The 72,089-nt window shown below is 38.7% G+C and overlaps 2 protein-coding genes across 2 annotated transcripts in view; one reads left to right on the top strand and one right to left on the bottom strand.

Annotated features, from left to right (window-relative positions):
• LOC127452677 (uncharacterized) overlaps positions 1 to 1,890 on the top strand; it is a 20,525-nt gene extending 18,635 nt beyond the window's left edge. Inside the window, exons 3-4 of the mRNA XM_051718300.1 lie at positions 234 to 1,082; positions 1,760 to 1,890. Coding sequence (XP_051574260.1) covers positions 431 to 1,082; positions 1,760 to 1,890 — 783 coding nt within the window. The 5' untranslated portion in view covers positions 234 to 430. The remainder of the gene's footprint in view (positions 1 to 233; positions 1,083 to 1,759) is intronic.
• Positions 1,891 to 26,112: 24,222 nt separating this feature from the next.
• Positions 26,113 to 58,670, bottom strand: LOC127453055 (histone deacetylase 9-B-like). Its single transcript, XM_051719064.1, has 11 exons — positions 58,405 to 58,670; positions 46,907 to 47,148; positions 45,606 to 45,756; positions 41,710 to 41,833; positions 41,146 to 41,267; positions 35,473 to 35,604; positions 34,990 to 35,105; positions 32,576 to 32,680; positions 31,273 to 31,468; positions 30,686 to 30,897; positions 26,113 to 27,997 (listed from the first exon to the last, which is right to left on the bottom strand). The coding sequence occupies exons 1-11, from the start codon at positions 58,508 to 58,510 to the stop codon at positions 27,665 to 27,667; spliced, it is 1,839 nt and encodes a 612-aa protein (XP_051575024.1). The 5' UTR covers positions 58,511 to 58,670; the 3' UTR covers positions 26,113 to 27,664.
• Positions 58,671 to 72,089: the final 13,419 nt, after the last annotated feature.

Here is a 72,089-nt window from a genome sequence, read left to right on the forward strand (position 1 = left end):
CAAAGCGAGTCAGGTAGAAATGTCCAATTACTGTGAATTGAATTTTCATATCACTGTGATTTTGATATTGGATAGAGATATTCGGTCGGTCTTGTTCGTGTCCGGAGCATGGTGTCTGCATCCTGACTTCCTGTCTGGTTCAGTTTCGGCCTGTGTCAGGATCCGGACACTCATGCTCCATGTTCTGTTTGTTTTGGTCTAATTGTGTTGACGTTTCCCCTCATGTGTTTCAGGTGCCACTTGCATGCGAAATCAGTGTTTCCATGGGAACCCTGATTGTTCCCATGAGAACGCTGATCATGACAACTTTCAGCTGGTGAGGGGCACCTGTCCCTTGTTTTTTCCTGCTTATTTGAGCCTGTGCTCACGACCAAGGAGGTTGTTCCCCTGCCAGTGCCCATGACTACGGAGGTTGTTCCCCTGTCACTGCATGTGCTCACCACCACAGAGGCTGTTCCACAGTCCATGTCAGTTCTCACAGCCATGGAGGCTGTTCCCCAGTCCATGTCGGTCTTCACAACTATGGAGGCTGTTTCCCTGTTCCTACCAGTCCTCACAGCCATGGAGGCTGTTCCCCAGTCCATGTTGGTCCTCAAAGCCACAGATGCTGTTCCCCAGTCCATGTCAGTCCTTGGTCCTCACAGCCACAGAGGCCGCTTCCCAGTCTCTGTCAGTGCTCACAACCACAGAGGCCATTCCCCAGTCTCTGCCAGTGCTCATGGCCATGAAGGCCGTTCCCCAGTCTCTGTCGGTGCCCACGGCCACAGAGACCACTCTCCAGTTGCAGCTGCTAGTGCTCACGGCTGCAGAGGCCATTCCCTTGTTGCGGCCAGCGTCCACGGAGGCTGTTCCCCTGCCACCACCAGCAGCCACACCTGAGCTTACCACATCTTCGCCCCCTGAGCTGCTCTTTCCTGAACCTTGTCCAGTGGCCGCCGCCCAGTTCACTGCCCCCTGTCCAGCAGCCACCGCCCAGTCCTCTGACCCCTGTCCAGCGAGAACCGCCCAGTACTCTGTCCCCTCTGCCCTGAGGCCACCTCCCAGGCCTCCAGACCACGCTTCTTTCCTTAAAATCCCACCCTGTATTCCCTCCCTTCCCTCCCTTTCTGTTGTATTTTCTGTTCTATGTTATGGCTCGTTTTGTTTGACTTGTTTATTGTTTGATGTTCCCATTTGGGATGCCAGGAGGTGTCACTTTTATCATGTTGGGTTTTTGTCTAGTCTTCAACCAATATTGAAAACTGTATTCAAAGGTATGACTGGCTTCTCCAAACAGTCTGATTTTCAGATATACCACTTTTTATTCATGAAAATAAACAGCCCAGAGGCAAAATTCAACCTTAGACTGATGTCGAGATTGTTTGGAAGCAAAAGTAAACAATGTAGTGGGTCTGCCTATTGACTCGGATGTCGTGTTTAGACTGTGATTAGTCTTCACGAAATAAGAATTCCTGACAGACTGAGGTTCTGAGACTGCATGGCATGATAAAATAAACGCACAATTGCACCGTTTCAAGACAAGTTCCACAGAACATAAACTTAAAAATTCATAACCCAGCCCCGTGCTCATTGTATAAATGGGTGGTCGTCCTCCTCCCCCTTTCCGTTTCACTCATTTTTTGTCTTTTTAGCATGTATACATACTCTTCATCTTTCCACCTCCTTTACTTATTTCCTTCTCTTTCTTCACTCTCTTTCTCCCTTCACCCCTTCTCTCTCTCATCTTTCATCATCTATCTGGCCTGTATTTGTGTTGTAGCTTCCTGCTTCTCTCCCACCCACAGAGTAAAGGGGCTGGGAGCTTACCTTCCCTGCGTGACACAACTTTTGGCCGTGAACTGGGAGATGGTGGAGCATGCTTCACTTCTAACTGTGTCACTGTCCACCTGAGCAAACACATTACAAGGGAGAGAGCAAGAGGAATGAAAGAGAGACAGAGCGGTGGCTCAAGGGACTCTTGGTGGAGTGCTGGCAATAGTGCAGCCAATATATCAAAACATTAGTCTTGTGCCTGGCCCAGCTGAGATCTCCTTTGGGACTAGGTTCTGCCTAGACTTTTCTTTTCTTTCCTTTGTATTTTCTTGCAATGAGCTCTCTCCAATAGAAACACATATTTGACATGCCTCACTACTGTCTCTTGTTTGTATTTCTCACTACAAACAGAATTACGTTTGCATGGCTCAAGGCTGGCCAGTGCACACCAGCCAGATTTGCAGCCACAATGGTATTTCAGTTGGGTCCAGGGAATCCTGGTTTCCACTTGGCTCAGGAAAGAGAGATGAAAGACACAAAAGCATACAGTTTCTCACACTTACCATAGGAGACAATGAAGGTTTTATTTGATAAAGCAATATGTAAAACATAGGCTCTGTGTTACAGTGGTTTTACCATAGGTAAGGCAACAGCAACTTTTTGACAAAGCCTTGTTTGAAAGTTTTAAATCTTTTAAGTTTGGTGGTGTAACACAGATCAAAGTTTGGGCATGGAAAGGAGGAGACGGGGAGCAGTGACACAGTGCAGGTAAGGCTTTTAATTTATCTGCCGTCAGCACACTGTACGCACATTTCTCTTTGCTTTTCTTAGTTCACTCAATTCAGTCAACAAAACTCTCAATAAACGTGAACATCTTGATAACATAAACTTCTCAACACTCCAAAACATGACACTCAGAAAACATGCCAATGCTGCACTCTCGTGTCATTCACACCACCCCATCCCCACATACCCCCACCACCCGACTCAGGCCGGGACAACATCCGGCCTGCCAACTTCCCCCTATTTCTGGAAAGCAAGTCAGCCACAGCCATCTGTGCCCCCCAGTCTGTGGATCACCTCAAATTTGAATGGCTGAAGTGCCAGGTACCAACGTGTGATCCGCGCATTGGTATCTTTTATGCGGTGGAGCCGCTGTAGTGGGGCATGATCTGAACAGAGGGTGAAGGCCCGCCCCAGCAGGTAGTAGCGGAGAGTGAGGATGGCCTACTTGATCGCCAGACACTCCTTCTCAGTGGTGCTATACTTAGTTCCCCTCAGAGAGAGTTTATGGCTAATGTACAGCACCGGTCGCCCCCCCCCCCCCCCCCCCCGTGATAGCACTGCCCCCAGCCCTCTGTCAGATGCATCCGTCTGCAAAAAAAAAGCGAGAGAGAAGTTCGGTGCATGTAAGAGCGGTCCCCCAAAAAGTGCAGATTTTACTTTTAGAAAAGCCTGTTGGCACGACTCCGTCCACTAGACCAGATCGGGAGCCCCCTTTCTAGTGAGGTCAGTCAGTGGGCTGGTGACGTCAGAGTAACTAGGCACAAACCTTCGGTAGTAGCCAGCCAGCACCAGGAACTGTCTCACCTCCTTTTTGGTCTTGGAACTTGGGCAGGCCGCGGTCGCTGCGGATTTGTTAATTTGGGGTCGCACCTGCCCATAACCCAAATGGAACCCCAGATACCAAACTTCCACCCGCCCAAATGCGCACTTCTTCAGGTTGGCCATGAGCCCCGCCCATCGCAATGACCTCAGGACAGCTCTCAGATGTTGCATGCCAATCATTACTATAAATGGTAATATCGTCCAAATAAGCAACGGCATATACTGTATGTGGCCTGATAATTTTGTCCATGAGATGCTGGAACGTGGTGGGGCCCCGAACAAACCGAACGGAAGTCAAAAACTGATGTAATCCGAACGGTGTGGAAAAAGCAATTTTTTCTCAGGAGATTGGAGTTAAGGGTATCTGCCAATAATCCTTAGTTAAATCCAGTGTCGAATAAAATTGAGTCGTGCCCAACCGATCAAGCAATTCATCAATCATTGAGTACACATGAAATTTGGACATCGCGTTCACTTTTCGATAGTTCATACTGAAACGGACCGTCCCGTCGCTCTTAGGTACCAGAAACACTGGGCTGGCCCAATTGCTGTGCGACTCTTCTATGCCTATCTCGAGCATTGCCTCTAATGCTTCCTGAACAACCTTTTTTTTGTGCTCAGGAAGGTGATAGAGGTGATATGGTGCTCTATGAGGTAATACCAGGGAAAGGCAAGAACATGTCTGCGAAATCTGCTTGCAAATTGGCCACGTCCGTGAGCTGCGACGGTGAGAGGTGGTCTCCACATGGGACCAGGGTGAACTGATTAGGTTTGAGAGTCACCTCCGGCCTGAGCTCCACCCTCTCTGGGACTACCGTTGCCAAGGCCACAGGGATTGCCTCCATCCAAAACTTTAGGAGGTTGAGGTGGTAAATTTGTCGCCGTGTCTGTTCGCTTAACCTCATAATCGAGATCTCCGACCCGCCGTGTGACCTCAAAGGGCCCTTACCACTTGGTGAGTCATTTAGAGCTTGTGGTGGGCAGTAATCTCCACACCTTGGCCGTCTTCTCGAAGAGGTCGAGGTAGGCTTCGGGACTGTCAGCAGGCCCCATTTTTACTAGGGTTACCAGTGGGATGGTCGAGGTGGGCTCCGGCGTCGCAGCAGCAACCCCCTCATGGGTGATCAGGCTCTGGAATTCCTGTCGGTCCTACGCTTGGGCTTGGAGCAGGAGTTGGAAACGTTATTCCTGCTCCAGCCGCAGCTTGATGAGGGCTTGGTGCTGGTTCTGCTGGATGCCAGCGAGGGTCTTGATCACTTCGGCCAGTGGTGAAGATTCCATAATGACGTATCTTCTCGATTGGATCTTGGGTTTCGGCACCAGCGTAACACAGATCAAGGTTCGGGTATGGAAAAGAGGAGACGGGGAGCGGTGACACTTCAGGTAAGGCTTTTAATTTTTCTGCCTTCAGCACACTGTATGCACTCTTCTTGCTGCTTTTCTTAGTTCACTCAGTTCAGTCAACAAAACTCTCAATAAATGTAAACTTCTTGGTAACATAAACTTCTCAACACTCAGAAACACGACACACTCGGAGAACACGCCAACGTTACGCTCTAGTGTCGTTCTCTCTCTGCCTTCTCTGGTGTGTTTGGCTGCTTTTTAAGGTCTCTCTACACCATCACTGTAACAAGAAACAGCTGTTAGAAATTATGCCAACATGCTTGACGAGCCACACCACTCCCTCTCTCCCGCAAACAGACACACGACCACGCCCCCATCCCCACAGGTGGTTATACAAAAATTACAGTAAGACAAACAACCAGCTAGATAATACTGAGATTTGTTGCTATAGTTGCTAGGGTGTTTCATCTGGTTGCTAGGGTGTTAGGGATTGAGAGTATAGGAGCGTCCTAATTTGCACACTTCTGCACAATTCTATGCCATTTTAAAGTTTAAGTAGTGTGAGCAGTATGTTTACAATGAACATGGAACAAAAAGAAGTTTCCTAAGAGTACACAGATAATATACTTCTTCAACCTTCTTCAAATTGCATGTGGGTGTGGCATTTTGGACACTTCATGCACTCAATGGCCTTGGCTTCCCCTGCTTAGCTTAATGGGTGGAGTTACCTGACTGCAATGCTGGCCTGACAAAAACATTTTAATTAGTGATGAATGTGACAACAAGCTAAACTTCTGTGAAGACAGCACCTTACAAATGTGAGTTGAATGCTTTCACGCACTGTTAATAAGTACATTATATGAGAAATAAGCGTTAAACTGAGTTTGGCTAATATGCTAAATGTGATATATACACTCAATGTTTCTGTGCACTAGAGGGCACTCTAGTTCATTCCCTTGTATGTTGTGTTGATGTAACAAAGAAGACTGAGTTCCCAGTAAACAGAATTGAGTTAACACGGCAATCGTCTCAGCATATCATTTATGTTATATAAAAGATAAAGATATAACACTAAAGCTAACACATTACGTGCGTTTGAAAGGTCACTTCCAACAGCTGAAAAACGGCAAGAACTTCTGTGTAGGAAAAAAACGTAAGTGTTCCATTTCGGGCAGTACAACATTGTGAAAATTCAATACACATGCACAAGTGCATAGTGTATATTGCACAGTAAGTGCATAGTGTGTCATGTGGGACACAGCTTATGACTGATATGGACGGACGGACGGACGGACAGACAGATAGATAGATAGATAGATAGCAGACAGGCAGGCAGGCAGGCAGGCAGGCAGACAGACAGACCAATTGATAGATTCTACTGATACAAAACCAAGTTCTTGACAAACCAGTGCTGTTGATGTTAGATATGCCTCTTAAAGGCCAACTTCAGACACAAAACTCAAGACCTTTGCAGTGAGGCAATAAAAAGATCTTTTGCTGACAGCCATCAAACAAGCGATATATGATTGTACCTCAGCCTGTGGTAGTGGATGCCAGTATTTTATTAAAACCAATACATTGCTCTGTCACTTTTGCCATACCTCAGTAGCCTGTCTGTCAAAACAGACCTGAACAACCTCATCACTAGGAACCATGGAACATTATGCAGTAAGCAAAAGGAACCCACTATAACTCAAAACAATGACAGTCAAAAATGTCTGTCAAAAAACCACAGAGATATTTAAGTCAAGTCAAGTCATGTTTATTTGTATAGTGCTTTTCACAACACACATAGTTTCAAAGCAGCTTTACAGAAAATCATGCTTTAACAGAAATTGAAACTGTAATATATATAAAGTCTTAGAGTCACCATTGTGTAGTTTGATTAAATATGATTGTAAATTATGTATAAAAATAAATAATTAAATAGTTAAATAATAATTGTATTTAAATAAAATTTGTATTTAAATGTAAGGATTTATCATTTGAATTTAAAGGTGCATTCATTAAATGTTCTTTCTACATTGCACTGGCTGATATTGCCTCATATTGACACCCAGTGGCATGGATGCAGCATCACACAAAGTAGGCTGAGTTCGGAAAGGCATGGTATCCCTACTAATGATGGGTCGTCCATGAACGATTCGTTCATTTTGAACAAATCTTTTATGTGACTCAGAAGAACGAGTAGTCTCAGAGAATGATTCATTCATTTTGTGTTGTTACGTGAAAACCGCATAGGTGCTGTACAGGAAACAGAAATTATTAGTTCACCTCTCGAGTCTTCTGGTCCGAGTCATTAGTTTTTTTTTGTCACGTGACAGCCGTATACGCTATGCATTGCTCACATAGGAGAAAGAAATTATTAGTTCACCTCTCGAGTCTTCTGGTCCGAGTCATTCGTACTTTTGTCACGTGACAGCCGTATACGCTATGTAGTGACAAAAGAACAAAAGACTCCGACAAGAAGACTCCAGAGGTGAACTAATCTTTCTGTTTCTCATAATTTGTCATCATAATTTGTCCGCTGCATTATCAATTTTTCCTTATTGGGACTATAATCAAAGTTTGCATAAGTAGACATGTTGGGGGGGATTTGGTTATTGAAAATGTAACATTTCAATTTAATTCTGCTCAAATGAATGAAAGGAACTAAATGACTTGAATAAAGATTTGTTCATTTTGCTGAACAAGACAAAGATTCAAGTCAGTAAAATGATCCAATCTTCCCATCACTAACTCCTACTTCTCTTATTACTTCTACCATGGATGTCTATGGCAGAAATAGTAAGCAAAATAGTAAGATATGGGCTGAATTCAGAATTGCATACTACCATACTACTCATACTATTTCTGCCACTGACACACACAGTATGGCAGAAGTAATAAGAGTAATATGAGTAATATGGGTAGTTTGCCATTCCGAACTCAGCCATAGACTACTTACACTGAGCCTCATGACATACTTCTGCTTTGAAATAAAGTGGCACACTAGTTTCTGGTTATATATATTTACAATGTGCCGTAGTTGCCTAGTTCTCGAAATTCCATTTTAAATGAGTGTTTGGAAGAAGATTTAAAAGTAAAGATATTTTCAGAGACAGGTGAAGACATATTCTAAATTCAGTGGATTAAAAGTTTTCAAAGCTTTGATTCAGCCCAAGCCGATCTGAAAAAGAAATGGCTGGTAAAAAAACCAAGCATATTTCCCAGTTTCCTCACACAGAGGTCTGTTGCAGACATTTAACCACAGATAAGCTTAAACTGCAAAGGACAGAAGATTGAAAGAGACTAGTAAAGGATGTCAGCACCAGCGCTCTTTGAATTAAATAAACTACACGCTTCAAACACTGCAATCTCCATGTATGAAGGAAGAGAGACCTGACGAATGCATACATCACCCCCTTTTTATTAAATGTATGTTTTAATCTCTATTTTGTGTCATTGTTTCATTGATAAGTATATCACTATTTGTTGAAATATAAATGCATAAGTAGAAGAGTGCCAAGTGTAATGCCAAGTGTAATGAGATATAATGTTTGAAATTGATAAAATGTGTGTAGTGCCGTTAAATATATTTTAGCACAGTTAATGTATTACAACTTGACATTAAAACTGAGTGATTTTAAAGCCTAGTCAGAGTAAGAGCACAGCTAATGTATTTAGAAATCAATCCATCTGGGACATTTATCCAAAGAAAAGTAATTTGCAATCATTGTATGGTGAAACTGATCATTGAAGCTCAACAGGTGTGAAATATCTTCAATAAATGAAACATGTTAATAAGGCCGCCAGATTGCTGCAGGTTATATGTGTTTGATTTATTATTTTGGACCTGAGTGTAGCTACAATTGGAAAGGAAAAATATTTTTTAGAGGCAAATTTCAGCAAATTATACATTTCAGATCAGTCACGTTAATGGCAAAAACATGATTTATTGTTTTAATCAATTTACAGCCCTAAAAATTAGACATAATCTTCCTTCCCATGAATAAACCTCTGCATATAGGTGTGCTGAACGCTTAACCAGAAATGCCTGAGCCACACCATGTAGAATGCGGAAGCAGTAGTGCAAGTGGTCCATTGTAGAAATGTGCTATTAGCAGTTAGCCATGATTATACTATTCTGCAAGCAATAGCTTCTAAAAATAGAAGGATAGTGAGATACAGCAACATGTAAAATAAAACAACTTTTCCAGTCAGCAAATTTCCTTTGGCACAGCTTTGGCCCAAATAAACAGCTGGAATGTGGCCCAGCTCAGAAAGTGAATGAAGGCCCAAATCTGGTGCATACTGTATCTGTTTTGCCAGAACTGAACCAAAACAGTGCCATAAATCCACCAGTAGAAAGCCAATTAGAAAAGCTTGTGTGGCCATACATGGGCCTTATATATAATTGTTGTTTGGCTGAGTTCTGTTAAGGCCTGACGGCCCTTATGTGGCCCACATGTGGCTGACAGATTAAATGCCAGTATTCTCCCACAATTTAACCAGAAGAACAATATTTTAATTTACTACACAGTAAATCAAACAATAACAACAAAATTAAATCAGTCTTTTCTTATTTGAAGTACAAATAACATTAAACATTACAGAAACGTGTTGATGTTGGTAGCAGAGGTGCCATCACGTGTCAAAGTAGTATTGGGAAATTTCACAGCAGGGCGTTTAATGCTAAAATAAGTGGGCTACCTGCTATAAAAGCATGTTTTGTTTTGTTTTTCAGTTTTGTTTTTGTTTACTGTACATAAGCATATTATCACTGCATGCTTATATATAAGTATATTTTTATGAATTTACTGTCTGTTACTGAAATCTCTTACTTAGTTTGCATATACATGTTATCAGGGGTGCCTGCAGGATTTCATCTCAGGTTACACACGGGAACCTGACCAAGTAAACAAATGTACCCTTACTTTCTAGGGGGATAGCCCTCAATTCTAGTTACTTTGAGAGAAGCATAAATCTCACTGGTGGCTACTTTTCTCAATTCTTACCTCTAGTTTTATTCAGATGGAATATTTTTTTAAGTATACAATCTACATTATGGCCCTTCTTAATTCACTTGTTTCCCAGCAATGTGCTGACTTACACTGGCGGCCAAAAGTTTGGAATAATGTACAGATTTTGCTGTTTTGGAAGGAAATTGGTACTTTAATTCACCAAAGTGGCATTCAGCTGATCACAAAGTATAGTCAGGACATTACTGATGTAAAAAACAACTCCATCACTATTTGAAATAAGTAATTTTTGATCAAATCTAGACAGGCCCCAATTCCAGCAGCCATCATTCCAACACCTTATCCTTGAGTAATAATGCTAAATTGCTTATTTGGTACTAGAAAATCACTTACCATTATATCAAACACAGTTGAAAGCTATTTGGTTCGTTAAATGAAGCTTAACATTGTCTTTGTGTTTGTTTTTGAGTTGCCACAGTATGCAATAGACTGGCATGTCTTAAGGTCAATATTAGGTCAAAAATGACAAAAAAGAAACAGCTTTCTCTAGAAACTCTTCAGTCATTCACTGTTTTGAGGAATGAAGGCTATACAATGCTTGAAATTGCCAAAAAACGGAAGATTTCATACAAAGATGTACCCTACAGTCTTCAAAGACAAAGGACAACTGGCTCTAACAAGGACAGAAAGAGATGTGGAAGGCCAGATGTACAACTAAACAAGAGGATAAGTACATCAGAGCCTCTAGTTTGAGAAATAGATGCCTCACATGTCCTCAGCTGACAGCTTCATTGAATTCTACCCACTCAACACCAGTTTCATGTACAACAGTTAAGAGAAGACTCAGGGGTGCAGGCCTTATGGGAAGAATTGCAAAGAAAAAGCCACTTTTGATACAGAAAAACAAAAAGAAAAGGTTAGAGTGGGCAAAGAAACACATACATTGGTCAACAGATAATTGGAAAAGAGTTTTATGGATCTTAACCCCATTGAGATTTGTGGGATCAGCTAGACTGTAAGGTGCGTGAGAAGTTCCCAACAAGACAGCCACATCTATGGCAAGTGCTACAGGAAGCGTGGGGTGAAATGTCACCTGAGTATCTGGACAAACTGACAGCTAGAATGCCAAGGATCTGCAAAGCTGTCATTGCTGCACGTGGAGGATTTTTTTGATGAGAACTCTTTGAAGTACTTTAAGAAGTTCTGAAAAAAACAATTCAAATTGTATTAGTAATTTTTCACATTATTAATGTCCTGAATATACATTGTGATCAGCTGAATGCCACTTTGGTGAATAAAAGTACCAATTTCTTTCCATAAGAGCAAAATCTTTACATTATTCCAAACTTTTGGCCGCCAGTGTACATTTTTATTGTTGTTCTTGGCAGACTTAAACAGGTAATTAAAAAGATAGCTCACCCAAACATTTAATTTCTGTCATCATGACTCAACCTCATGTTGTTCCCCACATGAATTTCTCTCTTCTTTGCAACACAAAGGAGATGTTAAGCAGAGTCACCATTCACTTTCAATGCATCCATTTTTTCTTCCATACTATGAAAGTGAATACTGAGACTAACATTTTGCCTAACATCTCCTTTTGAGTTCCACGGAAGAAAAAGTCATACAGGTTTGCAAAAAGGTGAAAAGTGTAATTTTTTTGGTAAACTATCCCTTCAACAGTCAATGCTCACAAGTTCAAAGTAGACAAATTGCACTGAACATGTTAACAGATGAAATCCTAAAAGAGGGGCTAAGTTGTTGCTAAATCAGTTATGATGTTTACTGAAAGACAATAACATGTATCTTAAAGATGGATAATAAAATTATATTTAGAATATTATGCATATTACAAGTATTAATATTATAGTATTTATATTATTATTATGTATACTATTACCAGTACAGAGAGAGAGAGAGAGAGCTAAAACTGCAAGTTAATGAAGATGTATGAACAGAGAAAAGTGGTATTGCCAGGCAATACTTAAAATAAAACTAATATTGCCATGGCAATACTAGCAACTGCGGCCATATGGTAGTAAACTGGAATTGGTTGGAATTATCGGTAACACTTTAGAATAATGGGCGGTCATTAATAGGTAATTATGCAGGAATTAATACAGGATTAATGAGTAGTACTACATTAACAATTTAGTTACTACTATTTACTAATATGGACACATGATTAACCAGTCAGTAAGTAATAGTGAACTGATGACTGAGGTAGTTCACTGTTAGGTAATCACTAATTACTGAATTTGATTTTCCTTATTGAGAGCTACTAACTATGGCTAATTTAAAATAACTACTTATTAATTACTAATCAAAACATAAACAGTGTCTAAAATGTGAATGATTATGTTTTTATTGTGAACATGGCCATGAAATATATGCGCCTTCAGAGAAACATGCACCTCACGTGTGTTCAGCATGCAACAGCTCACTAAATCATGGCTACAGTGTCTGGTAGAGTACCACAGTCAGCTTACAGATGTATGTGCCCAACATGTGTATTCCTTGGGATATCTCTGTTCATTACAAATTATTAACTTCAGCAGGTTTGATATTGCTGGAGGTCTTTTTTAAATAATTCTGGTAACCCATAAGTAATGAGTAAAGTGTTACCACATAAACACAAAGGAATTACTTAGTATTTTAAAGCGAAGGTCATGGTAACGCATTATTAATTAACAAATACACACTTGAATATAAAAATTGTTTTTTTTAGAATTAATACAATTATTCAAGTGCATATTTCAAATCTTTTTTATAACCTAAAAAACACTACACACATCATCTACGGCTAACAATTTTGATAATTGGTACTAAGCTAAAAAAAACATTATATCATTTTATTTGTTTTTATTTTCTGAATATATCAGTAATAGGATTTTAAAATGCCAAACTTCACTTACCTGAAGCTACTAAAGGGTGTGTAAGGATACGGCAGTTGTGAGGAGAGAAAAGAGCGGGACAAATGGCCATAGTCCAGTATTTAAGTTGTTGCTGCAGTGACAGGCTGAGGTGTGGACTCCCACACCTGCCTACATGTGTTTTTCAAAGTATAAACCAAATGACAACCAAAAGTTAACATTTTCCATAGCTTGCCATAGCAAGCCACACATGGCTCTCATCTATGTGTTGTCATCTGGGCCATAAACCTCAATGCCAGTTGTGACCTAAAAGAAAATTCCCTCCAATTCTGAAGCTTTGGCAAATGTGGTGAAAGTTTGGCCCAAATGTGTTTAGCCATGCCAGATCTAGGCCAGATGTGATGGCTAACTTCCACATTTGGCCCAAAGGTTATTGATATCTGGGTTCATTAGACTACTGATTTGACAGGATACTTCATCTCTAATTTGAATGTACATGATTTTAAACATATTTCTTCAAAGTCCTATTCATCTCTTTAGGGGTAAACTTTTTTAATGGGGGAAAAATACTGAGTGCATCTTTAAGTATCAACTGTTCAATAACACAAAGTTTAATCCCATTTCATTCTCATGCCTTTGAATCTTATCCCAGCGCAGAGGTTCATTCCATATTTAACCTTTTCTTGGTCTTAGCAATCAGTTGCCACTGTTGTACTTACAGGTCAAACTGACCCTCCTTGATTAATTACAGCTACGACCAATTTCCCCCCCAACAACTGATCATAAATCATCAACCTACTAATGACTAATTTCCTAGTTCACATTTCACTCATTTTATGTATAAGTCAAACATTTATTAATTTAGATATTAATTATAAATACTTTTCTATTGTTTTGAGTGTATGTCATTTTATGAAAATCAAAAACAATAAGTATATTTTTTTGCTCAAAATAAATTTTATTTGCATTTATTTAAAAAATTCAAACAGGTGTGTTTATATGCTTATTAAATCAAACATGAAAAGCATTTTAATATTAACATGAACTCTTGAAAAAAAAAACAAGCATTTGTGTCTGTTGTCAGTAAGTGTTTATGGATGTATGTTTGTGAGTGTGAGTTTGTTTGTGAAAGAGAATGAGTGAGAGATGTTGACAATTGAGAAATGTTTTTAATGTTTTTAATGTTTGTGTGTGTGTGTGTGTTTTGTGTGTTTTGTGTGTGTGTGTGTGTGTGTGTGTGTTTGTGTTTGTGTTTTTCATGTTTATACTACATTGTGGGGACCAAATGTCCCCACAAGGATAGTAAAACCTGAGATCACCTACCTTGTGGGGCCCAGCCAGCGGTCCCCATGAGGGAAATGGCTTATGAAACATACTAAACTATGTTTATTTGAAATGTAAAAATTTAGAAAGGTTTCTGTGAGGGTTAGGTTTAGGGGATAGAAATTATCGTTAGATCTGTATAAAATCCATAAAATGCATGGAAGTCTATGGAGAGTCCCCACAATGTTATAAAAACAAGTTTGTGATTGTGTGTCTGTGTGAGCAGGGGTGTGTGTATGTGTGCGTATGTACAGTATGTATGTATGTATAGTGTGTTTGTGTATGTGTATGTGTATGTGTGTGTGTGTGGCTCTGTGTGTCTGTTATCGAATATGTATGTGGGGTGTGTGTGTGTGTGTGTGTGTGTGTGTGTGTGTGTGTGTGTGTGTGTGTGTGTGTGTGTGCAATTATGAGTTTGAGTGTACAATACTTCTGAATAATATTATGAACTGTTTTACCATTTTACTGTTTTCTCATAAGTATTTATTTTAACAGGGTAAAATTGACACTGTAAGTACAACGTAGGTACTTTTTTTATATAGCTCTTTTTGTAAACGCATGACATTTAAAAACAATTACATCGTCAGGAGCAGATCACCTCTGTGGAGGATGTTAAGACGTTTCAGGCCAAAAAGTTGAAGTAAAGTTTATGTGCATCAGTTTTAAAATCCAAAAAGGGTCAAACTGACCCTGAGTTCCACAGAAGGGTTAAACAAAAATTACGATGTCTTAAGCATTTACTACCCTGGTTAAAAAACATTCAAAGTGCCTTTCCTCTCTCAGCACATGACAGGATCTCAAGCAATCTGTTATCAATTTGAGGCTGTGTATCCAGGAAAAAGCATATGATTCCATGCAAGATATAAACGATAACAAACGTGCCTGAGGTCTTTTGAAGTTATGATGACAACATTCTCTGAAAAAAGCTTTTTGATTCTATCCAGGTTTCTAGCGCTAGCAACAGACATAAATGGATGGAAAAAGAGTTCATGATTTCCAGCCCTATATCTATTTTTTTCTCAGGTGTAAGTTTAAGCGTGTGTGGGTGGAGGTGGAAATTGGGAAACTATTTTTAGTTTGCGGCCTCCATTTCTGTGCATATTCCACAGAGATTATATACAATAAACAGAGAAAACATCTGCCTCTCAGTTGGCATAAAATAAGTAAATCCTGCTTAAGGACTCTAACTTAACACCTTCTTTATTTTACTTGGCGAGAGTCTTTACTTTTTTCTTTTCTTTTCTTTTCTTTTCTTTTTTTTTTAAGATGTGGACATTTCTAAAAATGTTAAAATTTAAATCAATAATATTTTGAGGCATGCACATAAAACATAATGCCGAAGTACCAGAACATGACTCTGTGGTATGTGTTGGCAATGTAATGTGTGAAATGTCAGGCATTCATTCAGCATGCCTAAATGATAAAATTCCAATCGGAAGAATGTCAGTCTCTCCGTTCATATGAATGGGAGACACATTAGAGCTCTAACCATACAGAGGGCAGCTGTGGAAGAAAGCACCTGTTCTCTCGCCAATTCCCAGAGTTCTTGGCATTAAGTAAAATTTGTCATAGCAGTGTACCCTCAGGCCATATGAGTTGGCAGTGCCAGCTGAGTTTCAAAACATAAATAATGCTAGTTTTAACTGCAGTACATTGAGAGCTGTGGCATCCAACAACTCAAATCAGTTGATCCCCATTACTAAAGAGTGATTTCCCCCCATGTTGCGGTACGACTGGTATGCCATCACCAGCCTCACCAGAACGAGTGTGTTCCTGTAAGGATGGCTGCTTTAACTTCAAGTTGAAACTGGATGTCTCACAATTGCCAATGTATAACTTTATATTCACTCACACACACACACACACACACACACACACACACACACACACACACACACACACAAGAGAGAGAGAAATGTCTGTTTGTTTAGGCAGTCTGGGTACTGAGATTACTCATTAACGATGAAATTGCTTCTCTTTCACCATTTCCAGTTGTTTTAATTGGAGTTAAAGGAATAGTCCACCCAAAAATTATAGATCTGTCATCATTTACTCACCCTCATGGCATTCCAAATCTGTATGACTTTCTTCTGTTGAACACAAAAGAAGATAATTTAATCAATGTTTGTGGGCCAAGTTCAATATAATAGGAAGTAGACAGTGACTTACTTTCACGCTTAATATAGCACCCAAAAGTGCCATAAAAGTAGTCCATGCATCATATTCTAAAGACATATGCTCACTTTCTATTTCAACAGACCATAATTTAAGTCGTTATTCACTCTCAAATAAAATAAAAACAGCAAGCAACACAGTAAACAGTGATGAAATCCAATATGGCGGCTATGTCAAAACCATTAAACCTCCTTGGTTCTCACCAATGTCTTATGACCAAACAGTTATGAATAGTATACCCAATAGTTAAAAGGCAGAAGCTATTTGCACTAAGTGGAATATTACTGTAGTAAAACCATGATTAATTTTACCCGGATCAAACCTTTCTCTCAACTCCCCGACCTTCATTGTGACTAAATCACTGCGAGGAAATCAACATTTACATTCATTTTTACTTCTTATTATAAGTTATATTAAAGCAAATATTAAGAGTGGAGACAGGAAAACGGATGGGAAAAAGTGGACAAAAGGCGGAATCGAACCTAGGTCGTCCGCAAAACAAAATCACTTTACATCATCTTTACAACTCACACCACTGCAGCAACACAAGGGGACTATTGGAGTGCAAGTAGCCACGCTGTGTGGCAGGTACTACTTACACCCACTGATGTGCACAGAACGGGGGCTACAGGGGCTCGCTTAACAACTTTTGGGTCGGTTTCTGTTTCAAGTCCCGGACCCATTTCTCTTCCCACTCTCTCCATTTCCTTCAGCCTCTGCCTCTGCTAAGGTCTGTTCATGTCACTGTTTACAACTAGTGCAAATAGTCACAAATAGCAAATAATTCCATACAACGACAGTTCATAGTGACCACATTTGTCAAGCTCCAAATCTGAAAAAAGAAGAAACACCATACAGCACCATCAAAGTAGTTCAGGGAGATGGTTAGTTGGGAGCACTTATTTTTTACTGATCGTTAGAGTAAATTGTTTAAAGTATAAATCATCTAATATTGTCTATTTTATACACATTGTAATTACTCATGTCTTGGAACTCATCTATGCTCTTTGGTTTTTTGAATCTTCATCAAAATAAAAGACAAGACACAAGTTTTTTGGACTTTGTGTGATGAACAGACCAAAAGTTAAGATGTTCTTCATTGATAATCTACCCTACTGGGTAAGCTGTTAACTCCAGAACTGCTGCAAATGAATCAATAGCCACTTTTCCACAATAGGGCCAAGCGGTTCTCATTGCGAAACAGTGTCGTTCTGTGACATTATATGAGTTTTAATGCGCTAGCAAGCGTAATCTATCTCCCTGATGGCGTCTTGAAAATTAATGTACTATACTAGTTAAACCATTATCATAAAATCATGAAGATACAACAAAAACACTATTTTTTAATTCAATTTTATTAACTTCACCATAGTCAACTTTGCCTGCTACATAGAAACTAATGCATTGTTATCTACAGTACTAAAGCCTTTCCACCAGCATGGTTGAGCATGGTTAAACACAGCTAACTAACCATGCTGAGAAATCTGGGCCGAGAAAGGTTTGTAATCATGCCGTTCACATGCTTAGAACCATTCGGTCCAGTGGTTGAGAAGAGGCTATTGAATCAGAGCACACATCCAGTTCATAAATCAGAATGGTTTGTTCACTCAATGACTCAATGATCCGACCACAGAAGTTCTCAACATAATTTTCAGTTATGGGTGAACTATTCCTTTAAAAGTGGTTGACAGAAGACTTAAAAACTATTGTTTGGTGAGATATACAGTACCTGTATTATGTGCTTGTGGCAGAAAACACCAGGAGACATCCTTTTAAAACATTTTCAGGTCATTTAACCAGGGGCATTGGACAGGTGGTGGGGGCAGCAGAGCTTAGTCAGCTCTGTTAATTCATGTAACAGATGTGAACCCTCTTTGCTCACACTGTTTATTTCTAAATGGGCTTTACTTCCACAACAGTAGATTGATCATGATTTCCTTGCTTGCTTTTTGAATTGGGCTTCATCTTTGGAAACCCAACCTCTGGCACTGTGGGTAAAAGCTTCAGCATCTTTGGCAGGCCTCTTAATGTTGAAATAGAGGCCTGCAAATTCTAATGTCACTCCATATCCATCTAACCAGGTTAGTCTCTGAAAAGCTCTTATCTAAGATCTGCTTCCTTTGGCTATATAATGATATTAACTTGGATGGCTTTAAGTCCAACTGCAGTTTAATCTTTCAATTTTTTTTTTTTTTTTTTTTCTGTAGTAGTGACTTTGTATGTTGGTAAACTATATAATAAAGGTAGATTTTAACTTAACTTTAAGGTATGTGTGCACAGAAATTAAAAACAAAACAAAAAAAAACACCCTGAAAAACAAAAAGTGGAAAAAAAAGTGTGACAGCTAGCTCTGACCTCTCCTAAATCTCCACTTTTGATGTATATCATTTGGCTAATACGGATATTATAATTACTGGAATAAATAAATGTTTTCCTTAAAGTTAAATAAAAAAAGTTTCCATAAAGTTACATCCCTATATCAGACATTTTGATAATTTTTTATGCTTAAATGCTGCTATTCTTAGCTCATGAAGACAAAATACCTCATAATATATGAATGGACACAATCTCACTATAAACTGTGAGGAAGGTATACACAGCATTACCCTTATTATTATTTTTTTAATGAAAAAGTATGATGTTTGTTACTGAGTTAAATAGTATATGCATTCTTGATGTTACATTCTAAAGCAGACAGCTAATTTTCTAGAAAAAAAATAAAAATACAAAATAAAATAAAATAAAAATACAAAAGTGCTTGATTAAATGATGCATACAATAAGATTTTTCTAATCAAGAAACTGCCTTTTTCACCATTATTAACATCCAGGTCATCCACACTGGAAACAGTATTAAATGCTTGGTTGTATTGTAATGTATCATATGTCTGCACCATAGGTGTGAAGAAAAGGTTAATTTCTTTGTCCTGGAAATACTTGCATGGTGTTTGCCTCTAGATCTATATTGCACCCTTGATTTGATGTCCAGCCATTTCAGCTATGCCCTAAAAATTTCCTCTCCCCCAGACTCACATAGTGACTTGAAATTGTAAGAGTGGTGTATGCACTGAATGGCCCCACTGGTTATTCCTACCAACTGTGTGGTGACATTATTTACACAGCTCGGTAAAGAACTGTGGTGGTAGTGACAGTAATAGTGTTTTGGACCTCTGTGTTTCATGTTTAAAACTGATGTGTGTAATTTCTTCATTGTTAAAATTCTTCTCAATATATAGAGACAACTACAGAGTAAGTGAACCATTCGTAGGTTGATTTCCCGAAAAGTTTAAACACTGTGGCTCTGTGGCGCTATCAGAACATTGCTCTGTTTGATTGAGCAGCCCAACCAAGCAGACACAGCATCACTGGCTCAACCAATGCTGTGATTTGGGGTGAGACTATCTGTTTGCTCTACTAATGGAGGGGTTATTTCGAAAAGCTGATTTAAAATAATCTTTATTTTTGCAATTCCGTTTGGTGACGCTACTGGCGCAGAAATCACACACTTCAGCTTTAAAGTCTGCTTTGCTAGGTTGATGCACCACATGCCTGTGTTATCTGCCTTATCTCCCAAAAGTTCTCCTCTGAGAGCAGTCACTGACATATGGTGGATAATGAACACTCTCCTTTCTGCAGCAAACCAAGGGAGTCATATAGGAACTTGTCATTCTGTTCCTGCAATGCATAATTGCAGGAAAAAGGTCTTTGCTATTGCCAGACATCATTGTGCAAATGCAACTGCCACATTCCAACCAATACAGTTCTATAGGGCCAAAACATTTTTGATGTTCTTGTGTGTGTGAATCTGGCAACACTGCTACATTATTTACTGTACATGCACAAATTGGTCTTTTTGTCCTTGCTAAAAAAGACCAGCTTAACAGCATGTAATTCCCATGATGGTACAAGTTAGTTTATGGTGGTTAGTGCTGGTCTGGTGCTGGTCTAGCTGGTGGACCAACATAGCAATGTTGTTTCTCCAGCAAAACTTAGTTGGTGAAGCTGGTTTACCAACTATGACGTAACTCACTGCTTAACCACCATAGAATGATGCATCGTTTGATAACTTAACAAGGTAGTCACAACTTAACACACTAGTCATGTTTTCTGAAACTATAGTATCTATGCTGCACATCCGTCGTTCAACCACGTTGTTTCAGCAATTTAGAGCTGTCGTTAATGACGCTGCACAGGGTGTGGAGTAATGGCTCACTTCTGCAGAGATTGAATGGATGTCAAATTATAATAGCTTATTTACAGTACATGGACAGCAGAAAGCTGTTGATTGCGACAAAGCTTCTTAAGCTTGGGGTTTCCCTCTTACGTCATACTCCAAGGTTTCCCTTGCGCGCATGAGCACATGCAAACTCGAAAACCTATAAGAACAGTTCTTATGTGTTTACATGGACACATAAGCCATGTTCTCTGGCAGAAACCTAAGTGTGCTTTTTCATAATCTCTTAAAAGGCGTAAGGAAAAGGGTGTTCGTACAAGACGTACTGTAGAATGCGGTTTTCTGCAGAAACCCATGAATAAGCCATTTTATTTAGTGCATGTAACGGGGTCTAGTCTTGACAGAGTGAAATCGTTGAACTATGTTGGTAACGGTGGAACATGCAGCCATACAGTAGTTGTACAGTAGCTAACGATACTTTTGGGAAATGCACCACAGTATGGTTTTCTGGTAATGCTGGTTAACTTGACTCCTTAGTTAACCAGTATTACCAGAAAAACCATGCAGCTGGTTATAGCCAAAACAGAATGATCACACAGTGAATTCAGTGACAGTAGGTTGAAAGTTCAGCTGCTGAAATTGGTTTGTGCTTACCAAAATTCAAATCACTTGCGAAGGAATTGTGTTCTCACCTGTAGTGATACAAAACTGTCTGATCGAGGATGGCACTTGTCAGTAATTTGGCAGTATGGGGTTGATTTCAAGGTACATGCACTTTCAGCCGATTTCCTGTGTAATCACAACACACTACATATGTTATTATTGTTAGTGGCATACTCTTAAGGCAAGGCAATTTATTTATAAAGCACAATTAAAAACAACAGGTAGTTAACCTATGTGCTGTACATTATTAAAGCGAGTACATAACAACAAACATAAAAAACACTACTAAAATCAACATAATACACAAGGGTACCATCATATCTCCAATCATGGATTAGCTAAAAGCCTAGGAGAAAAGATGGGCTTTTAACTGAGATTTAAAAGATACCAGTGTAGGAGCTGTTCTGTTGTGCAGAGGCAAACTATTCCAGAGCTTCGTGGCCACCACTGCAAAGGTGCAGTTTGGTGTGGTTTGACATTTTAAATGTCAAAACATACTCTGTTCAAATACATGAATAAATGTCTGCCAAATGAATAAATGTAAATGTAAATGTAAATGTACATGAACGCAAATACGTGAATGTAGATGCAGGCACTTAGCCACTGGGTTGCCATTGCGCACACTGGTTGAACACACTGGATGCTTCTTGCATTAGTGTGGCGGGATCAAACCTTAGAACACAAGGGGCCCATAGAGTAACCTTCAAACATCTGTGCCATTAAACTGGATGTGTTATTATTCAAGTAAGTTGCTTTAAATATATTGACTTTAACTTGCTTGCTCAAAAATATTTTCACTGTATAATAAATATAAAACTATAGCTCCACCATGACAGTAGTTGAGTTGAAAGAGAAAACTCACCGTAGAAGCAGATAGCTCACACTAATCTTGCTACTGTATAGCAACCCATGCGGCAACGTTGAGAATGCAATGCGTAGTTACAGTACATTGTGTTATGAACTGCAGTCTGAAACATTTCAGAATGCAACGATGCGGGAAATCGAGTTTGCTTTGCAAGATGCGTCTGCATTCACGTACTTGCTTAGAGTATGTTTCAGCTCTAATAATTAGTTACACAACATATTCAACACTACAAATTTTTATATACTGTAATTTAAATTATTGTGACATTCCCCACAAGTCAAAGTTGTCTAGAGTAACAGTGTCACACTGGAATTACAGCACACCTGCCAGGAATCATATTCTATTATACGTAACATAAGCTCAAAAGAAGAAACAAGACAGCTCCTTCAAACACAGTTATAATAGTATGATGATTAGTTCTGAAGTCAGAATGGAATTATTTCCACTTTTAATAGACTAGACTGTCTGTATCCCCTCTACTCCATGATCACACATGCTGTAAATGACACGTATATGATTGAGCTGGAAGCTAGATGAAGATCACGTCATCAGCAACAAGTAGAAATTACAGTCTTAAGAGTCCTCTGGGTGCTGTTCCGCCTGGTGGTGCATTCAAGCAACACTTACAAACATGTCCTGCCCAACTTACTCTAGAGGTCCACAGCCAACCGTCTGCTTTATGAGCCCTGGAACACACGTAGTCGGACTTGGAAGGCAGGAACATAAAAACTGCCTGGCCATGGATATCAAAGCCTGTTAATCCCGAGGATATACTCCCCTTTTTTCTTTCTCTTTTAGTCTCAATCACTCTTGCCCCTGTCTTTCACCTCCACTCCTTATGTTGGTCTTTTTCCGAAATCCTTCTTTGTGCAGTCAAATCTTCCCATGGGAGTCTTTATCCCTGGGCCGCTGCTCTTCCTCAGTCTCACCTATCAGCACGATCAATCTGAATATGAGATATAGCATTTCCTGCACACAGCCTGATCTTTGAACATCCCTTTCTCCGTTCACCATCTTATTAAACATGACAAGGGAGATCAATGCCATTATGTGTCACAGAAATATGTTGGAAGATTCCGATCAGTGACCCTGCTGGAAAATTCAGCTTAAAGAGATTCACCAAGAATTAAACAATTCTGTCATTATTTACTCCCCCTCATGTTTTTCACAACCTATAAGACATCTTTTCTTATGTGGAACACAAAAGGAGATGTTAGGCAGAATGGTAGCTTAATTTTTTAACATGGTAGCTGGTTTTTAGCTGGTCTAATCTGGTGATTGGCTGATCAGATAGGTTTACCAACTTAAGCTAGAATGATTAGCTGGTAGCTGATTTGTGGTTGGTCCAAGATAGTGCAGTTAATGACCAGCTTAGACCAGCTACCATGTTCTAAAACAAAGTTACCAGTTTAAGGTGGATTTTCCAGTAGGGGAGACTGTCATATGTCCATGTAATGTCTCTTTGGGTCACTGCGATGCCACATTTTCCTTTCTAATTGTTATGGGTTGGATGCCTGCAGTTCTCCCTAATGGCAAAGGGTGAGATGCAGCACTGGCTCTCTCATAGTCTCACTCCCCCATTCTGGCTGATTGTAATACACTGACGTCTACTGGATGAGGTCTTGACCATTCAAAGTGAAACGTTGCAAAACCTCCAAATAGCTTTACATAATGTGTAATGATATCCTAGCATGAGCCCCAGCATCCCCATCAAGCAGTTACCGCTCTTATATTTTGCTTTGCTGATATATGATATGCCTCATGATGAATCCAATGACAGAATTTCTCCATTGATGTAATGCCCATGATCTGTCAGTTAAGCAAAGCATGGTTTATTACCAGTCAATCACTGTCGGCCAACTTGGAAAAGTCTGTACAGTTGGACAGCACACCATGTACATTTGGTTTGACAGTCTGTAGAAATAACACCAACAGCGGGCCCTAGAGAACTGGGCATAAATGTGTCTCCAAAATAAATTATTACACACCAGAGAGGAGCCTCTACACTCTTTTTACTTTTTTATTTGATATAAATTTGGATCCCGGGTGGGCATTTTGTAACTCTTTCTTGAAAAGAAACACCATTATTTTACTTGCGGCCAGCACTGTCTCAGCAGTCTTGTATCACACCTTGAGTTTGGTTAAAGCAAATGGAAAGAAACTCAGCTGATTTCACTGTCACTGGCCTCCAAACATCCACGTCAGGGCGCTGAAAATCTCTTCACCAAGTGGAATTCTCCTGTCAGTAACTAGAGATAGAGAACTACATAGCGCTGACATTTTTTATCCATCAGATTGAAATTTTTCCAACAAATTCCACACCTTGTTACAGAAAATTATTACAGACTTCATTAAGCTGAAGCAATACATACGTTACTACCAGCAAGACTCATAACTAGACAATTAAATACAAAAATATAAATCCTAAATGAATACTAAAATTTACAGAACACATCAAATTAACTAATTAATCTAGTAAGAGAACTTAAACCTCTTGCCTTTGGTGTTTGCAGAAGGCAGCTTTCTGAAACTTTCTGTGAAGGTCCTTGAGGCACCTTTTGGTGTTCCTCAAATGCCAAATTACCGGAACCCAGTGTAGGCACCCTATATTTAACTTATAAAGGAGTCTCAGATATGCTATTTACATACTCAAGAACTTTTATTTATATTTAAAGATCCTCAAAACCTTTTCCTTTTGATGGCATTGAAGGAACCGTTGACAGTTCTTAGAGTTCATTATTATATTCCTGTATGGTATGTATTATGTTCTAATGATGGAATATGTTTTCCCATTTGATTTTCTGACACAAAATAGCTGTAATATAAAAAATACATAAAAATAGAAATAAAATAAAAAATAAAAAAAGTTTTTTAAAAAAACAGCATATCAGTAGTTACTTTAAAGACTGCACTGTCATTCCCAACAATGCATTATATTTGAGCTTTTCCTGAAAGGTGAGAAAGTAAAAGAAAAAAATGAATTGTTGCCATATGGCTACACCATACCAGAATCAATAATAATACATATTTAAATGTATGGTCATCACGTGTAGAAATGTAACACTAAGACACTTCTTTTGACACAAGCATGCAATTTGTAAGAATATTAGTATTGCACAGCTTATTTTGTAATTTATTTATTTATGACTATTATTGTTATTTTTTATTTTTATATTTTTTATTTTATTTACATAAGACAAGATTAATTGTAATACCTTGAAAAAAGAAGCCATTTTTAATCAAATCCTTAAAGGTTGTGTTTCTGCAATGATGTTTCAAAGCTTTTCAGTATTTATCAACTTGAAATGCTTCTCCAGTTATTTACTTGCACAAGGTGCGTCTGTTTTAGTCAGTCACAACAATTCCAGTTATCAAGTGTTATTAGACATCAGTCCAACTCCCTAGATTTGAGATGGTGAATAAAACATTTGAGACATGAGCTGGTCAAATTGCACAGAAAGGTACAGAAAGGTGGCACTGAATGGACTGGTGTGTGCCCGGTTCATTTGCTCAGACTGGGAATTGTCCAGGCTCAGGCTAAGCTACCCTGCATAATTGGTTAAACTTGGCCTGGTCGCTTTAACCCAGGTTATATATCACCGTCTTGAGGTTCACTTTATCTTAACAGCTTTAATGCAGACTTAGGGAACCTCTCATGTTCACTTCAAAGCCATGTTCAGAAAGCCTTCAAAGGCAGAGTCTAAAACCTCTGTATCACCCTCCGAATCAGAAGCCGGACTCTGGCTGAGTGTGGGAAAGTTTGTTAGGGAGCAACTGCATTTAATACTTAAACTGATTCCAAAGTAACAGTGTGGTTCAGTAAAATCCATTATAGTTACCAATGAACTTGTCTCAAATACCCAATACAGTCATATTATTTTTACTTTAAAGGCAGTTTGATTTGTTTAAAATTATGGGTTCTATGATTTACAAGACAGCTCAACTATGCATATTTCCATGTTAATTTTGATGAGTCTGGGGCTAGCTGTCACTTTTTACTCCACTTAATATTTTTTAGATTTATTTATAAGTCATTTTCTGTATAGCCACATATTTAAAGTCCCCTCGCCACCTTTAAAAACAAAAACAAACAAACTGCATTTTAATTAAAACAACCTTATGTTATTATTTCCTTTTACACAAATTATGTTGCTCCTTCAGTATTCAATAAATATAAATGTATTTATTTTTTTCTATCTTGATACACCTTGTACACAAAAAAGAAAAAAAATTCCTTAAGGTGTGCCTTTAGCCCCATTGTAGGCCTTGTGCAAACTTCCTTGTGTGACAACTAGCCAGTTTCCCCAATGTTTATTTGGTAAATTCACTTATTAAACATTTCAGTGTAGTCCACAGAAAAGATTTTCCAAAGAAGTGCAGGATGAAAAAGGAACTTTATTTTAAAAAGTTGATCTGTGACAAAAGGCAAGAAGGGAACGCATACGGCTACAAACAAACGTGACATCCTATCGCCAGTAGACTCATTAACATCCAGAACAGTGGAACAAACAACTGGGACGAAACAGGCCAGCTCAGGTTGACTCGCAGGCTATTTGTAGACATAGTGATGGCTCACACCGATTAAACATGTTTTCCTCTATAAGTTGTTTCCTTTTTTTTCTTTTTTTTTTCTTGATGTTTTTCAGAGGATCTCATACATGAAAACTAACTATTGTACACCAGAAGTGCAAAATTATATATATATATATATATATATATATCATATTTATACAGGAAATATGGCTTGCTAACAAAAAAATTGACAATTGAACAATTCTTGAATAATCACGTGAGCACTTTATGAAAAAAGACATAACATAGCCTCAGGAGAGGACTGAATGGGGGAACAAAACAATTACCTTAGTCTCTACTGAAGTAACATCAAGCCTGCATGTCGTGGTAAACACATCATGTGGGAATACAGAGGAAATTATTGGTTTTAAAAGGGGGCTCCCCCCACCGTCTCCCCACTCACTTTGTAATTTGCCTCAACAGTAAATCAGAGCTAGGCCCTCTGACTTCAGCGTGGATTTGTCCTCTCCCAGCATTCCTGCACTCATGAATCATTCTGATTCCTGGCTTCCACCAGGCATTTCCTCTACAACTCTCTCCCTCTCAAAATTCAGCAAGGAGCAGCGTGCTATTCATGATCCCCGGCAGCCTTTAACTTGGGCCACAGGAGAACAAGGAACACAGAATGTGATTCTAGAACTTTCTAGAATTCGTCCCAACTGTTACTGGTGAGATCAAATGAAATTTCTGTCACCATTTACTCACCTTCATGTTGTTCCAAACCTGTAGAACTTTCTTTCTATAGTGGAACACAAAAGGAGATCAGTCACCATTCACATTCATTGCATATTTTTTCCATACAATTTTCATTCTGCCTAACTCTTCTTCTGTATTCCAAAAAGGGAAAGTGAGTACATGATGACAGAATTTTCATTTTGGGGGCGAACTATTCTTTTAATTCTATTGTTGAGCAGATTTAGATGGTTAAGAACTTTGTTGACACTGATGACACTGTTTCCTTACATAAACATAGCTTTCTAATAACATTCATATAAACCTAAATAAAATCTATAAATTTATAGTGCCATGGAAAATCACAGAATATCTTACAAGAGTTTTAGAGGTGCAGTTCCTCAAAGGGTGGATAGAAAGTAGAAAGATAATTTCTTAAATTATTTCAACAAACTTTAACAATCAAAAGCATTTAAAAGACTAAGTCGGCTGAATTCTCATCTTCTTCAATTATATACAAAACATACAACATACAAAACAGAGATCACTTCACAAGTTCACAAATGAGACCAGTTCTGAAGCTCCCAAAGCAATGGCTCTGTCATGCGTTGTACCATAGTAAACATGTTGTGTGTATGTGCGCCTGTGTGCATGTGTGAATGTATCTCTTGACGTTTCTCTTTTTAGATCATGGCCCGTATCACCACCCTCCCTTTAACCTGGTGAATGTAAGAGCTCTGCTTGTCTGCCAGGCTCTGAGTGGCCAGTATTTCATCATCACTGGCAATGGGCTCCTCTTTCACCCGGATGACCCCAGGGTGAGTGTCCAGTGGCTCGGTGGGTGAGCTGGAACTGCTGCTGGTGTAGCTGTCAGAGCTGTGCTTCCGGATCACACCACCAGAGAGCAAGCTGTCCTCCTGCATGGCCTGCTCATGCAAGTCCTCCCCCTCTTCCTCTTCTGACTCCTGCAGGTGGACGTTCGGCTGACGAAGCTGCTCGATTGATTTCGAAAGCATCTATGTAACAGAAACATCATGATTTCATTTTGTCAGAGGTATATATCCATTTCAGTTCTGACAGTGAATGATTTGTTGATCCCACATTCAGGCATACATTAAAAATGTTTTAGGGATGCACAATATTACAATTCTGGACGATATACCTTGAATACCAATATGCTGATGGCTGATAACCAAGAAATGGCCAATATTAAAAATATATGTAATAAATAAAAAATAAAAAAAATGATTAAAAAAATCAACTATTTGAAATGCTACAAGTGAATTTAGGCATCACAACATTGCTAGCACTAGATAACATTAATCATAACATTAGCGCTAAATGATCGCAGAAGTAATCAAACATCTAACTGTAAATCTAAAATATGTGGAAAAGAGCATCCACAGTTAAATAACCAATACTGGCAGTGTATACAGTTTTGACAAAGACCAGTGATGAAATAATCACTATTAAACAAAAAAACAATATAGTTCAGATATATTGTTAGTGTTGGGTTTAATCTGATTACAAAGTAATTAGTTACTGTTATATAATTACATTTTAGTCAAAAGTAGTGTAAAACATTACATTTTAAATTCTTGTAAACAGATTACTGTTGCTGACTTTCAGTTTAAGTTAATTACTTTTAAATGCATTAGTTGGGTCACACATTCTAACATAATATTAATTATGTAGAATACATAAATTATGTTCATATGTACATGTGTTTCTGTGACAGCTGAAGGTCCCCATAAAAACACAATGTAAAGGAGAAATGTGTGATGTTGAGTGTACAACTTTGTGTGAAACAAAGAACAAGGAAATCTAGACATGTTTTTAATTTGTTGAGCAGAAAATATTTTTTGTTTTTGTTTTAGGGAGTAACTTAAAAGTAAAGTAATGAGTAATGTGATTACTTTCCAGGCTAATTAGTCAAGTAGTCTGATTACAATTTAATTACAAGTAATTAGTCATCTGTAGTGGATTACTTTTTCAGTAAATTACCCAACACTGTATATTGTGCATACCTAGTTTTTATGTATTGAATAAAACAAACCAGTGTCATTTACCAGAATTCAAACTCATGCATATGATGGGAAAACAGCCAAAATGTGCATGAAGAATCTAAGGCTTATATACAGTAAATATAGCATAAAGTACCTAAAGTAAATATAGTCATTATGTCCTGGTTTACTCATGTAAAAGTTCACAGGTGCCCTACTTAACATAGGTAAAACATTCTGTTATTATTAAACCAGAGAGAGCTGATCCCTGATTTGAGAGCATTCATGACCTCATTTCCAATAAATAATTTATTGCATCCAGCTACAACAGTGCTAGGTTGTAGATTATCCAAAGGGGGATTAGTTACTTGTTATCAATTAGTGAGAATAATTAGTATTAACTTCCAGGCACCACAGTGCAGTTATATGGTGCAAATTAAATTGCAGCTAAATCTTGCTCTGGAAAAAAGAATCGCATTTTTGCACTTGGCAACATATTTTAAAGCTGAAGTATAATTCTTTTTGCCATTGCAATATGCAATTAGCCATTTGTATGCTGCTTCTAGAATAAACACTGTGGCTCTGTCGCACTTTTAAAACATTTCTTTGCTTGAGCATCCTGACCAGTCCGATATAGCGAAATTGGCTCAACCAGTGGCTTGAGTTGGGGGCGGGACTATTTGGGGCAGATGAGTGTTCTGGAAACATGTATGAAAACAGTCACTGTTTTTGCAATTTCACTTGGTGACACTAGTGGCTCAGAATTTAGACACTTTACCTTTAACTGTCATTTATTTGCTAATGTTCATTTATGTTTTTTGCTTTTGTAACAAAACAAGTTTGTTACAACTTCTTGTAGCTTCACATGATTTGAACATGCAAAAAAAAAAAAAAAAAAAAAACAATAGTAACTTTAAAAGTACAATAACAACTGTACCAGTCATCTAGTCCAGACTGCAGTTTTAAAAAAAGGTCTATGGCAGTCTTAACCCCCACGCTTGATGTGGTGCCCCTGGCAACAGAGGCCATAACAATGAATAGGCAAAACAAGTGCTCTCTAGGCACGTTTGATCTTCATGTCTGAAAATTGCACTTGTAACCTTGAATTTCCCATAGCACTCTTAGAAATAATAAGGCAGATCAATCTGCAAACTCCCGCTAACAAAGGAGTCTTTCACTGTGCAAGCCTCCCGTGTCGCTAACCTTGCATGTGTGGCAGAATAATTGCATTTAAACGGATGGCCAGGTCATGGCTGCTGGTGCACAGAAACACAAATATTTCAACAGGGGAACAAAAGTATGTATTCTATCCACTTTGGTGCCCATTTGAAGTTGTCCCCACACAATTCTGAGATGTTAGAATGCAACTGATGCCTTAAGCTATGCTAATTCAAGTGCTGCCTCTGAACCATGTACAGGTTTTTCGCTCACATAATAGAGATGGGCTGTCTGACTTTAGTTCCCTTGTGAACTAACTGAATGGTATTTCAGGAAAATTGAGTTTCAGATTGACAGTATAATCCTTCAACTTCATACCCACCTTCCCATGACAGCTCTAAAATCAAAACACTGTACTGTTGCATTGACATTCCTGTTGAAAATGCCAGCATTTCTTGTCGCCAGATTATCCTGGCAATTCTTGCTAGACTAAGCTGGTCTTTTCAGCTGGGATTCCTCTGATGGTTGGTTAAATGATTGTACCTTGTTGATGTGGACTTGTTGCTGATACTGTTTCTGCTTCTCCAGGAAGTTTTGATGTTGCTGCTGAATCACAAGTTGTGCCAGCATGCTCTGGGGCAGTGGAGCAGACTGGGTGCGGTTCAGGGGCCGATGAGGTGGCAGTTCGGGACGGGTGCTGCTTGGAGAGCTATCCCTCATGGCCAATGGAGAGGGAGGATGCACAGGACTTTGACCTGTATAATGAGATGAATGGATATGGTAAATAAAATTTTAGTATAATGAAATTTTCACTTTTTTGCCACCTCTGTATCCTGATTCCATTTAATAAACCTAGCCTAGTGGTTAAAGCTCTGGACCATAAAACTGATATGTTACTGGTTCCAACCCAGCAAGGGACAGTCCCTTTGCTATCACCATGTGCCCTTAAACAAGTCACATATTTTTTTCAGATTGATAATAAATATAGATCTATTTATTAAACTAAGATTTCTGAAGATGCCTGTAGTGTTAACACAATACTGTCTGATTGTTAGATTCCTGTATTTTTTATTTAGTCAGCCCCGTTTTGGAATAGGAATGTCGCTTTACGACTACTCTGATGTTCTCACCTGTAGAGAAGATCTTTTGGTGGCGAAGTTGCTCCTTCTGGAGGAGATGCTGCAGGAGAGCCTGGTGGCTGCTGCTCACTTTGGTCTCCATAGCAACAGACATGGGCACTGGACCCAGAAGTTGGGTGGGCAAACCTTGTATGACTGCTGACATTCCACCAACCTCAACGTGCTTCTCCTGAAGTCCTAAAGCAGCCTGACAGGTGACGGAGAGATATTATCTATTTATTTGTCTTTACCCAATAACAGATTGCAGAAGGATGGAATGTACCGATACTGATTCAAACATCAATTTGTCTTCTGTAAACTTAAGAGAATGGTCTTGGATTTCTCTTATCCATAGCTGCTCCTCCTCCTCTTGCATTCATAAAATATAGCCATATAAAAACTTTTTTTTTGCTGCAATGTCACTAATACACACTGAGCATCCCAGAAATAAATGCAAGGGTTAATTTTCTAAGTAAGGAGCAATTTGCTGCAAATTAACTCAAGATTAGACATTGTTTGGCACTGCACTTGATTATTCTGGCTTGGCTGGACTTTAAACAGCAGTAATGGATGAGGTGACTGGGGAGGGTTGGAGTGCAACCGACACCAGACACTTAAGCACAATATTTATCTAAGGCCTATAAAATCCCCCAAGGTCAAAGGCCAGCACCCTAAGGCTACACATATCATCTTGTCAGCCAGTGATGGCTAGTCTTTCAACAGTCAACGCAATATGCAGCTGAGCCAAGGCCATAAATGACATTTCCCCTAATTTATCAGCATAAATATCCACTTTAAATTCAGTTTAATTAAATCAGTTTGATGACTTTTGAATCAGTTTAGGGGAGACTTTTATTTTCAAACTTGTTATTTTTCTATAAAAAAAAAAAAAAAAGGCCTGTTCACATCAAGTCTGATGCAACGAAATGGAAAATATGAAAATATAGTATAAAAACAACGTGAATACATTTTGCATTCCACTGCGCACGAAACTTCAAGTTTGGTGAACTCTGACCTGGGAATTTGCTTGACAATATGTGTTATGAATTGTGAAAGTGAGTGTTGCAGGAAAGTGAGTATATGTTAACACTTTCAATACATTACTATTTTTTTATTAAAACCAGAAGCCCTCAAGCAAGACATAACCTCTCAGTTCTGGTGTCTGAAATAATTTTGCATGCACAAAGCCTAGTGTTACCATGGTGAACTGTGGTTCAGTGTGGAATTCATAGTTTTTAATTCATAAAATACAGACTTGGTGTGAATGGGCCTTGTTTGTGAAACAGGGTGTATTATGTGTTGTCATTTGACTTACAGCCGACATGCCCAGGGAGATGTTGGGCAGAGATGGTGATGTATAGAGATTTAACATAGACACAGAGCTTTCAGGCCCTAATAACCTTGGCTGTGATGGCCAACGCTGTGATGGGAAAGAGAGAGAGAGAGAGAGAGAGAGAGAGAGAGAGATTTTGAAATCCCAGTATGGACCACTGGAAAGAGCAACAGAACAATAAACTTTAATGTACTAAGACGAATGACGGTTTGGTTCCTGCCACAGTAGAGCTGTATAAGTTCAACTGGAGGAAATAAAACCAAGACCGCATAGAGAGGCCCACGAATGCAGAATCCTATCCCAGTCACTATCAAATCTCACACTGATGACAACATAGAAGTGTAGTTTAAAGGGATAGTTCACCCAAAAATGAATGTTAGCCTCAGTCACCATTCACTTTCATTTTATGGAAAAAAGACCCAATGAAAGTGACTGGTGACTAACACTAATCTTCTTCCAAACACCTCCTTTTGTGTTTCACAGAAGAAAGAAAGTCATACAGGTTTGGAACAGAATCAGGGTGGGTAAAGGATGACAGAATTTTCATTTTTATTGAACTATTCCTTTAAGAGTATGAGAGAAACAATGTATGATCAGTTTTATACTACTTCCTCTACCCAGTGGTGCGGCCCATCAGCATGTGGCAGTAGACCTGTACTGTTTACCCTTCAATCCCTCCTGCCTATTCACTGACCTGTATGTGGATATCCGGCCTTTATTTGACCCAGGGGACCAGTTCCCTCTGAAAGAGGATACCCAATGTAACGGATCACAAACACGGCTCGCTTTCGAAACTAGCACAGTGTCTGCGGGTAGCATCTTGACCCACCAGTCCGATCCATGAGACCTCAAGCTTATGTCAATACAATAGCGATCGGGCATGTTTGTGTTGTTAGCGTGTCTTTGGCTACCAGCGGCTGGCAGATCAATTAAGCTCAACCTCCCACCATTTCGGCCCTGGATCACGGTGCAATAAGCATTCCTTGTCAGCTATTGCATTGGAGGTCCATGAGAGTGTAAACAGTGGTGTTGAAGAATAACACAGCTGCTAAGCTGAAGCTTCACAGAGACATGTCACATTTGCCCAGAATACACCTCTTTGTGAGCAAAGTCCCAAAGGGACCCAAAGGAACTGAGCCATGAAGCCATCAGGAAGTGAGTCAGAGGCAGCTAATGAACATCAGCGAAAAGAAAAAGCCCTCCACGTTAATATAAAGAGATTCTTAAAGGAATAGTTCAACCAAAAATGAAAATTCTGTCATCATTTACTCATCTTCATGTTCTTCCTGACCTGTATGACTTTCTTTCTATTACAGTTGTACTGGTCGCTCTTTTACATGCAATTACAATCAATGAGGACTGAGGCTTTAAATTAGTGTTGTCACAATACCAATTTTCAGTAGTCGGTACCAATACCAGTGAAATTTCACAGTTTCGATACCACAGCAAAAAATATGCTAATACGGTAATGCGCTAGGCAACACTAATTAAAAGCTTGAGAAAGGATGCAAACACACCATTAAAAGTATAATAATTGATCTGACTTGTGCGCTTTATTCCAACAATTGCTTTGTGTAAGGAACGGACTTAAATGTCAATTATGATTCACTGATAGTGAACAAATCATTCAGATTCTGTGAACAGGATTAACAGACTCATTAAACAGATAGAAAAGCTCAAAAGAGTGATTAATTCATGAATCAGATTTGAAAGTCTGTCCCCAATCGTTTTAATTGCAAAGAAAAGAGCGACCAATACAGTTGTTCAAATTCTCTCCTTTTGGGTTCAATGGAACAGAAAAAGTCACATAAGTTTACAACAACATGAGGGATAGTAATGACAGAATTTTCATTATAGGGTGAACTTATCCATTAATATACCCGCTATAATGAGGGTTAATAGTGAGAAAGTCCAGCTCAGTGTGCTGTGGAACAAGTCCATAGGTGAGCTCTAAACTTAATCTTGTTGCCTTTCAAGCACAGAATATCTGATCTACTCTTTCTTGCCCTGAGCTTTACAAGAGTAGCAGTCAAAGAAAACCACATAGCTGTGTCAGTAAAGGTTAGTGGTAAAGAGCAGGGGTTTGTGGGAGGAAGTGAACTGACTCTTTATTGTCTGTGCTTGGAGCCGTTTTCATTGAACTGAGACAGACAAGCAGCTTATAGGCAGTAGAGACACTGTTCTGTTTTCATAGCTGCACAAGGACTGGCTGGACTGGTGTCTATGAAATTTATGGGTGCGGCCCATTGGCCGTCAACATTTCTGAAGTCGTACAGGTTCTAATCTTTCAGGAAAGCTTTGATGAAAGTGTCGTGAGAGAGCTTGACTGTTAAAAGTCTTTTGTACCCCTAGTAAAACAGTTTAATGTGAGTGCAGATTTGACATTGGAGTAGTACCTCAGTACGTGTGGTGACTGGAAGAGAGGAGGGTCCATTTTCAGCCCCCAAGGCACTGCAGGCCCCATTGGGCGAGCTGGGCCCTGACCCTGGTGCACTGCTACTGGCTGTAGATTCTGTGGAACAGGAGATGAAAGGAACATACTTTAAATGTTAAAGATAATAATTATTAAAGATAGAAAATAATAAATATAATATTATTTCTAACTTGTACAGATCCATCCATCCAACCATCCATCTAGAAACATATGTAATCAACTAAAATACCATGGAAAATCCTCAAACCCACATTGGATGCTATTCTAGATGTCACCTGCCAGAGCGGCTGTTACATAAATATATAAGTACGCTGAGCTTCACAAATGACTGCTGTGATTACTGGAGAGAAATTGCCAGTTGAAAGCTAGCCAATAGGAGGTTGTATTGTTTATGCCCCAGGTGTATCGTCTAATTGTGAGAAGCATTATGGGATGGCACCCCTACCCAAAAGCTCCAGGGCTCTCTTTTTGAAGGGTGTCATGATGCTCCACTCCTTCCTCCTGAGGAGTGGGCTGCTCCTCCTCTCTGCAACTTTCTGCTTTAACCTGGACCGCACTTTCAGATTAGGCTCTGAGACTGGAGAGAAAACATATTAACACATGTAAATCAAATATGAAGTTACTCCACAAGTGTGTCTAAGAAAAAGACATTCCACTATGATATTTTGGAGGCGATCTCTGTTTGGTGTCTTCTAAACTAGTGTTTAGAAAAAAAACAAAACAAACTCTACAGCCCCTTCAGTAGGGCTCAAGTTCCCCTCCATCATCGCCAAACCAGAAATGTGTTTCTTTTAACTGACAATTTACTGGATACCTTTGAGCAAAAATGGCTATTATTATGATGATTTCAAACAAAAAACAACTGATATAGAGGGTGAAAAACAAACTCACACCAAGTAGCTTCCTCTTCAACTGAGGCAGTTTGAAATACTGCAGAATCTTATTTTATAACTGCATTTTGTTTGACATTGGTTTGATTGGCTTGGAGACATCTGATGGGATGAAAATAAGAAAGAAAGCTTTGGAAGAAAGCTTCCAAATGTTCATGTACCCTGAAATTAACTCCATTCTGCCGAATTACTGACAATTGCCATCAGACATTTCAACATCAGTTCAGTTCAGACCTTTCCCTCTGGTGCTGCTGATGTGTTGCAGGAGCAAACCCCAAACACAGGTTCTGGTCCCATAAACAGTGGTTAGCACTATTCAGAGGTTGCATTTTGACTCAAAAATTAAATTTTTACTCCACTGACGTTTAGTTTTAGGGTTGGGGTTTGGGTTCGGCAATAGAGTTAATAAAATATCCATTCCTGTTGACTGTATTACATCATTTACAACTACAAATACCATACAACTCACTTTTGGTGCCACTCTGTGGACATTTCATCCGGAAACTTGAGCTCACACATCCCCATATCTGTACGTTCAACAGCACTTCCAATTTTGGCTAATGTGAACAGTGCTTCAAATTTCATTAAGCACAGACTGATTTCAGCTTAAGAACTTTTAACCTGTACTGTTGCTGAATTCACAGTGATATTAGTCTGGAGAATCACTGGTCTGAAGCCTTTTTTGGTTGTTGTTAGTGTTGTTAAAAGGTTGATTTAAAGTATTTATAGCTATGCATGTTATAAGCAGGCATGAAAGCAGGGAATCCACACTGTTGTATAGTGACATTCTTGCACTATGATGCTATGAGATCTGTGATTAGATCTGTGAGCATTTACAGCTTGTTTTCAAATATCTGAGTTAACTCAGACTGCTCATTGCTCTATATAGTAACATACTGTACTTTTTAATAGACAAATTTGGCAGATGTTTTGGTGAGTGAAGGTAGCATGCCACACCCAGTCTAATGCAAAAACATATTAATGTAAAACATAATACAGTATAATAAAACAATGACTACAATACAAAGAGTCACACAATGAATATCTTAATATTTAAATTACACCCTATTATATCCTCATTTAAATATTCTTGAATTACAGGATGAATTATGGAGCAGCGTCAGTCTGTATGACTTTAATGTACAGGCATTAAGTGCTTCTAAATGACTCTCTGATGGGAAGCGAGTGAGTAAGCCAACCACCCACATTCAGTGCCTCCCTTTGGGAAACACCCACATTACTAGCAGTCAAAAATACAGAAATGTTATCTCATTATTAGAGCGCTGTCAGTGGTTTTATTTGTTGCCCATCAGTTCCCCATTGCACAATAGTAAAACCACCATCTTATGTGCATATTATTATCGTTATTATTTTAGAAGAATATTGTTGCCAAACTAAGACAGTTGTGATATGACCATATGACTTCATCTAAGACACTGGGAGTCATGGGAAGACACAGCTGTAAGAAGTAATCTCTGAGGAGAGAAACAGAGAGAGAGAGAGAGAGAGAGAGAGGGAGAAAGAGAGAAGTGGACTGAAGGCAGGGCTGCTATTATCCTCTTCAGAAGCAGAACTGTCTGCTTCCATCCAGCAGTGTGGTAATGGGATGTAAATCCTGCTAGCGGAGTGGGCTGAGAGCAAACTGCAGGGAGTCCTCTCCAATCCGCCTGGCACCCCACACTGTCCTGATTGCCTTCTATTTTTATTCCATGCTACAGCCTGTCACCACGGGAATACCACCCTATTGCTATGTAGGTGGAAGCATGGTTGTTGGTGGGCTCGTTGGGAGGCTGTGATCATGTAGCCATGGGAGAACACACCACTCTACTTGCAGTTTCAGTAAAATGGTGGCCATCGCTCTGTTGGAGTAACAGGCCTGGCACCTGCTTGATTTTTCCCTAACATTTACATATATGGCCTGGAACCAGAGGCCAAGCCAAATAGGAAAATGTATGAGGCAAAGACTTACAGTAACAGGCCCATAATCAATCACATTATTACATTTGAAAGCAGTGCTGGAGGGTACATGCTGCTAAGTTCTATGTATTGTGTAATCTCAACCCAGAGACGAAGTTCCCATTTCAGAGTGTTTGGCTTTATACTGGAATGTGATCCGGCAAGCGTGTATGTGTGTGAGTGTGGAAGATGACATTAAACATTTATATTTATACAATATAAATGTCCTATAAATTGGACAAGCTGTGATTTAAGAGAGCAGATGTTTTCTACAACGCTTTACTGATTGTGTCATTCTGCTTGTTACAGTATGTTTACAAGTGCAGTTATAATCAAGCTGCAATGGGTTTTTGTGTTGTTGAGCTATAGTCTTCATCTGTCTAAATATACATGATATAATGCGTAATCGAATATTTGAAGGAAGAACATCAGTTTAGGAAGTGTAAAGATACACATGTTGCATCACCTCTGTGTTTCTGGGCATGTGCACAATGCAGAGGCCTTTTGGGGTCTGATTAACATGTAGAATTGCTGGACGAAGCCAAGCTACAATCATAATATCTGGTACTGTTAGTTTGAATTCCCAACAATCAGACTGGTACAGTTTCATTCAGACTAAAGAGTCTACTGTACATGACATTTTAAAAAGACAAATTATTGTTGTAGTCCAACTGAAATCGGGCAGTGAAATTGTGTCTATGATTTCAGTCGGACTAAAGCATTTATATTAAGTTTACACTGCTAAATTGCATGTAAATGTACTGTCTGCTTGTAGCATTTCCAACAGGCTGTCAGTCTAAGCGTTTCTAGGCTATATGCAATGGTTTCTTTTAACTATTTAACTATTCTTTAAACAAAATAACTGGCCATATTGTGTCTAAAATAAACCCCTGTAGTCCTAGGGGATGATATTTATTAAAAAGATTTCAACTGTATTCTTTTTGTTATATTCATTGAAACTTTTAACCATGCACATATCATTTATTTTTGCTACTTTTCAAATGCCTTTTATATATGGATTTGACTGTTTTACAATTGTCTCAGACCCACACTTTCAATCTTTCATTTGTTTTTCAAAGAAAAGCTTATTCAGGCCTCATAAAGGTAACCCACCTTTGCATGTACCTCATCCTGCTTACGATCTCTCCAGTCATTTTTTTTTCATTAGTCAAAATACAAACACCTGTTTGCCCAGGAGACAAGGACTATGTGATGCAACAACACTGCCCTTGCAAAACATCTTATTTCATCATTGCATTTCAGTTCATTTTTCCCCCCTCCTTTATCCCTTCATCTCTAGTGGGTAATATTGCCGTGACACAGTAGAGCACGCCTGGTCCTACAGCCCAACATATCCACTGTTTAAGACAAACTCAAATCCCTCTCATCTCAACTGAACCTGCTCCACATGTTTGGTATGTGGGTCAAGACTAAGGAGGAGGTTTTTTGCTCTCTTCAATAAGCTGGGCTATTCCTGCCCACGGCAGAGTCACGTGCCCCTAGACAGATCTATTCTGGTCCAGGACGTGGCACAAAGAAGATAGGTGGCAAGTAAACAAGTTAATCATGTGATATGCTTTGTAGATCAATACTGTAGCTTGTTTTTCTTGGAGGAGTTCAATCAAGGATTTCCAGGACTGTATGATCAAACAAAAGCCACACTGAGTTTTGCTGGTGATACTGTGTTGAAGACCCAAATTAAATAAAGGATTACCTCTTGGGAAAGTGTCAGTTTCTCTTAGAGTGTTTTGCTTTCCAAAATAGCCTTGTTATGCCTAATTCCCTCCACAGTGCTACCCTAACCCTTTGACATATGCCAGTCAAGTATCTCTGATGAAATCCGTGATATGGAACAAGCACCACCTTTGTGTTGCTCCTGTTGCATGCTTACTTTGAGGGGATTCTAATTGAGATGGGCAGGAAGAGGGGGAGGGGATCTTGCATGGGTGTAACCACATATAGAGCTTGGAATCCAACAAGCAGGAAATGGGTTTTAAATGGTTTAGGCAATGGATAAGTTTAACACACATATAGGATGACTATTTCCGAAGACTTGCTTGGTTCTCTCTGGCATAGTGATAGGAAATAGGCTTTAATTCTCTACAACATTGATTACTCTGAAGTTCTGTCGCTCCAGTAAGCGATATAGTGTGATGTTTTGGGTTTGTGTTTAAAATACTGTCAGGATTTAATAGATCACCCAAAAATAAAATTCTCATTTTGTTTCAAACCTGTATGGCTTAGTTTCATCTGTGGAACACAAAAGGGAGAATATTAAGGACTAACAGCCACAGTCACCATTCATTTTCATTGCATATTTTTTTTCCATACAATAAAGGTGAATGGTGACTAAGGCTTTCATTTTGCATAACATCTCCTTTTGTGGTCCTCTGAAGAAAGTAGGTCATATGGGTTTAGAACAACATGAGGATGAGTAAATGATGACATTTAATTTTTGGGTGAACGATCCCTTTAATATTGCGAGAGAGAGACCAGTAAAGTTCAGATTTGTCGATTTCCTTATAGCAACAGCTAAGATGTTTTTTTTTTTTTTTGTTTGTTTTTTATCTTTTCTTGTGACTACCATTGCTTTCCCAATAAGCTGTTTGGATTCCAGAACCTTCCGCTCCTTTTAGTTTTCAAGATATTGGCTGGTTTCAGTGTAGCGAAGCAGAAATTGATGCTGAAACTGGGAGGTTACTGTTCAAGAGCTAAGACAATAAACACTTCTCTTTCATGTGTCTATAAAGTGCTTATTTGAACTGAACAACCGACATAATTACCTTAGATTAGTTTACATTTGGCAGACAAAGCCTGCACAACTCTGGATTAAACTTCCCTTGCATGATCCCTAAATTGTGTGTATATCCGACATGTGAACCCATATGCTAAAGCAATTAAGCAGGTATTATTGTTTACCATCATAATTCAAAGGGACACAAAGGGGAAGGAATGTAATGTCATTTCCGTGACTTAACAGCACTGTTATGAACAGTTTGGCCTTTGCAAGAACTCATGACTGGCTAGCCAAGTGGGAGTCAAAACTCACATTAATACTGACTTCCCACGAGACTCCCGCCAACACTGAGTTAACAAACCCATGGTGTCTTTTAGCACAGTTTTACTGTTGGAAATCTGTGGTTCTTAGCATCATGGGCTCCAAGCAGAAGACGAGAAATCCTACAGTGATGTACTGAATTAAATCTATTTAAATAATCCTCATTTTTGGAGGTCAGCTTTAGAAATTCTATGAAACACTGCTTGAGGCCTACCTGTCTTTCTCAGAGGAAAATCGTCCTGGCATTCCTGTGGGGAGAGTATGGAGAGCTTGCAGGAGGAGGACGCTCCTCCCAAAGGAGGTGAACTTTGCTCTAGAGAGGTGTGATGGGAAGCCCTGAACAGAAAAGTGATGCAAACTGAACTCCTGAACTTACCAAACAGTCATAAATACAGATGACAGACTCTCCTGTGCTCTGATACCTTCCACATAGTATCACATTACTGATTATTAGCTAAAATCTGCTGATTTTACTACCTTGGATGGTTTGGGACATGGACTTTGCTTCCCGTCTTTAGTTTCTACTATACATTCTAAGCACATTTCGTTTATTCTATCTATCTATCTATCTACCTATCTATCTGTCTATCTATCTATCTATCTATCTATCTATCTACAGTATCTATCTGTTTGTCTGTCTGTCTGTCTAGTATATTTCAAAGTTTGTGCTATTTCTTTTAATACTACATCCATATAAAATTACAGAAAATAAAATGCTGAAATAGGAAATCTTAGCTCATTTACAACTAATTGTGATGTGTATGTGATTGTCACTTACATGTACCACAGTTTGGAGCTCTGTGTTACTTTCTGCAGGGACCCATTTGATGTGCCATCTTTGGTGGATTTACTCAACAGAAACTCTTGGAGTTTCTGCTTGACCTCAGTGCTGGCCACCGCACCTGTCAGACCAGGAGACACATACACAAAAATCATGAGTACCCTGGGGTGTAATCCAATTGTATACTCATTATACACACAATACAACTGAGATGGTTGTGGGAAAGCTAAACCAACATTCTTTGATAACTTTGATGGAGTCACTGTAGACAGAAAGAAAGTTTGCAGAGTTTGGCTTTATTCAAGGCCAGGGAAATGATGGTATTACTACCACTCCCAGACACAGCAGGACTGGCCTCAGTTCAAACAATAGCATCTTTCCTAAATATCTACTCACTCTCTCCTCTCAAAAGCTTTACTACAAATATTTCTTATATTACTGGCTGAACATTTTCAAGCACCTTTAAAAGAAATGAGAGAATATCTCCCTCTTCTGGAGAACAGGAATGAGGCACCCTTGGAAGGTCTGTTTCAAAAAAATGTGTGCAAATTTCCAAAGTTCTAATTGATCTATTTATAGATCATTTCAAGAATGAAAAAAAAAAATAATTAAAAAAAAATCTAAAATTAATTAGAACGGTCCAAACGTATTTCTGGATCCTTTCAACAAAGTCTCTTTTTCAGGGTAAGTCAGTCTACTCAGCGGCCATTTCTGGAACACTCTTGGGCAGTTTGGGCAGCTATTTTTCTCAGTAAATAAGCGTCATGACAGTGCAGCTCCTATCTACTTAAATGAGGAAAGACCGATATCTCAAAAATGCTTGGTCAAGATTACGATAAAAGAACATATTTCAAATAAGCAGTAAAATGTTATTGGTCCGAGGCACGTATGGCGCCGGCTTCACTCGAGTGGCCCGATGTCGCATCTAACTCGCGCCGGGGGTGCGGGTCCGGCAACATATCTAACACTCACCTGACCCTCACCGCTCCGTTCCTGGACCCGTGAAGACGCCAGCTGGTAGAGACTGGTCTCCCGAGGAGAGGTGCGCTCTGTGTTTAAAGGCAGCGGTGATGAGGCTGTATTTTTTTCCGTTGACCGTTAGCTACTGTTGGGTGTTCCAATTTCTTCCATTAATTTTAATAGAAGTGGCCCATCTCTGCTAAATGGCTCTGACAAGCAGGAAATGTCCACAGAACATCACTTGATGTCACCAACCAACAGTCCTTGAAATGGTCTATCCACAATATTCTCAGCAAGTCCACTGTATTTCTCAAGGTGGGCGGAATTTCTGATTGGCAAGCAGAAGTGTGATTGGTTGGCATTTTGTGTGTAACAGGCCTCTGCTTGCTTGCATGTCATGCGGTTAGATTCTTGCTTTTTAAATGTTGTAAGATGTCTTTAAAATTCTCCAGACAATGTGTGCATTTAATGGTTATCCTAATAATCAAGCGAAACTAAAGTTGTGTCTAAAACAGCAATGTTATGATAGGAAACCACTTGCAAAGCACAGCGCTCCAGTCTCAGATGCTGCTTCTTCCAATGGCTGCCTACAGAAGGATTGACTTAGGAACATCTGTTTGAAAAAACTTGGAATAATTTGTTTGTGTGCTCTTTTCACTTTATTGGCAAGAAATCAACAGCAGGGATTACTTATATTATCCACCGTTACGGTCTGGCTACGATAGACATCCAGAAACGGAGCGCAATGAATTACATATAAACAATAGCATTATTGTGCTAACAGGTGTGTGTACATGTGCTGAAAGTTCACTAGAAATTTTAAGTTTGTTCATTTATATTCAGCGTTGGCCTTTGTGAATGCTTCACGTGTTTTGAAATGGCATTATTACTGAGTATAAAAAAGAACTGTGTTTTTCCTGAACTGTCTGTGAGTAGTACAATATTTTCAACTGTTTTCATGCTGTGATGCTAAATGGATAAATTCTACAGTGAAAGACCATAATTATTAGATGAGACATGTACAGTAGTGAGATGTTTTATCATGTTTGAAATTAATTGTATTATGATTTTCCTCTTTCCTGTATTTTCCTGCCTGCAATTCACCTTCTTTTGAGTGTCTTTGCAGAATGTGCTTGTCTTCCCTTAATGGGATGAGGTGATTTGGAAAACAGTGTTGACATTAATTCAGTATCAATTAAATGTATTTGTACAGCTAGTGCTTTCAATAATATATACTGTTTATAGTTGCTTTACAGAAAACATTAAAATTTTGTGTACAATGTTTATATTGTATGTCCAAATAAATATGCTCCTTTGTATTGCATGCAGTTCTTTTTTGTATGGTACAGTTTATTGTGTGGCTGCTAAGACATCGTTATTTCATACACAAGAACAATAAATTCAATCTATCAACAGGATCAGTTGTTCAGGCAACACTAAAACCTTTAATGTAGGTTATAACATTTAGATACGGAGATTATGTATGTAAACTAACAATTATAAAGCTAGACTGAGCTTACTACACATTCATCTCTCATAAAATATTTGTATTTTATCCAAAAAACAGCAGCATGACAGTATCATCGCCTGAGTCCTGTAATACACGAGCATCTTGCTGTCTAGACCTCCCTTGTATCTGCAGTAAGTACATAATCTCGGTATAACAAACTCTTCAGGTTCTGACTAGACTCAATATATGCTTTAAATAACATAATTATCCACAGTTCTCAAAATATGTCCAACTTTTACAGCTGTGAAGGCGCTAATAAGCTACATAGCTTTTCAGGTTAGTCTGCTCAGGTTCTTCCATCGATGGATAAAGACTCAACAAAATAACTAAAATGCTTCTATATATGCGATATTTGGCTATCATCCTCAAACCCATAATCATAAACAGATAGGCGAGGAAGAACAATATTGCCTCGCTATAATTCTGTGATTGTTTGTTCTCAAGTTTCTGTCATTTTTAATGCTGCATTAGTACATAACATAACGATTGTTTACACTTAGGTTAATCTTATGAAACCTGTCAAAAACATGTCCAAGTCGTATGTCATCCCAAAATCAAAAAACCAAATAAGAAATTAGATTTATACAGTATATATAGAGAGAGAGAAAATGAAGCCTATTTTTTATCTTTATTTTTTATTTTATTTTTTTGTGGAATTGTGACATTATTTTCACAACAATTTATTGCTAAATTACAGTAATGATAATCTAATGAGACTCACCATTGATGATAATGGGTGTTACACAACTCAAAACTAAAATATGGGTAGGAAATATGGCTAATTGTCACCTTTGACACAATGCAAAAAAAAAAAAAAAAAAAAAAAAAATCTTAATGGTCCTTAAAAATGCTTAATTATCTTTCTGCAGAATAATGTTATTTCTTGATTTTGGGGTGTGTGACCTGGGCATGTTCCTTGTTCCCTAACTGGGCATCTTTTTGTATGTTCTTGTTTTATATTTCTTTTTCGTTCTTTTTCAGTTGCATTTTCTTCTGTCAATTTTTTCTTCAATTATTTACTAGAATTGTTACCCTGACATATTTGATTACTTTTTAATTTGTTGCATTTTTCCATTTATTTTGGTTTATTTATTTAAATAAATAATTTCCAATTAGTCATTTAGCTCAACATTTATCACAGTGACAGTCTCCATGGTGCAACCTGAAGATACATGTCTTGCTCAAAAGCAAAATGGTCATAGTTCATGGACATTTAAGTTACAACCCTTTGGTTACCAGCCCAAATTCTTTTCAACTAGGCCATCAATTTTTGTCAGTTTCATTCTCTTTTGTTCTGCACCTTCTTAAATGAAGCAGACGTCATATAAATGTGCTATTTGACTGATGACATTTTATATGACATTAGAAACATGTTGTTGAGTGTTTGAGTTTTGTGTGGGTGAGAGTGATGACGAGCTCTTACTCTCTCTGCTCCGCTCTCTGTTGCGTAGGACCAGCACTTGTTGTTCACGTCGATGTCTCTCCAGTTCTCTTTCCTGACTCTGTAGCTCTAGTTTCCTCTCTTTCTCCAGTTGCTCCTGTTGTTGCATCATTGCCTGCAGTTCCTGCTGGAGCTGTGAGACAGGTGTTTATTACACATTTAATAACAGTGTTATTACTGTCTTATTACAATTAATGATCATTGCTATCATTTATATTGGCTGTCTCTCAAAAAAAAAAAAAAAAAACAACAATTGGCTGCCTACCTAAAAGCATTTTTCACCATAATAAGTATGTTCACAAATTGTAAAATGCCCAGAATTGTTTAAAACGAATGCTTGAATGTTTAAAAAATGCTGTCCAGGTAGGCTGCTGATTTCACAGCAGATATATACAGGGTTGGGAGGGTTACTTTTGAAATGTATTCTACTACAGATTACAGAATACATGTTGTAAAATGTCATTTGTAACGTATTTCGTTAGATTACTCAAGGTCAGTAATGTATTGTAAATACTTTGGATTACTACTTCAGCACTGGTAGATTTTTTTCACTTGTTTTGACTATAAAAGCTCTGCCAGTACAGTAAGACAAAATACACATGTTAAAAATAAATTCTCTGAAAAACCTAAATATCTTATGCAGTGTTGTTTCTAAAACAAGATCAATCAAATTGATCTTGTTTTAAGGATTTTTAGATATTTTTACTGGAAAACAATACAAAAAGTATTATCAAAAATAAATGTTTTGACCTGATATCAAAGGTCTTACTAGAAAAGAAGAAATTATGATCTAACGTGAATTTTCTTGATAAAAAAAATATGATCGTGCCTGGTAACATGTGCATGTAAAATGGCTAGAAATAGCATTTTAGCCTAACGTAAAGCTGACAATTTACACAAAGTTTATTTCTATTTCTTCTGCTCCAAACTTCAAACTTACTTCTCTGTCTGCTGGTATGAATGTAAAACATCATAAGAAAGTGTTTCACCGCTGTTCAAATGCACTTTGGATCGCATCATTTATATGTATAAATGTTTTCAATCTGAAAGGACTAAATATTAAATGAAACAAATGACAATAAAATGCAAAGTAATCTCTTCAGTAATCAAAATACTTTTTGAATGTAACTGTATTCTAAATACCAATGATTTAAATTGTAACTGTAGTGGAATACAGTTACTAATATTTTTTATTTTAAATATGTATTCCCATTACTTGTATTTAATTACTCCCCAACCCTGTATATATATATATAATTATATTATAACTTAATGTATTTTACCTTTAGGTGCTCCTGTATCTGGGCCTGGTGCTGGCGGACAAGGTTCTCGTGCTGTTTCTGGAACTCACTGATGAGCAGCTGTTTCTGAATTTGCTGTTGTTTCTGAATGAGGAGCAGCTCTTGTTGAAGCTGTCTTTCCCACATACTAGGGTCTGCAGTAGAACCCTGCATCCTAATGTCCGTACGCAGGTCCAATGGGGAGCCCGGATCAAGAGCCAAAGGAACCTCTGGCTTAATGTCCACTAAGTAACAAGAGAGTAAGAATACAAAGATTTAGTATGAAAGTCTTCATTATGTTTTTAAAGGTGTATTATTGTTAATCATTTACAGATATTTGAATGATCAGATATGCATATACATGGTAACATATTTAGTCGTATTGACAAATAACTGTGGCCTAGACTTGTGGTTCTTTACTGGTTTTGCTATATGAGCTAGATTTTGCACTGAGCAGATAGTGGTGTGACCAAACACTACCAAAATTGTTTAGCTTTCAAAGGTAACAAAAATGTCTTAAAATCAAATATGAAATTCATTAATATTGCCCAACAATATGCTAGATTATTACATGAGACAGGTTAAATATGAGAAGTGACAATTTGGTAAAACCATAAACAACAGCATCGATTTGCCAGCCTAACACATGGAACAATCACTGGGCCAAATATTGTATTAGTATATAGCCACATTGCCAAGTGATGAATTTGCACCAAAATATAAAGTTTCAAGTGACATTCAACAACAAAAGATTTGGGAAGTATTTTCTCCTCCTACATAAGTAAAGGAAAATTTAATACAAGTTAAGCTCAATCGACAGCATTTGTGGAATAATGTTGATTACCACAAAAAATTATTTCAACTCGTCTCTCCTTTTCTTTTAAAAAAAAAGAAGCAAAAATCGAGGTTAGAGTGAGGCAATTACAATGGAAGTGAAAGGGGTTTAAAGGAAAAAATGTGAAACTTATAATTTTATAAAGCACTTACATTAATTCCTCTGTTAAAACTTGTGTCTTATTTAGCTGTAAATATGTTTAAATCATCATTTTTATGTTAATTTATGGTTTACAGTTTACAGTGTTACATCGTCATGACAATGTAATTGGCTATAACTTTACACAGCAAAGGTTAGTAAGAGATTTTACCACACTAAAATCGTGTTAAATTTATTGTTTACGTCTTGTGGCTATGCTTTTGAAACACTGTGTATTTTAATGTTTACTAATTGGCCCCATTCACATCCATTGTAAGTGCCTCACTGGAACCCACATTTTTGCTATTTTCAAAGAAAAGGAGGTAATCAACATTATGCAATGCTGTTGATTGAGCTTAACTTGTATTGAACCCAGAATATTCCTATAACTATGCATGATTATATGGTTAGCTGCATTTTATTACTTGAATTTACTATTATTATTTTCCCTGTTGTCCTCATCATTTGAGAATCATTGTTCTTGTAGTCCTTGTACAGACACAATCCCATTAAAATGGCAAAACTGGGGGCCTGGGTAGCTCAGCGAGTATTGATGCTGACTGCCTCCCCTGGAGTTGCGAGTTCGAATCCAGGGTGTGCTGAGTGACTCCAGCCAGGTCTCCTAAGCAACCAAATTGGCCCGGTTGCTAGGGAGGGTAGAGTCACGTTGGGTTAACCTCCTCGTGGTCGCTATAATGTGTGGTTCTCGCTCTCAGTGGGGCGTGCGGTGAGTTGTGCATGGATGCCGTGGAGAATAGCGCGAAGCCTCCACATGCGCTATGTCTCCGCGGTAACGCACTCAACAAGCCACGTGATAAGATGCGCAGATTGGCAGTCTCAGACGCAGAGGCAACTGAGATTCATTCTCCGTCACCCGGATTGAGGCGAGTCACTACACCACCACGAGGACTTAGAGCGCATTGGGAAATGGGCATTGCAAATTGGGGAGGAAAGGGGAGAAAATAAATGGCAAAACTACATATAGATTAAAGGACTTGTTTCCAAGAGTAAAGCACATAAAAAATGTGTCCTAATTTTTCTCTTCATGCCATGCTGAACTGATCGCTCCTCTCCCTAACTACATCTCAAAGTCATCAAAAGTTTCTGTCTCAGTATGGCACCATAGGAGCCTCTGTGTTTGTCTGATATGTAGAGTAGAAACAGCAAAGCAACTTTAATGTTGCAAAAGCATATCTACATTAAAATTCCAGCAAGTCCTCTATTCCATATGCAATTGCGAAGGTTTTTGCTAGCCAGTGGGTTCAACTGACCCATCTGGTCTGTATGGAGACTGCAGTACCGCAGTCTGTTTTTCCAGATAGATGTGATGTTTGTGTTCCTGCTTTTTATTCCCCCATCATCCTCCCTCATCACACCTTCACCATTATGGAAAATTGCTGCTGTATTCTTCAAGCTGTGCCTTATTACAAGTAAAATACTGGGTACAAAAGCAGATGACATCCCCAAGGCCACAAGAACTTTATATTACCAAGCAGACTGTGAAAATCAAATGCAAGCCTGGTTGATAGTCCCTCACAAAAGGGACGAGTGGATATGTTCCTCATTACAGACTTTGACACCTCTACACGTCTGCATGCACAGCGATTGTCAATTACCGAGAGATGGGCTTTGGAAAGTGTCATTGTTTGCGTGAGATAAAGGCAGGGTTGTGGATAAAAAATGGAAATATACAAGCTTAACAGTCATTGTATCCACTTGTAACTGCATACAGAGCAACTGAACAAGATATACTCCCGGTCCAATGAATATTATGTTTCAGGTTTAGAAAAAGTCATACAGGGTTTGTTACACAATTGAGGACGATGTAAATCTTCCACATTGAAAATAACTCTCTACAATGAGAGTTGTACTGCGTAAGCAAATGCCTGGAAACATGACTGAGTCAAATGTGTTTTCCTCTTAGTTAAGATGACAGATGAGTTAGCGAATTGCTTTGCTAAGGTTTTCAGATACTGAAGTCTTTGTGGAAGAGTCTGAGCAGATTATTATAATGCTGCCCTGCTTTTAGATAGATAATATGAAGGTAAATTTGTGCCTAAAAATTGCAGGGCAGAGTAAGATTTGTGAAAGTGTAAATCGAATTGCAAGCATTTTATTTCTTCATTTTTTTTTTTTTTTGCATGCACACAGAACGTTTTGTAAAGGTGTAATTCAAGTTGCAAGTGTAAGAAAAAAAGATTCACAATATTTTAATGCTTTGTATAAGTGTATTTTACCGTTTTGACACTGTTTTTGTGCCTAAATTTGGCCAAAAACATTCACTCAGCAATATGCAAGCAATGAAAGAGTGTCATGAACAGCTAAATGTATTAACTACATAGAATCAGTCTGTATGTGTAAAAACAAACTATTGCAAAAGTGTAAATGACTTGTGTTTGTGGCAAAAATATTTTCCAGAAATAATCAGATATGCATTGTTAACATGAATTGTTAACAATATACTGTACATTGTACAAACCATAAAAATACTATAAATCTATTTTTCTTACTCTTGCAACTTGATTTACACCTTTACAAAACTTTCTGTGCAAATGAAAAAAAGCATGTTATGCTTTCAAATGAATTAACACTTTCACAAATCTTACTAATCTTTTTGGCATAAAATTATCTTGATTAGATAGATAATGTAGATAGACAGACAAAATGACACAACCTGTTCAATGCTTACACTGAGGCAAAGCCTTTAAACCATTAACCCTATCTATAAAACAGTGTCTCTTAAGCCCACAAAATTCCCATAATGAGTTGCCATAGCGAGGCACTTAGTGTGACACGCAGCAATTCACACTTAATTGTGAAGCATTTCTGCGCTTGTTTGGTTGAACATTATGTTCTTCACCATCATCAAAAATGGCTGTATGCGCAACTGATGATTAAAAATAGCAACATAAAAGCAAGTGGTGCAATCTTAGGCTACGACAAAACCCACACTCAATCCACCACCCAAACTGGCTGCCATGGCAACGCCGGTGACATCATAATGACTCCTTCTCCTGCAGATATTGAGCTGTGCTGTGTGGTGTCTCCTCACTGAGAGCACCCATGGATGTTATATCATCCCTTATATAAGTCTGAAACATATACACACACACACACATCCAGATGCAAACACACTCCTTCTGTCGGCACTCACAGACGCTGGCTATGCCTGTCAGCTCTATTTGAGGTTGAAGCAATCATTTGAAGCCAACTTCTGGGTGTTTAGCAAAATTTCACCTTGTTTCCTTTTTTTTTTTTTTTTTCTTTTTTTTTCATGACGACTCTTCTTGGAAGGGAGCCGGTTTTGAAGTGACAGCAGCAGCTCTCTGTAGTTAGGCAAACAGATGACCCTAAGCATCCCCGAATGATGGGGGGAATATTAATTCTGACTTGAGTCACCACTTTACAAAGAGCAGCATGTGTTCTTACAGAACTCATAGAGTCAGCCAATGAACTTCAACAATGAGTCACAGGCTTTGGGCTCACTGCCCTAATGGAGCTAAAAATAGCCTCAGAAACACCTGCTGGCTTGGAGCATTTGCCACTGTAATATCTCATTTATCTTATGTTTTCCTGCTCGCCCTCCCCACTGCCATCATTAAAAAGATACACTTTCATCCAGCAAATCAACTGAGCTCTCTGCAAAGAACCCTCAGGTCAAGCCACTCACACCTTTCTACTCATCAAGGCTATCTACTCCAGTAGGTGGTTTGGATAGTGAGACTGACCAGGTTAGAGTCAATGGCTCTCTGGCTCACATCCACACCTTAACCCTATTTCATACTTTGACATCATTGTGACACAAAACTCATTTCTGGATATGGAGGCTTTTAAGTAATCAACTGTCAATCAGTAAACTTGTGTTAGATGTATTAGATCCTATGACGTCATGGTTTTTAAATAGATTTGGTCTATTGTGCTTTCACAATCCATTGTTGAGTTAATGGAACAACAGGCTAGATCCCCACGTGTGATGCTATGGAACCTCAATGACATTTTTTTTTTTTTTTTTTGTCAGTCCCGTCACTCTCTTTTAATTACGTTAACGTGACACTTGTTGAGACCGTAGTACGATGCAGTCCATTTTTGCATCATATGACATCAGCATTAAATCACATTATGAGAAAATACAAGCTCACACCTAATGTTTTGGCCTCAAGCCTTCTTGAGGATATTGTGCATAATGACGCCAAGATGAGCTGTTGATGTAATACAAATGCCAGCTGAGCCAAAAAGAGAATCTCAAACCAGCAGTAACTAGGCTAAATATAACTGCATTTCTGAGCACACTCTTAATATAGGAGATGTGTGAAAGACTGTCAAACATGTGGAGCCATCTGGTAATTTTAAGTCGGGAAAAATAAGAGCACCCTGACAAATTTATGTAAGCTATTGGGCTGCTCACCCCCACCCTTAACTCCCTACCACACAACACCACCTCAAACACCATGTATTTCATGCACCATTTATGCAGGTTTTATCAGTATTTACTGTATATAGACTAATTGCTCAACATTTCAATCAATCAGCCATTTTTCCTACCAGGTCTCTATATAAACACGTTACTATACCAATATTTTTGCATGGCTTGTTGCATAAAAAAGTTTCCAGGTGAAATTAACACTACAGGCGCTTTTACTTTTATTTCCTTTAACAAATCACGAGTAAAAGGGCAGATTATCAGTTTTTTTAAATTTTCACCGTTTCCTCACACAATCCTACCGTAATAAAAACTTTGACAAGAGCATAACTTGAGAGGTGATATATTTTGATGTTTGCATTACAAATTTACTATATTTAAAGTATAAGCTTGTTTGAGCATGATCAAGTTGTGCACTAGCTCATCTAGTAGAGTGTTGCACTTGCAATACAAAAGACTGGGGTACAAGTCCAGAAGAAGAGCATGCTAGTGAACATGTAAGCCAAAAGTGTCATAGAAGTGCCATAAAACTACATGGTTGCTTCAGCAATTGTGTTTTTCATTTCATATTTGCTTTTAATGAGAATATCGGTTAGATTTATGCTTAAATGGGAGGTAGGTGTTGTTCATTTAATTCTGGATAGAGCATTAACCTTAAAAACAATATGTTTGGGAGAACATTTAACTCTCTTTTAGCGCCACAAAGTGGACACTTATTGCAATACGTGTGTAATGATTCACAAAATGTCATTTTGCAAAAATTTGGCCACAGTTACATCATTTTTTAAGAGGTCAGACTGGTTTGATTAATGTAAATGCAGTGTTTGCATTGCCAAATTTAAATAAGAGTAGCTATTAAAACTAGTCTAATTACATAGTCTTTAGGAAACTTAATGGTGAAAATATAATGAAATCATTGGAATATTCACATAGTTGCTTAATTTGATCTCACCATTAAAATCATCGAAAATTGACTGTGAATATTCAACATATCCACCAGCCCTTGGTTTTATGCACCTTCTTAGCAAACTGTGTTCTTAGTCTATATGGTTTCACTTATCAGAACCTCGACTGAAGAGAATTGTTGTGCAGATTTTGCACTGCAAATCAGTAAACACAAGATGACTGAAAGCAACCTGCTTTATTTTTAGCAGCGAGGGTTGACAAGCATCCTCCCCTGTGCCCAAACGGTTACCCTTCTCCAGGGCCAGCCACAGGGGATATGGTGACTCATCTGCTATACTACATTTCCCATAATCCCTCGAGCAATGCATCTCTCATAGACTGATGCTACTCCTTGTCTCTGATTACAAAGATGACCAAAGTCTTTATTGGAAACAATTTCAATGACTCATCCAATGATTTGCAAACTTTTCTATAAAACATGTATTTATGGTTAGGTCACTTGAAATGTGCGTGATGTATAGAGCTGCAAAATAACCACGTGGCCCTAAATTAGCCTTTTAACATTTAAATTGAGTTATATTTTTTAACTTATGTTGTCGCTTACAGTCTTTATGTTTAATGGGGCATGGTTGTTTCTTAGCATAAACAGAATGATGCTTTTTTGGCTGCATATGCTGCGGTGACTGAGTGCTCATTACAGCTGATGTTATTCTGGGCTGCAGGCGTGTCTAAAGCAGGAAACGCTGCTGTATTTTTAAGTGGCAGTTTATTGCTCACTGCAAAAACAGTACATGGGGAATCCAGATTACACTCACACTTACTGATAAGGAGCCAGTCATTCTGTAATATCGACAAAGGTGTAAGTAGATTTTAGGGGTGTTGCTGCAAAACAGTGTGAAATTGTGATGGAAAAAATAAAAATACATGTAAATCAGTTTTTTTTTTTATTATTATTATCATCATTTTATTTTATTTTTTTATTTTTTTTATAGTAACACTTTATAATAAGGTTGTACGCATTAATATTAGTTAACACAATAGTTATGAACTAGCAATGAACAGTACTTTTACAGCATTTGTCAGTAGGTTAATGTTAATTTATACATAGGCTAAACATTTTTTACATTAAAAGTTAACATAAATAACTCATTATGAATAATATGAACTAACAATACATAATATTTACAAATTAACATTAACCAAGATTAATAAATGTTGTAAATGATAAATAAATGATAATTGTTAGTTCATGTCCTAATGAATTTAATCATTTTAATGTAAAGGTCCTTATTGCAAAGTGTTACCAAAAAAAGATTTGGTAAACATTTACACATTATTGATTGATATGAAGATCTAACCTTTGAAAATTGCTAATATTTTACAAGCATTAAAACGAGCCTTTTTTCCAGCCTAGTTTAAGAAGTGTATTCATAGCCTTGACATTAAACATTAGATTCGTTCCACTTATTTTGTTGCCAAAGAACAGTCCCCAGACAGTTTCAGCTCAACAAAGGGTTAAATATTCTCTACTTCATACACATGATCTCTTATCACATTATTTGCTCATAACTTCCATATTCATAATCTAAAGCTCATAATAAAAGAGCCTGGGGCCATTCCATGAAAAGCAACAAAATACAGCAACAAGATAGTACAAGAACCATCATTTATTTTATTAAAAAACATGTCAAATACAGCAAAATGCAAGGACCACAAACTGCACTGATGTTAATTGTATTTATAGGGATTTTTTAGTCTGTGAACATAAATGTTTAGCATGTGTATCACAAATGTCTCCTTATTAGTCCCTGCATGTCCTTAAACCTGAGACATTGTGTATTTTCTTTATATTGTCAGACCAGACAAGTCAGACATTTTTGTATTGTGATGCTGAGTTTAGAAATGTTATGCTCAAAATGGTAAGGTTAATGAGATTATTTTTATCACCTGTTCATTCAATACTTTTTGCTCATTTAATACAAATGTTTGTTTGAAGACTGTCTTCAATGGCTTTAACACTGACTATTACTGCACAATAGCACAATGATACACATCTTCAAATGGCAGCATTGTCTGGCTTGACTCTGATCATATTTTTTCAACAAAGCTTTGATTCAAAGAAATGATTCCTTGAGCTCAGGTAGTGTTGTGACACCAGTTACAGATTACAACATGCTCAAGTCTGCACTCTTAAGAAATACTTATCCTGACCTGTTTGCCTCAGCTAACACAACATATTAACTGTAGTTCATAGCACAGTCAAAAGATCACAGTCAATGTTGTGAGAACTATTTCAGATGAGCAGAATCCTCCATGCTCAGAATTTTGCAGCAGTGCTATTTCCGTCAAGCAAAACGGCAGAAATTGAACGTGAAAGAAGAAACATTTTTAATATGTGCACTCTCATTAACAATAACAGATGTGAAACCAGACCACTTATCATATGACAGCAAATGACAAAACCCTGTTAATAACTGTTCCAGTGTATGGTTATAATAAGAGTGTGTGGAAATGGTGTGATAGCAGAGCGCCACGTTGGCTAATCTTAGCACTCTAATGCTATAAGCTGAAAATAACATACTAAGAATAGCTGACCCACAGAGCGAGCAACAGGCCTGCCTGTCTGCCTGCCTTGCTCACTCAGATGGCTGTTGTTTAACCACATACTTCTGTATAATGCCATGCATGCCTATATGGGGCTTTCACTAGACAAATGAACATTAACTGAATCACTCGGTATCAGGGCGAAGGAGATTCATGCATGTTCCTAGGACACTACGTGAGATACTGTGCTGAATGGAGCGTCCTACTGCCCTGGATGATTGGACATAGCCCTATAACAGGTTGCTCCAGTCTGCTGAGACTTATTGAAGGAGACAGCTCAGTCTTTTTCCCGTCTTTGTGTGCAGTAGCTGTACAAATGAGGGCTAGAACTATATTTAGAAGGGCAGGATTGCGTTATGCCAACCTGGTCTCATATATCTTAATTTTTGGTGAAATAAACACTAGAAGCACTATAACAACAATGACTTTTATTCCCTTTCACACAAATCACAAATAAAACATCAGATTATTCATTTATAAATATCTACTTTTCAACCTGTCCTTCACACAATGCTATCTTATGACATCAAAACACTTTTACTATAGTGCATGACTTGTGTGATACATTTTAACACTTGAATTGCATAACCAACTTAATTTACAAGCTTGTTTACAGGTGCACTCAGTAATTTTTCCCTTATTTTAAAAGTTTTACTTATAAAGAAATGAATTGTTATTTAAAAAAATAAAATAAAAAAATGAATAAATCCATAACCAGTAACATGAGATGAACACTCTAGTCATCTCAGCAACCTTATAAAAACTGTTTTAATCTACATGAAGAGGGTCCCCTCATGGGGGCTGCCATGTTAGAATCACATGACCAGCTGAATACTACTCAATTAATCTCAGCAACCACCCTGTTATTGTTAATCCTGGCTGAATGAATAGTGAATTTCTAAAATGGCATTGGTCACTAAAAACTTTTGCATTTAAATGATGCTGCATCCGCACCCCTAGGTATCACTGTAAGTCCAAGATGACACATTCAAAAAAATACTGAGTGCACCTTTAAATGCAATGAAACTGCACGGTAGATCAACTTATAGAGTGCTGCACTTGTGAAGCAAAGGACTGGGATATGAGTCCTAAAGCACACAAGTCGACACATAAACCAAAAGTGTCATTTAATCACCACAAAATGACATGGTTGCTTCAGCGATTGCTTTTTTCTTGTCACATTTGCTTTTATTAGCTAGGTTTAGGTTCAGTTTAAGGTTAGGGAGGTAGGTTTTGTTGATTTAAAACTCGATAGAGAATTAACTTTAAAAATCGTACCTGTTTTTAATCTCAAATGTGCTTATTTTGACACTAACGGTTTGGTTTAGGTTTAGGGTAGGGAGGTAGGGTTCATTTATCTAAAATTTGAAAGAGCAATAACCTTAAAAACCTCATCTGTTTGGGAGAAAATGTAACTTGCTTTTTGCGCAACACAGTGGGCATTTCACATCGTAAGTGCTATGATACATATAAGGAACCACGTAATATACAGTTGTTCTGCAAAAATGTTGCTATAGTCACGTAAATTTCATGAGATCAGGCTGCATTGTGCCATATACTTTATGTAGTTGCTTTGTGTGTGTTTGTGTGCTAATTTAAGAGTGCTGATAGAGTAAAAAAAAATTTAGCAAACTTTCAGTTATGTCGCAATGAAGCTAAAATCTATGCAGACGATCTGCTGCGCTTCAGCAATGATAAGGCATTTTAGTGCAAGAGAGAAAATTCAAAGATGAAGCAATCTTCTCCACCCTTTTTTCAAGAATTGAAATGACTCCCAAATGTCTTCTTTTTATACACCCACTTCCTTCCCCCCCCCACCCCCCCCCCATCCCTCCTCACCCCTGACAGAGCAAAAAAAGAAACTTTCATATCATGGATTTCCCAGAACATCACGTTCTAGCAATGCTAAACCAGTCAGAGGTTGTTACAGCAGCTTTTTGGCACCAACCGCAAGTCAGAAACAACAGTACAGTGCAAAAAAGTGAGCCATGATCAGAATTTAGACAATAAAGCAAACACATCCTCTCTCTCCTTGATGTCAGCTGCGAGCATTCGGCAAAATGTCAGGTCAAAAATAGAATGCTTCATTGTCTTTTGCAAATATCAAAAGGAACGTGTCTTTCATGTTGACAAAATATTTCTGTCTCCCTGAATTAAAGGCTAAAGACGCATAACATCCTGTGCACACCAGAGTCTACGGTCTTCGTTCTGTTTTTATGTCCATTATAACCTTTGCTACTTTACTGTTGGCAGCCTTGCCGAAATGACGTCTATGACAGAATAATTACAAGTACCTCAAGCCACCCTTTGTTAGTTTAGTGATTTAATGTTAAACTTACCAATAGACATCCACAGAATGCCACTCTCTTTGAAACTTTCCCAACAGAGACACATCCACAACAAAAACTACAGCATATAGTTCACACAGCAGAGTGGGTCACCTACAACCTTAGAATGCAAATGCACTGATGCACTTGATCTGGCAGCTCTGCAACCAATAAAACTCTCATGATGGTGCTGTCACAAGTTTAGGATGAGATCCTTCTTATAATGATACAGAAAGCAAAGGAAAACAAACAAGAGATAAAGAAGAGTCACCTGAGTTGTTGACGTTGTGCATGTCGTGAAGGGTCAGAGGCAGCCAGTGTTTGCTGATGCCGTCTGCTGAGAAACAAGAGTCGGCCTCGTAAATGGTCTGGAGCATTAGTACTTCAGTTAACAGCACATCGCCTGGCAGCCCTGCTCTTCCTGTATTGCTGTCAGCTTGTCCCCTCCTCTTCTCTCTCAGTCTCTCTCTCTCTGTTTGTCTCTCTCTCCCTCTCTCTCCCTCTCTCTCTCTTTCTTTCTCAAGAGACCAGGAACATTCGCCCCTGCCTCTTCCTCCTCCTCCTCCGCCTCCTCTTTGTAAGCGACACTCGTGGAGTGACAGAGCTCTCCCTCGCTAAAACTAAAAGCTTCACTCCTCTGCTCTTTTCCTCTCTTCTGTTCACTTCTTCTCCAGTCAACACCTAAGTGGCTCTGAGAATCAGCAGGAGAGTCTCTCACACTCTCTGAGCTCTGCCTTCCTCTTGTCCTGACAAAACTGCTTGTTATTTTCTCTCCGATGTGTCAGATTCACTGTTTTCCATCCTCCCTCTCACAAACAGTTTTTTTTTTTTTTTTTTTACTCCAAGGTGCCTGGGATCTTCTCTCTGGCTGAGGAGCTGTACCTTCTGCCTACTTTTCTGTTTCTCTCCTTCTCTTTTCCGTCAGGTTCCTCATTGCTGAAAGGAGGAGGAGGTTGATTTGCATGTAAATCAACAAGAGTGTGGCCCACAGGTGACAGAAATAGAACAATGGCCGGCTCTGGCTATAAATAGGTCAGGCACAGTGCGGGGATTGGAGCAGCATTGATGCGTTTAAAAATATCTCTCCAAACACAGCTGTGGCCCTCATCTACAGCCAGAAGGCATGTCTATCTTTTAGTATACTGTCATTATTTATCTCTTTTTTTATTTCTCTGTTTCTCTTTTCTTGTCTCTCTCTCTATATGTCTTTCTTTAAGTCAACATGGAATCAACATTGACCCTGTTTACTTTCAATAAGGGATAGTTCACCCACAAATGAAAAATCTGTGGTCATTTACCAGTACTCAGCCTCATGTCATTCCAAACCAGTATGACTTTCTTTATTCCTTGAAACACAAAAGCAGAATGCCTTAGTCTCCATTAAATTTCATTGTATGGAAGAAAAATATTATTTTTGCCCTCATAATGAATTCCTCTAGTGGCATATTTACTTGTTATAAGTTAATGTTTATTGATTTTTCTTTTCTTTTTTTTTTTCTTTTTTTTTTTTTTGCCATAGTGAAAATACAGTAAATGGTATAGTGATTAAACACCTATATATTTTTGATAAAAACTCTGATTAAATTTATGGGTAAGAGGTAAATAATTCTCAATCCAGTTCTATTGTCATATTGAAAATTAGTGTTAATTGATTGATTAAATGTAAGTATTTGACATAAAAGGATGACACTGAAAAAAAGCCCTTTAAAATGAATAAAATGCCCCTGAATTGTCTATTAATGGAAAAGTTAATTTCTGACTCTGATTTATGACTGAGGTTGTTGGTCTCTTACAAAAAAGTCTTCAAAATCTTTAATCAAACTGCAATAACTTGATCCTCCACTGAAACAAATTTGCTTTTCCGCTGATGTCACTTAGGCCGTGTGGTCTTTTTCCATGGCTCTCAATCAGGGGTCCGCGGCCCACTAGGGGACCTCAGCACACTTCTAAGAGGGCCTCAAGTTGACTTAAAAGCATTTAAAATAAGAATATTTATAATCTTATTTAATAAAAATGCTAAAAAACTGCTAAAAAATTACGATGTACAACATAAAAATAAACTGTTCTTATAGTAATTCAGCAACTCTGAATTTATTTAAAAAAAAAAAGTTCTTGAAACTTCTGAAATCACGAAACTAACTAACTCAGTGTGATTAATTATATGAAAAATTACACATATTAAATACGCCTGCCATCGGAGCAATTCAAGCTTGAAGTACCACCTGTTTTCAGCAGAGGGCAGTAAGCGAAACTCCAGCTGTAGGCAACGCACAGCTGTACAGACAACAAACCACACTCATGCTCGCTTTACACTAGCAGCACCAGCATAAGATGAGAACATGTTCTTGCATTCAATCACAGCTTGATGGAGCGCAAATCCAAATGCAGGGCTCTTGAGACATGTTTTTCTAAGTTTCAAACTACGTTTAACTTTACACAGCGCTGTTTATGACACGATGCTACCAAAGTGTGACACTCCAAGAGCATCCGTCTGACACGTATACACTGACTCGTCCTTAGAAAAACCTTTATAAAATCGAGTCTTACCCTAATTTTTTTCTTATTGAATATACTGTTTCATTTAGAAAAATGTCACATTATAGAAGTAAAATGGGTTGCGAACTTGGTTTCACATTGACTTTAACACTTTCACTCCACCTTATACATTCTTTCCGTTCTTTTCCCTCTGGCATTGATTAAAAAAACACACTACCAGTTTTTCCATACATACTGTATAAAGATAATCTCCCAGATTTTGCTTGACATGTTGCTGCTCAGTGCTATGCTGCAGAGACTCTCACAGGGTTTATATGCTCAGCATGCAGAGCTTGTAGAAAATAAAATGAAGCTTTTCTATGTTTAGTCAAATGTACATACATTTCAAATCTAGCATTCAAAATGAATGATGAATGAATAATTCATTATGAATATGCATGATGCGTAGTACATTGTATTGACAAAAAATTCTGCGATTGTGGGTAAGGCATGACTTTACAATTTGATATTGCTAAGACGTACCATACTAATAGAAACTTCGCATTTCCACACATTTTGAACAGTAAAACTTGTACTTGTAAAAGCCACAGTTAAATTTGTTTAGCTTGTGTTTGTGTGTATGGTCATTTGTGGAGTGGGCAGACTGTATATTGAGGCCAGTGTTGCTCTTCAGGAGGGATCCCAATCTGGCCAAGTGTGTTTAAGATGAATTAGTAGCTCTGAGCACACAGGGGAAGCCATCTGTGTGAGAGGGTCAAACTTTATTTAAAACTCTTACTCAGACCTCTGCTGCTGCCATGCTGCTTTAAACTCTGATACATGTTGTTATATTTTAATTTAGTACAGTTTTAATATATTCAGGGTTTAAAATCAGTGATGAAAACTGATTCTCCAGACTTCAACAGTTCAGAAAATGTCCAATAAATTTGCTTGTCTAGACTTTTGGTGATGTTGATACGCAATATTGATTTCAACAACATCAAATTTGAAGTGTGTAATTTTTTAAGGTGAAATACTTTCTCTTATCCCAGCTTTATATACAAAGACAACTTTAAGTAAGCCGTTTGTTGGTCAATTCTCTCAAATAGTGTAAACGCTGTGGCATTTTTTAAAACATTAGGTGCGCCCCAAATCGCATACTTCTGCACTATTCTATGCCATTTAGTAGTGTAAGTAGTGTGAATAGTATGTTTACACTGAAAATGCAACAAAGGAAGTGTACTACCTGGAGTAGTACCTGGATGATGTGAAGAAAAAATGGAAGTGTGGAATGTTGGACACTTCATGCACTCAAGACAAGAGGTCGCGGCTTGCTCTACGTAGCAGGTTACTTGACTGCGATGCTGGCCTGACAAAAAAAAAAATTATAATAATAATTGTGAATGTGGCAACAACAAGCTAAGCATTTGTGAAGACAGCACTTTCAAATGTGAGTTGAATGCTTTAGTGTTTCATTTGGGATTACACTACACTTTTGAAATTCATACCCTAGATAGCCAAGTGTGTCATTTGGGGACAGCTATTTATTTATTTATTTTTTTTGAGCATCCAGACAGACACAGCAACATTGGCTCAACCAATTACTTGTCTGACCAATGGCATTAATCATAACTTTAGCAATACTTACATATTTAAAATTGTTGTTTGTGGTCAAGAAATTCCACAATTAACCTTTAATGAATCTGTTTGTCCATCAGCAATCTATACTCATCGCTCACTTATTAAAATCTCAGTAGACATACATACCGACTTCAGGTTGCTGAGCTGGAAGCCTAAATCTCACAACTTTTATGTTTCTCATTCTGTCTGAAGATTTGGGATTTATCACCAGCAATTTTGTAGGCTCTCAGGAAGAGCTTTTATATATATATATATATATATATATATATATATATATATATATATATATATATATATATATATATATATATCACATCTAAAGCACAGTAAACCATTCAATACTTTTTTTATTGGCATAAAGCTGCTGAAATGTAATGCATTTTATAAGCTTGGCCAAACCAGCATCACAAAAATATTTGAGGTGTCTGATGCTTTTTTTTTCAGTTACAGTAAATATATATATATATATATATACATGTATACTGAATATATATATATATATATATATATAATAAAAAAAAATATATATATATATATATATATATATATATATATATATATATATATATGTGTTTTTTTTATTTTTATTTTTATTTTATTTATTTTTTTATAAACAGCTTTTTTATAGACTAAACTTCAGTCAAGCTACTTTTCCAAAAAAGTAGTAGCTACACTACAAATTACTAACAAATAGTATACAACTACACTGAAGCAATTTATGGGGGCAACATTTCTTCCCCTTTTTTCCCCCAGTATAACATATTAGACAGAGGGCATTCTAGGAGAGTGTGCCAGTTTGCCACTACTAGCAAACAGTTCTGTGGTGAACCTTTGGCAAATATCTGTACAGAATGACAATTTGCACTAGGTGTAAATAGCGCCTGCCACACAGTGCAGCTATTTGCACTTAAATAGTCTGGTGGAAACAAAGAAATTGAAGACATACTGTGCCCCTAGTGTTGCTGCAGTGGTGTGGGGTGTTATGATAGTGTGGATGTGCTTTTTTCATGTGGAGGACCCAGGTATGAATCCGCCTTTTGTCCCACTTTTTACTCACTTAATATTTCCTTTAATACAACTTATAATAGTAAATAAATATAAAGATTGATTTCCTCACAGTGATTTGGTCAGGGTGAAGGTCGGATAGTTGAAAGAAAGGTTTCATCCAGGTAAAATTAACTATGGTTTTACGATGGCTCTGCACTGTCCCAGAGCTCTGGCGATCTTTCATTGAAGATTGGAACTTTTGGATGTTGATTGTTTTAGACAGATGGTTCATAAATGTAAAATAAATGTAACTATATAAATTATTGATTGATTACAGTTACAATGCTGTTAAGTGACAGATAGTTAGCCTCATTTTACAATGCAACTATAGATTTCATCTTTATATTATTTTAATATTTGTGTCATTTCTCAGGTTTCTTTGTTTTTTAAATCTAACATCTTGTAATGTTTTGTATTCTCACTTTGTGGTCATGCAGTTTTGTTGATGAATATGATACCATTTGTGGATGTTCTGTAGGCAGGTTCCTAATAAGACAAGGAATAACAGCTTGGTGTCATGCCTCTAATTTGTAGGTTTTAAACATATAGCCTATGTGTTCAGTATGTTTCATCACAAATTATAATAGCTTTGAGCAGTATTATTAAGGAGGATTGTGGATGTTTGTCTATAGTGGTGGAATAAAACATTTGGTAGATCTGAACAGTTTTCAATCCATCTCATATTATGCTCTGGCATACATTTTATGTTTTGTATTTTTTAACAAACAATATTGAAAGATTTACCTTATTTTAAATTTTTTTTTTAAATTACTCTTTGTCAATGTACCTTTTAAACATATTTTAAAGTGTATCCCGTGTATAATGACGCATACACGAATGTCTTTGTGCTAAGCCCCAGATGTCCACAGACCCAAGAACCACCCATTTACAGTTACACTTAGTGCTAATAGCCACTGCCATATCTGCCACTAGTGGCAAAAAGTTTTTGCAAACCTTTGCTATAACAATGAACAATCAACAACAGCTGTTGTATCTAAATTTTTGTGTGCTCCAACAGAATCTAGAGAAAACACCTTAAAATTATTTTCCAATAACCCTTTTCAAGTGCATATGTTATTACCCTCCACTCAGAAAGCACTGGAAAACAGCAAGCACACATATATGTGCAGGGTTTGCTGTGATTAGCATGATCATGGCTAATTATTGGTCATTATTTGGTAAGCTAATGCTAATGTCTCAGTCCTGGCTATAGCACCTGTTGCTACATTGAGTAGAAGCAGAGACAGTTTAGCAGAGAATGGCCACTGCTATTAAAATGAGTGGGATAAATTAGAAATCCCAACAGCCAATGGATGTAGAAAATGAAGTCCTGCCTTAAAGATGCAATATGTAACATATTTACTGTACTAAAGCATAAAGTTATCATAATATGCTGTCAGAGATTTAGGAAACATGCTAAGTTGAAATTCTGGCTTCTCCGAAAACAATGCTTCAGCCAGTATATTCCACTTTGAAATGTTTGTTCCGGGCCGGAATTTCTGTTTGTGTTTTTGCTTGTGTGATCTCACCCACTGCCCATTTCCCAATAGTATTTCGACACCCTGGGTTGCCAGATTTGAAGTTAGCAGGCAAACACAGCACGCTGCAGCCATGGAAGCCAGCAATACATCTAGCTAACACTGACAGAATTATAAAAATTCCACATGAGCTGGTTTATAATTTGCAAACAATAAAAACATTGCAAACGTATAATTAGCTGATCAACTTACAGTGTAAGGCTCATCGCTTGCCATTGTCAGTTTGCTCGTTCCTGTTGCGTGTCCTCAACCTGGCAACCAACGTGAGCTTTGAGTCTGGGGAAGAGGGGGCGGGGGAGATAACTCTCTCCAATATTTTGAATTTGGACTGCAGTACCCATTTTAAAACGCTTGATGTCAATGTTACATATTGTTCCTTTAAAGGTAAACAAGCCATTCACCTTTTAGATATAGACATTGCCTGTCAGTGAACTCGAGAATGTGCATGCACATTAGCTGTTATCCATAGAAATAGCCCGGAAGCTGTCCAAATATGGCCTCCGAGTGAACTGACTTGCCTTGAAAGGGACTTTGGTAGAAGTCAAATGTATGTTGGGGTATTTTTAATCCCACTTACACCAATGCCCACCATCTGGCCTTTAGTCTCACAACACTGACCTACAAAGAGCTGGGTTTCAATTGGGTTCAGTGCACAACCTCAAGTGTAATCGCAAATGATTTTAAGGTTGAGCTCAAGGGGAGTTTAAAACAAGCTTGCCTGGAAAGGGTTACTGATACTAGTAAATATTATAGCAAGAGTGTAAGCACTTGTAAAGCACTTGTAACTCAAGTAACAATAGCACGAGCATGTGTTCATATATAGCATGCACAGTACAGTACACAAAAAGGTACTACAATGGTACTACAGAACAGTTATGGTATTCTGTTAGAAAAAAAGCTACCATTTAAGATACAAAGCTGTCACTGCAGTGGTAACCTGTTTTTGGGTACATTTTTTGTTCCCAGAAGAACAAAACATATGAATGTATCTTTAAAGATACACAATAGGTCCTTGGGGTACAATTATGTACCCAAAACGATTTATACATTTGAACTAAAGGTACAAAAAATGGTATTACACTTGAGGGCCCTTTACCTTAAACCTTTTATTCTGAGAATGTGTATAAGATGGCAGTACCATGGTACTGAAATTCATGTACGATGATATTTACATGGTACTGCAGGAGAAGACCATGCTGCTCTTAGAAATAAGGGAATCGACAGAGCAGTCTGTGAGAGCTAGTCAAGCCCAGGTTCGATCTAGGGGTGTGCACAGTTACCATTTTTAACAGTCAGTTAACCACAAGGTTTCACGAATGGTTTATCATTTTTTCATCGGGAGTCGGGACGCGGGAATAAAGAATGTGTATTGCAATGGAATTTCCTCAAACAATACGTAAAATAGCAGCAAATAAAGTGCACAGTTAGATATGAGCCTAAAATAGCACAATACATAGATCACACATCAATCAATAAAATAGACACATCATTCAACACATCAAATGAAATATCTCACTTTAAAGTCAAACAAAAATAATCAAACTGTATATGCGCTCAGGTTAAAGACCTCTATTGCATGTCTAGAAGAACCGAATAGTGATTTTGATATTCAAATAGTGGCACGTTGAACAGTTAACCGAATGCTGACTATCCGTGCACATCCCTAGTTTGAACAGGTTCACATTTCCATGAGCCAGCGAAGCCTATTGGGTAACTTTGATTTTGAAATGGTTTAAAATCTGTTTAAAATTGAAACAGATGTGGCATTGAACTTGTATAAATATTGTACAAAAGGGAAAAAACACCTATGCACACCAGAGCAAAAGGGAAAAAACACTGTCTTACTGTTTATCAAGCACTGAAACTTTGCTTGGTGAAAAACAACCTGGAATTATGCTTAATGTTGTAACACATTAAATCCTCTTTGCAACCTGAACTTCTTCAGAAATCAGCACAACAAATCAAACACAAAGGAGGTGTTTCGAGATATGTTTCTAAAAATTTAAGTTCTATTTAACTTTATTTGGTGTCTAAACATGTGGTGATCCTGTGCACGATGCTGAAAGAAAAAACTGTGAGTTTCAGTGCAACAGTCAAAGACGTCCATCCAGCGTGTGTTAACAGTATAAGGAAAACAGTGCAGACACACTCAAAAGCATGCTTAAAAAACTGACCAAAACCTGGCTGGAAAACCCGACAGTTTGTCAAAAAATTTGTCGAGTTTGGGTCAGGTTAAAGACCTCTATTGCATGTCTAGAAGAACCAAATAGTGATTTTTGGTATTCAAATAGTGGCACGTTGAACAGTTAACCGAATGTTGACTATCCGTGCACATCCCTAGTTTGAACAGGCCACGCTTGGAAGGCAGAGGAGGTAGTAAACAGGGCGGTTTCAATACTGAAACAAGAGATTGTTGGAAGAATCCTATCAGGAAGAGCAGACCTTGGATGGGGGGTTGCTCCAAAACTGTGGGCAGCAGCCTCTAGAAAATAGAGGAAAGTGATGGTAGTGACAGAAGTATCTAAGATGGAAGAGGAAGGGTATATGGCGCTGGACAGAAAGGGAGGGTACATCTGATAGAGTTTTAGGATGGGCTGACCTGTGGAAGGTACCCCAGGCCAGGCTAAGTTTTCTAATAAGATACACCATGATACTCTTCCAAGCCCTGGTAATTTGTCTCTGTGTTATGACAAAGAAGAGAGTTGTCCTCTCGGTGAGGCCCCAAGAGCAAATCTGCAGCACATTTTGGCTGGGTGCAAGACTGCCTTGGCACAAGGACGGTACAGTTCTGGTCCTGCGAATGTAGGTAGAGATCCTAGAGATGTATAGAATAAAGGCAAACAAAGACCTCCATGCTTTTTAGAGGAAGTGCATTGAGTTTGTTAAAAAGGGAGGTGTGGCACATGGCACTGCATGGAGGAAAGCAAGATTTATCCAAGCGCCTAGGGGTGATTAGTCGATGGTGGTCGACCGGGGCCAGCATCTAAAATTTCCTTCTATGGTTACCATTACCTCCTTGAGGCCAGACATAGTGTTGTGGTTGGTTTCAGCTAGAAAAGTCCTACTGATTGAGCTTACTGTCCCATGGGAAGAGGGACTGGAGGAAAATATTCTGATCTGGCCGCAGAGTGCAGGGAAAAGGGATAGAGGGCTGCCAATTACCCTGTGGAGGTCAGGAGTCGAGGATTTATGGGAAGATCAGTGCAGCATCTATTGAAAGACATTGGTGTCACTGGATCAGCATTGAAGAAGTCCTGAAGGAAATGGCAGAGGATGCTGAGAAAGGGAGCTTCTGGCTATGGTTAAGAAGGATGAAAAGTGGGGTGTGCAGAAGTGAGAAATTAGGAATAGGGAACAATTGTGATATGTGGTGAGGTAGTTTGTGGTAGAGGGAAAAGGGTGAGGAGGAATTATTTCTGCAGACCCACTCTGTACTTATCGGGGGGTTTCTGGAGAGAGACTGAGTGGGGGAGAGAAACCCCCACAAAGCTAGGCATTGGAGGGGTGGCTGAAGCAGTCTCGCAGCTCGTTTCACACGTAGCTCTCCTACGTAATCTGTTGAGGTGTTGGTTTAAGCATAGGCATTAAATGGTGGTAAGCATAGTCTGATACTGTAGCTCGTCTTTCTTACAGAGAAGAGGCCTTGGACGTAGGATAGAACTGCTCAAGACTCAAGATGGCGCCGAGTATGGCTGCTGCGTTGCGAGCTCCGACACAACACTGCATTTTTTTGTTTGTTTTGTTCACAATTCTATGTTTTTTGTCTTGGATGTTGTCTGCCTTATTGTCTATGACAGACAAACACTTTCGGACATTGGTTCTGCAATAGCACACTGAAAACCGCACTTTAAATTCCTCAATGCCGACCTGCTGTTTACAAACACGCCAGCGGAGCCCTTTGTCTGGGCAGCCCGGCCACGGAAACGCAGAAGGAAAAGTGGAAATAGAGCCGGCGTTCTCATCAGAGTAAGATGTCTGCGAGCTGAGAGCATGGATCTGTTTCCAACGAGAAACTGCTGCATTATCTGCCTTACGGAAACTTGGATGTCTGCTGAGATTCCAGATTCAGACATCAAACCCACGGGGTTCTCCGTGCACTGAGCGGACAGAGGGAAACACCTAAAAGCAGAGGTGGTGGTGTATGTTTTATGGTCAACAAATCCTGGTGTGATCAGAGGAACGTACATTCTATCAAGTCTTTCTGCTCTCCTGATCTGGAATTTCTCATGCTTCTGTGTCGACCATTCTGGCTACCAAGGGAATTCACAGCCGTCATTATCACAGCTGTGATCCCCCACAAGCCGACACAGACCGGGCACTCAAGGAACTGTATGGGATTATAAGCAAGCAGGAAACCGCGCACCCTGAGGCCACGTTCATTGTGACCGGGGACTTTAACAAAGCCAATTTTAAATCAATCACACCAAAATACCACCAACACATGAGGGGACCAGGTTTTGGACCATTGCTACTCTCCCTTCCATGATGGCTACAAATCCCTCGCCCACCATTTGGCAAATCAGACCACTCTTCCATTCTGCTTCTGCCCGTTTACAGGCAGAAACTGAAACAGGAAGCACCCACCCTCAGAATGATCCAGTGCTGGTCGGACCAATCAGATTCTACGCTACAAGACTGTTTTGATCACGTGGACTGGGAGATGTTCCGGTCTGCCTCTGATGACGACATCGAGGTGTACGCTGATAGTGTAACGCGTTTCATCAGAAAGTGCGTAGAGGATGTTGTTCTGACCAAAACAATATGGATCTACCCCAACCAGAAGCGATGGATAAATAGCGATATTCGTACTGCACTTGATGCGCGGACCTCCGCTTTTAATTCCGGGAATGCGGAGGAGCATAAACAAGCCAGTTATGCACTCCGCAAAACTATCAGAGCAGCCAAACGCCAGTACAGGAACAAGATTCAAGGACAGTTTAACACCACCAACTCTAGAAGCATGTGGCAGGGAATTAATATCATCACGGACTTTAAATAAAAACTCTGCCAGCTCAGTATAATAAAAACTCCACCATGAACACCGCTGCCTCTCTCCTGGATGAGCTAAATACTTTTTATGCTTATTTCGAGGGAAATAACACCACCCTCGCAGAGAGAGCTCTCGTGGCCGAAGCTACAGAGGTTAGTTCACTCTCCGTCTCTGTAGTGGATGTAACCCGATCCTTCCAACGGGTGAATATCCATAAAGCTGTGGGTCCAGATGGCATTCCGGGCCACATCATCAGAGCGTGCATGAACCAACTGGCTGGTGTTTTTATGGACATTTTCAACCTTTCCCTCTCCTTGTCTGTGGTCCCCACATGCTTTAAAACGTCCACCATTGTGCCTGTACCAAAGCAATCCAAAATCACTTGCTTAAATGACTGGCATCCTGTTGCTCTGACCCACATCATCAGTAAATACTTTGAGAGACTAAACAGAGATAACATCTGCTCTGTGCTGCCTCCATCACTGGACCCATTGCAGTTTGCTTACCGCAACAACCGCTCCATTGATGATGCCATTGCATCTACAATACACACTGCTCTCTCCCACCTGGAAAAAAGGAACACTTATGTGAGAATGCTGTTTGTAGACTACAGCTCAGCATTCAACACCATAGTGCCCTCCAAGCTTGATGTGAAACTCTGGGCTCTGGGCTAAAACAGCTTGCTGTGCAGCTGGATCCTGGACTTCCTGTCAAGCAGATGCCAGGTGGTTAGAATGGGCAGCAACATCTCCTCATCACATACCCTCACTGGAGCCCCGCAGGGCTGTGTTCTCAGCCCACTGTATTCCCTGTACACACATGACTGTGTGGAACACATAGCTCCAATGCCATCGTTTAGTTTGCTGATGATATGACGGTAGTAGGTCTGATCACTGACAATAATGAAATGGCCTACAGAGAGGAGGTGCTCACTCTGGCACGCTGGTGTCAGGAGCACAACCTCTCCCTCAACGTCAGCAAGACAAAGGAGCTTGTGGTGGACTTCAGGAGAAAAGACAGAGAACACAGTCCCATCACCATCAATGGAGCACCGGTGGAGAGAGTCAGCAGCTTCAAGTTCCTCGGTATCCACATCACTGAGGAACTCACATGGTCCATCCACACTGAGGCCGTTGTGAAGATGGCTCATCAGCGCCTTTTCTTCCTGAGAAGGCTGAGGAAGTTTGGAATGAACCACCACATCCTCACACGGTTCTACACCAGCACTGTAGAGAGCATCCTGACTGGCTGCATCACTGCCTGGTACGGCAATAGCACCACCCACAGCCACAAAGCCCTGCAAAGCATGGTGCAAACTGCCAGACACATCATCGGAGGTGAGCTTCCATCCCTCCAGGACATATATACAAGGTGGTGTGTGAAAAAAGCTCAGAGGATCATCAGAGACTCCAGCCAACCAAGCCATGGGCTGCTCTCACTGCTACCATCAGGCAGGCATCGCAGCATCAGGACCCGCACCAGCCGACTTCATGACAGTTCCTTCCCCCAAGCAATCAGACTTCTGAACTCTTGATCTCTCACAATCAATATACATCAGCACTGCACTTTATTAATCTTATTATCTCACACTGGACTGTCTTAAATTATATTCTCTCTTAACAACACACTGGCAACTGACTATCAACTGACAGCGTGAATGTCAGTACAGTACAATACAACCTACTGTATATTTTATATACACTATAAATACTTTTTTATTGTATAATGTGTATTCTATATTGTGTGTATTGTATACTGCACAACATTCTATATTGTGTGTATTGTGTACTGTATATTGTATATTACTATTTGTATATTGTGTTGTGTGTAATTGTGTGTATATTAGATATGTAAATTGTGATGTGTAAATCTGTTTATTGTAAATTGGTATATGTCTTTTCTATGTCTCATTACTGTCATGACTGCTATGTTGCTCGGAACTGCACCCAAGACTTTCACCCACTATTGCACTTGTGTATATGGTTGTGTGACAATAAAAGTGAAGTCATGTGTGTGTGTGTGGGGGGGGGGGGGGTTGGATGTTGAACTCTGGCTGAGGGTTTGACTAGTAATGGAGGAAATTCTTGATGAGGATACAATAACTAGAAGCAATGGAAAGGATCCAGTGTCCAGCTGCAGGGGGTGGCAGGGTGACATCGCTGATCGCTGCCCCACCACAAGGAAAATCTGTGAAGGGTGGCTCCTGGCTGATGACCCCATAGCTGGACAACTGAAGGTACTGGTGGATATGCGGTAGCCAATAAT

The sequence above is a fragment of the Myxocyprinus asiaticus genome, chromosome 15 (assembly GCF_019703515.2).
Source record: "Myxocyprinus asiaticus isolate MX2 ecotype Aquarium Trade chromosome 15, UBuf_Myxa_2, whole genome shotgun sequence".
NCBI classification, from domain to species: Eukaryota; Metazoa; Chordata; class Actinopteri; order Cypriniformes; family Catostomidae; genus Myxocyprinus; species Myxocyprinus asiaticus.

Coding starts and splice junctions, on each gene's coding strand:
- LOC127453055 (XM_051719064.1), bottom strand. CDS start 58,510: ATGCTCCAGACCATTTACGAGGCCGACTCTTGTTTCTCAGCAGACGGC. Junction 35,605..41,145: donor TTTTCCTCTGAGAAAGACAG/GTAGGCCTCAAG, acceptor TTTTCTCTCCAG/TCTCAGAGCCTAATCTGAAA. Junction 35,106..35,472: donor GAGAGCCCTGGAGCTTTTGG/GTAGGGGTGCCA, acceptor CCTGTTCCACAG/AATCTACAGCCAGTAGCAGT.